The 72,089-nt window shown below is 39.6% G+C and overlaps 3 protein-coding genes across 3 annotated transcripts; all 3 read right to left on the bottom strand.

Moving 5' to 3' along the window:
- Positions 1 to 739: 739 nt before the first annotated feature.
- On the bottom strand, positions 740 to 7,536 carry MS4A2 (membrane spanning 4-domains A2). Its single transcript, XM_032415112.1, has 7 exons — positions 7,428 to 7,536; positions 6,051 to 6,174; positions 5,389 to 5,523; positions 3,432 to 3,488; positions 2,732 to 2,887; positions 2,279 to 2,377; positions 740 to 1,399 (listed from the first exon to the last, which is right to left on the bottom strand). The coding sequence occupies exons 1-7, from the start codon at positions 7,484 to 7,486 to the stop codon at positions 1,301 to 1,303; spliced, it is 729 nt and encodes a 242-aa protein (XP_032271003.1). The 5' UTR covers positions 7,487 to 7,536; the 3' UTR covers positions 740 to 1,300.
- Positions 7,537 to 16,377: 8,841 nt separating this feature from the next.
- On the bottom strand, positions 16,378 to 23,230 carry MS4A3 (membrane spanning 4-domains A3). Its single transcript, XM_032414795.1, has 6 exons — positions 23,075 to 23,230; positions 22,284 to 22,418; positions 20,864 to 20,920; positions 18,373 to 18,531; positions 17,011 to 17,112; positions 16,378 to 16,407 (listed from the first exon to the last, which is right to left on the bottom strand). The coding sequence occupies exons 1-6, from the start codon at positions 23,228 to 23,230 to the stop codon at positions 16,378 to 16,380; spliced, it is 639 nt and encodes a 212-aa protein (XP_032270686.1).
- Positions 23,231 to 32,644: 9,414 nt separating this feature from the next.
- On the bottom strand, positions 32,645 to 41,437 carry OOSP2 (oocyte secreted protein 2). Its single transcript, XM_032414794.1, has 5 exons — positions 41,362 to 41,437; positions 37,261 to 37,439; positions 35,762 to 35,865; positions 33,931 to 34,102; positions 32,645 to 32,743 (listed from the first exon to the last, which is right to left on the bottom strand). Exons 1-5 carry the CDS (start codon positions 41,435 to 41,437, stop codon positions 32,645 to 32,647), a joined length of 630 nt encoding a protein of 209 aa, XP_032270685.1.
- Between the last annotated feature and the right edge of the window lie 30,652 nt (positions 41,438 to 72,089).

The raw sequence follows: 72,089 nt of genomic DNA, 5'->3' as shown, positions 1-72,089 counted from the left end.
AAAGTTAGTCTTAATTTAGTGTGTGTGTGTGTGTGTGTGTGTTCCCACAACAAATCCTGGCAGGTAAATTATTTCCAATATCCTGGGCAGGTAAATTATTCCTAATAACTTAATTTCACAGATGAGAAAAGCCAGATCAAGTAAAAAAATTAAATAACTTGCCACAACTAATAAGCAATAGGCTTGGGATTCCAATGTATTTTATAAGATTGATGATCCTTCAACATTCCATGTTGGATTCTCCATATAAGATCACACATAAGCAGGAAGCGTCCATTGCTAAGCTGATAGGATAAACATCCACCAAAATGACTAACACAAACCTGCAGGATTCTATTCAAATCTCCATCTGACTATCCTCCTAATGCTAAATATCTGCCAATTTGGTCTCCTTATCACTTCCAAATTCACTTCAGAGTAATTTCTTTCTCCTTGTCTACTCTACTTCTCACCTGACCTCGTGGGATACCCTCCCAGAATGTTCACCCATTCACTTCGTAAATACACTTTGAGCTCCCATGATGAGGGAAACTGGGAAACACGAGGTGAAAGACACAAGTGTGGGAAATTTCAAACACCTAATTTGTCCTCAGTATATGTTTCCTGCACAGGCTTTGCCCTCTAGATGCTTATAGTCCAGTAGGGGGCCATATATCATGCACATGTGTAGCTCTTTTGAACTCTGAAAAGGGCTAAGAGCCAAACATGATCAAACTGTCAAAGGTTTTTCTTTTTTTAGATTTTATTTATTTATTTATTAGATTGAGAGAGAGAAGGAGTGGGAAATGGGACAGAGGGAGAGGGAGAGAGAGAGAATCACAAGCAGACTCCCTACTGAGCGAGGAGCCGGACATGGGGCTTGATCCCACGCCTCATGACATCATAACCTGAGCCAAAATCGAGTCTGACACTTAACTGACTGAGCCACCCAGGTGTTCCAAAACTGTCAAAGTTTAACTCAGCGCTCAACCAACCTTCCACTTGTTTCCTCTATTTGCTCGGTTATAGGCACAAAGCAAATGCTTGCTGATTACATGTTGACTTCCCACAAAAGTTGCTGTACGAGACAGCAATGGAAAACAAGAAAAATAGGAGTCTATCACATATCCACAAATGGGCCGGAGGGGGGGGCAGTTTAGGTGAACAGAAACAACAGACAGAATATTACCTTCTGGAGAATAAATCCTAATGTAAAACTGGCAGATCATAGACAGAATCGAAATTTTGCCAGTAGCCCCTTAAACAAAGATTTTGTTCTAGACCCTTTGCTGTAAGTCAGAATGTTCTGAAGACATGATTCTTACGAATCAGCGGGAGAAGATGCCTCCACTTTGTCTTCCAACTCACTGTAAATTGGTGAATATATGTTTAATTCTTCATAAAGACGATCTTCTGCAATCTGATGAGGGAAAAATGATTTAATATCAGTCACCAGGAATTTTCCATCACTAGACGACTCATTTGAGAGACCTAGCTCATCTCTTTTTGTCTTTCTGAGTCTCATACTCTCCCTCATTACACCATAATTATTCCCTCCATCTCCAACAAACCAAGCCAGTCTGGCTGGCCAGTGGGCCCAGAAGAAATTATGTCCGTCAATAACAAGTTGGTGAGACTATTATGTGTCTGAACTTGGGTATATCTGCTGTCTTATTTATCTTTGGAGGAAAGCAATAAAAAGGCCACCGGACTTGAATGCTTCAGGCAAGTGGACAGATGGAAAGAGTGTGTATCATCTGGAAGATTTGAATAAGTGTATACACTTCAAGTATTGCTGATTCTTTTTCATACATCAAAGGTATAATGGATGGGTAAGGCAAGTGGAAATGCAGCTGGTTGCCGTGAATTAGGAAGGAAAGAAAACTGAGGCTTCCGAGCAAGTACGAAGGTAAAAGCCAAGAAAAAGGAGAGAGCAGGAACAAATATAAGGGAACTATTCTGGAAGAGAAAATAAGCCCAGATGCCTGAGGGTTTCCATCATAGGCTACCTGCATATTTGTCTCTCGTGCTCAACACACTTAGAAGCATATCTGCATTTTCTAAAATTATGAAGATTCCACTTTTCTAACCCTCATTCATGGGGCTATACCATGAGATTTGTGCTCTGATGAGTGGAAATTGTGATTTTAAAGTAAGAGATTTGGAAACCAAAATACTGAAACATGGACAAAAAATTTTCTGGGCGAAATGTTCCGTGAAATCCAAGCCGTATTTTTAAGTGATGAAACTCAAATTCTTCAGCTTGTCATTCAGGATTGAGTATCAGGCCTCTACCTACCTTGTTCCCTTGGACTACTTCTCCAACCCCATAGATTATGAGGGACACAGCACTGCAAAATCCCAGAATGGTGAGAAACAAGATCATTGCCACGATTTCCTGTCAAACAATAAGCAACAAGACAAGTAGAGTCACAAGGTAGATACCCTGAAAGTGTGTTCCTTTATAGCAGCCCCTGATTTCATCACCATTTCATCCCCCACCCCCACATGATCAGTCCCAGTGAAGTGACACACACACGAGAAAGCCACAAAATTGTTCGAGGCAGGGGACTCCAACCTCGCAGAATTCAGCTGGGGAGGGTGTGGCAGCCAGCATCTCTGTGCATGAACCCCCAGAACACTACATTATGGGATAGAGGTTACAGCAAAGGATGATGTTCATGGAAAAGGAAAAGAGGGCTCTTACTTAGAGTGGGACCCAGATCTTAGCCTTCCCACAAGAAACACATACCGTGGAAAAACAAGCCATAAAGCAGAAGTCCTCTCTGTAAGCTTCCTGGCAGTTGTAGATATAAACCGAGCTCCTCTTCAGGTTGACCGTCAGGATGAAGATTCCCATCCCAGCAGCTATGCTGCTGACAGTGTTGGCCCCCAGGGTTCCCCACACCTGATGATGAAGGACAACACTCAGACCTGAGCCTCCACCTGCTAGTGCATTCAATAGACCTGTCTGCATTTTTAGGGCTGGTTGCACCCAGTAAACTTTGCATTGGTTCAAAATGCAAATTAAAACAAGGAAATCTTGGAAACATACTCATTGTTTAATAAGCATCTATAACCTTCTTGCTAGGACTATGTTCAGAAAGACCCACATGGACACACATCATGTCTCCTCAAACAATCTCCTCGATCAGAAACAAATCATCTATGTGATCATGTGATTGTACTTACAAGGACGAGGTCCAGTGTGAGGATATTTTTTAAACAAGTGCCAAGGTAATTATGCTTTATTGTTTTCTAAAAAAGACAGCTGATATTTTAATGATTATGTTTTTAATGATTATATCCAACACATAATAGGTTGGAAAAAAAAACCCACATATCCACGTTCACTCATAATATGGGATATGATGACACGCCTCTCTCAAGACTCCTAAAATTCCATCTTTCTTATCTTCTCAAGGATGGATAAAGACAGAATGGCAACTCACCAGATAAGTAGCATGTTTCTTTTCAGCCATAAATGGCAAAAATCCAGAAATAGCAAACTGTACAAAAGGAAGGGGGGAAGAGCACAGTGAGTCTTGGACCTTTATTTCTCCTTCAGCCCAATCCTCCAAATATAAGGTAAAGTTGTGGGTGCTCTATAAAGCTATATATTAATATTCCCCAGAAGCTCACTATTTTCTTACTCTTATTTACTATAGAGTGCTTCTCAATGTTAAATGTGCATATGAATCATGTGACAGTCTTGTTAAAATACAGATTCCTTTTTTTTAATTGAAGTATAGTTGACACACAATGTTACATTAGTTTCAGGTGTACCGCATAGTGATCCCACAAGTCTATCCATTACGCCATGCTCACCACAAGTGTGGTTACCATCTGACCCCATACAATGCTATTACAACACCATTGACTATATTTCCTATGTTGTGTCTTTTATCATTTTGACTTATTCATTGCATAACTGGAAACTTGCATCTCCCACTCCCCTCACCCATTTTGCCCATCGCCCCAACCTCTTCCCCTCTGGCAACCACCAGTTTGTTCTCTGTATTTATGGGTCTGTTTCAAAATGAAGACTTTTATTTAGTTGATCCTGGAGGGGGCTTGAGATTCTTCATTTCTACCAGCCTCCCAGGTGATGCTGACCCTGACAATCCATGGGTTATTTTCAGAGTAGCAAGGTCCAGCAGACCTGCTACATGACTGTTATAAAATGACTCGAATTTGTTGTAATTATTTGTTTGTATGGGCATCCTGTGTGTTAGAGTGTCAGCTCCTTTGGGCAAGAAACGTGTGTTTGTGGCATGTATAACTCAAGTCTGACATATGTCATATAGACATACAGTAATTACGAAACTGTACATGGGAGATTTATTGAAAATATAAGTCGATAGCACAAATTCAAAACAATTTCAAAGTTTCAGAGTGTATGATGGGTTGAGAGACACCTAATAAGCTAAGTGTATGGAATGAAGGACAATAGAGAGAAGGGTCAAATAAAATATGGCAGAGGTTCAAGGAGAGTCGTGAACAGGTAAGTGACCTGATAAGTCCTAAGTATTTAGCAGAGTGCCAAGCCAATGAGATATTGTTTAGAGTTAAAGTATGTCCTTGTGAATGAAATGTTGATACAAAAACCAGCATGGATTAATCAAAAATAATTATGCTGAGTGAAGGAAGACAGAGTGTAGAGAGAAGATGCTGTATAATTCTCTTTATATAAAATCCTAGAAAATCCAAACTCATCTAAAGTGATGGAAAGCAGATCAGTGATTGCTTAAGGATGGAAAGAGAAGGAAGAGAGGGAGGGATTACAAAGAGGTGCAAGGAAGTTTTTGGAGGTGATGGATATGTTCATTATATTGATCTGATAATGTTTTCACAGGTGTACACAGGTGTCAAAATGTATCAAATTATAGACTTTAAATATGTGCAATTTATTGCATGTCAATTACACATCAATAAAGCTATATATTTTTGTGTCTCATTCAGTCATCTAGTTTAGAAACAGTACAATGATTAAAGGAAATACAATGAGAAAGCACCTAAAAGAGTTTCTAGGACATAGTAGCAGTTCATCAGATGTCTTTGACCTCGTTTGACCTTGTTCTCCTCACCTCCTCAGTCACTTCCCCCTGCCTTTATGAAGATAACTTGATTGATAAATAGTGTTAGGGATATTTTTCTGGAATTGGATTCTGAAAGTTTAGATTCATTTTTTATTAGCTAAATGTCCCTTGGGCAATTCATTTAACTTTTATCAATCTTAGGTTTCTCATCTGATAAAAGTGTGCTAACATGTTTAACCCAAGTGCTTTGTAAACTGCAATATGTTTATACACTCTAAATACTGGAATAAATAATTGGTTAGACCTGACCTAGACAAGAGAAAAGCTATGTGCAGTGTTATTTCAGAAGCAATTGTAGTTATTTACTCACAAACACTGCTCCCCAGAATGGGTAGCCTGCTTTAAATGACGAAAAAATGTCTTCTTTAAATTCTGAAATATTGATCACGGAGCAGACAATTGTTCCAAAACAAAGACATATCAAGCCAACCAGAATTTGTGTTACCTGTAAAAAATGCATATGTTCTATAGAATAAGAAGGTATTTTCCCAAGATTTCATTAAATTCCTTATGATTGAGGCTAAACATGAGAAATTGTTTTGGTGTTTTAGGCAATCCTGAGATGGAATTCAAATGCAATATTTTCCAGTATCATCAGGCCACTCTAAGAATGGATACAGGCATAACCTAATGCAGGAATGACCAATACATTTCTCATGTACCTTTATTTACATAGTCATGGCGGACAACAATAATTGTTCTTTCCATCGAAGTGCAGACAAAAATTATTAATAGGATGTTAATGATATTAATCCACCAGCAACTGACCAGAGTTGGCAGATCCTATTTGCCATTCTTATCCTAGTCTTCATGAGGAAATGCTTCTCTCTACTCAACTGGGCCCAGTGTCACCTCTTCATCTGCCAGGTTTCTCATGCCTCATGAATCCAAGTGGGGAAACTGTTCATGCACCCAAATACTCTTTCCTAGAGCCAGTCCTACTCTGGTTGAGGTTGGAAGATGCTCACTCACCCCCAGAAATTCCAGCTCCCTCTTCAAAAATATCAGCCATGTATGGCATGGTGGGGATGAAGCAGCCTTCTCCAGTAAGGGATTTTCATGGAGAGATACTTCCGAAAGTTCAATTTCAGGTGCACTGTGAAGTTTAAACAGAAATTCAACCATGAGAAAATTCTCTCTCTCTCCGTGAAAAGTTCTCAACTGACAGAAAGGGAGGATCTTGATTGTTTATTTTTTCAAAAATGATCTTGCAATTAAAATCTTCACTGAAATGTGTAAGAAGCTGAGGCTCAGAGGGTCCAAGTTGATGACCAAGATCACTGTCTAGCCAGATGGAGATGAACAAAATGGAAGAAAAAATGAACCAAGTCCTAATCCAGGGTTACCACACCAAGTTCTTTCCCAGTGATCTATGCTAATGAGTAAAAATAAAAACAGGCACGTTTACCTATGTGTTTCTCAGTCTTTTTAACTCAGAAATGGACCCGAATATATTTTGTCAATGACACACTCAACTTCCTGCGCAGAAAGGAACGGCTCCGAAGGGTTAGTTCAATCTCTATTCCTGCTGTCATCCTCAGAGGAGGCTAACTGGAAATACTGTCCCTTCTAAAACTTTGGGATATGCTTAATATTTTGCAATGATATTCAATCCAATATTGATTCCCAAAGCTCTGTCATCAGCCTCTCCTAAACACTTTAAAAGGGAAGTCTTAATAAGATGTTTGTCTTCAGTATGCAAAGGAAAACTGAATCATGCACCTCTACCAACCTCACTCATGAATATTTCCCCTCTAAACAGTGGGGCAGGATCCCATAGCTTGAGGTTCACAAAGAATAACCAATAAGGAGCCCCAGGTCATGTTGAAAAGTTTCCCTTAACATATATCAGATGCAGAGGCAAGAAATCTCAATCGATAGTATGAACTCCCCTACCCCAATCCCAGAATATGAGCCCCTGCTGCAAAAAAACTGAAGTTATTTCCAGTCACAAGCTGAGTAAAAACCTTCCTCCCTATCACCCAGAGAGAACTACTGGCAAAGTATAGCAAAGAGCTTCTTTATACTCTTTTTTTTTAAGATTTTATTTATTTATTTCACAGAGAGAGACACAGCAAGAGAGGGAACACAAGCAGGGGAAGTGGGAGAGGGAGAAGCAGGCTTCCCGCTGAGCAGGGAGCCCGATGCGGGGCTCGATCCCAAGACCCTGGGATCATGACCTGAGCCAAAGTCAGACGCTTAATGACTGAGCCATCCAGGCGCCCCTATACTCAATATATTAATTAAACCAGATGGGTCTGTGCCTAAATCCATGAACTGGCATCTCCCCAGCACTGTGACTATCTCTGGCCCACTGGGAATAGGAAAAAAATAGTAGCTTGTACTTACCTGGAGGGTGCTTGTGGGTTTGGGAGAGCAAGACCTGCTCTGCTATTTTCTGGGTCCATTTCTTCATCAGTTGAGCTGTCCACCAGTGAGGAATGTTGTTACGGTGAGCGTTGGTGGGCTTCCTCCTGCAGTGTGCTCCACATGGGCAGTTAACATGGGTTGGCTCATGACACTGATGACTATCTTCATACTTAAGACATTTGTCAGATAAGTTTCCCAGCTGATTAAGAGCAATAGGGTTTTTCGTTTGTTAGTTTTTTAGAACGAAGAACAAAATTGAGGACTGAACAGAGAGTGGTATGAAATGCGGACATTTGAGACCCCTGGAGAATAAATCTGCCTGAGCCCAGCACAATTTACAGAACCAACAAATGAAACAGTTTAGTGGAGATTGAGAAGGTGAGAGAGAATTGCAGAACAGAAAGAGATGTTCTTCCTTTCTGGAGCTTTCTCTACTTGACCATTTCTGTATCAGAAGTTTCCCAAAGGTACCTCTGGAAACCTGTCTTCCTTGTTTAAGGCATAGGGGGCTTCACACATAATCTAGGGCTGAAACACTACTAGTGAGTGTATCTTAGCCTCTGAATCTCTGGATTTGTCTCTGACTTCAATATTTATTGTCTTTTTCTCTCTCTTCCTGTCTTTTGGACATGATTTATATGGCTCTCTGCAGCAGATGAGCTCAGAGACTGGACAGGAAGAATGCTCTGAGCCGCTCCTGATAGAGTGTGGGAGCTAAGACTCCCTGGCTGCTAAACATTACACAGACTCTCTGCTGCTTTGATTTTTGTGATGGCAAGGATGCGGCCATGAAGCACCAAGGGGTGTGAACTTGATAACAAATCCTATGAGTAGATCTAAGCAGCACTGGACGGAGCACTGTATCTAAATTAGGGTCAGCGCTTAACTGATGTGTTCATCTTAATAGCATAACTAGCTAAAAAAAAATGAATACATGGCAAAATAAATACACAGGTGAGATTCACAGATTTGGGATTCTTTTATTTCAGTTTAATTATAGACATACCCCTGAGTGGCTCTTCCTTAAACTGTAAGATACTCCAAATTGCCCCTCTAGTCACCTGTATTGTCTCTCTGGGATGTGATGAAACTTCTCCTCATTCTCCAGGAAACTAAGGTATGTGTGTGAACAGAGCACATTAAAAGATATATGAGCGTACCTTTCATGACAAAAATGTATTAAGCCATGTGCCATCTTCCTACCGTGTCGTTGGGAACTTGTGGACTGAACCAATGTGTTATCGAAATTAAGGAATAAAACTTCTTTATGTACACATTCATCCAAAAGGGACTTCTCTGTCACTGAGCATGCAGAGGTGGATACCATGGTACCAGCCCTTGTCCTACTCACTCTCACAAGCTAGAAGAGTAGGTCAGAGATAAATGAGGCCATGTTACTAATATTTCAGACGCTGCTGGAACACACAGGAAGATGTAACAATTCTACCTGCTAAGGGGTGTGCAGAATTCAAGGAAGAGATTCCCTGAGAAAGTATCATGTGAGCCAGCACTTAAAATCATGCCCTCAGGAGTTTTCATCTGCAGAATGAGACCACATCTGCTGGCAAAAGTCCTGAGGAAATGCCGGTTGGTGGTGTTTTCTGGGAGCATGTCATAGCGCGTTGTGCGTGCAGCAAATAATTAGAAATTAAGCTTGAGGTTTAGACAGGAAACAAATGGAGGATGGTCTTTGGTGTTTGGACATGATACTGTTTTGTGAGAATTTTCAATAGAAACTTGCAAAATGCAAACCAGAAACTGAGACATATCTTATGGCCCCCAACTTGCTTCATACCTTGGTTTCACCAGCACCTTCTTCTACCCCTCTTGAGCTGCTTACCCAATCCTGTACCCACATTTGAGTCCTTAGAACATGTGGTGTTGTCTTTCACAATTGTGAACATTGAAACATATGCCAATATGACTTTTTTTTTTTTTTGGTGGAGGCAAGATTATCAAGATGAGTTTCAATCATGCTTCTGTCAGAAAGAAAGAGATAATAGAGTGATCATTTCCTGCACCACAGGGCGTGTATAGCCATCCAGCACAGCATTTGCACATGCTTTCCATCAGCACACCTTCTTTCCACAAGCAGTTTCTTCTCTCAGTACACGCTGGACTTATTCTTCCAAACTCAGAAGAGATTTGCTTTCAGATCCCACCTGAACAATTGTTTTCTCCAACTGAATGTTCAATTTACTTAAAATAAATATGCACCAATTTTCATGTTACAAATGGAAAGATGTTATCTCTTAGGCGGTATTTTCTGATACTCCCAAAGGAATCATTACAGCCTCGTTTTCTCTGTCTCTCTGTGTCCCTTTGTCTCTCTCTTTAAGAGGCCCAGAAAGGCTGAAACTGACACCAAACACCAAGGTTCCATGGGAAGTTGGGTTATAAAAAGGAAGGAAATGAGAAAATATTGTTCACAAAACCGGACAGGTGGATCTAAAAGCGAAAGCCTTTGTCTCTTCATTTACATGACTTCAGAAATGCAAAGAAAAAGATTTACCCAGACAACCCAGGTACTTAAAATTGCTTTGAGCCCTTCCTGAAATTGGAGCTGATCTGCCATCGCTGCTTCCGGACCACTCAACTGCGAAGGTCCTGCGCGTGTTTGTTCTCTATCTGCTCACACCCCTTCTAGCTCCCCAAATGGCACTTTAACAGGGAAAATTATGTGTGTAATATATTTGTTCTCTTGTGACCAAAAACATCTGCTCAGTGGGGAGAATAAGAGACACCTAGACTCATAGGCAAAAGGCAGACACTAACTCCTGTTTCTATTATGAATGATGAGCTTTCCTAAACCCTTCTCCCTTTCCCCCTGCCCTCCTACTATAACTATACTGGAACATTTGGTCAAAATCATTTTTTACTGTTTTCAGTATTATTCCAAAACTTTGCATAATTTCCCATTCTTTATCAGCTTATTTTTGAAAATGTAATTTTATCTTCCAATACCTTCTGAGTGTTGTACACATTGCCCGTCAACCCTCTTTTCCCCATTGCTAACCCTGGAGAATGAGGTAGCACATATTTTTCCTGGATCACCTGTCTGCCCTTGTTCCAGTCTGAACTGGTTGCCTCTAAGCATGCCACACTGTTGTTGTAGGACTTCCCATTACCCTGTCTTATATTGGATTCTCTATTTCCCTGATCCCATTTTTTTCTCTTGCTTCGTGTACTCTTGCACATTGGAAATGTTAACCAGAAAAATAAAATGGCCAGTTATTTTCCCAGCAAAATGAGTTCATTCACTAATAGCAGAAGAATCGCAATTTGGGACAAGCAAAGTATGGCAAACTGTAGGTGAGTCCGAAAAACAAGGGGAGGTCAGCTTTTACTAGGTTTTAGAAGGAAACTGGGAAGGGTTGTTTTGAACAAAAGTTCATCGGAGAAGAACAAAGATTTGAGGTTGTGGCGATTTTTCACTGGCTGCAAGCTGTGGTTAGTGCGTTGTTGCTGGGGCTGGGAGAGATCTTTATTCTTTTTCTTAAAAGCAGGAGATAAAATTCTTACGTGAAAATATCCTCCCTTGCTAAACTAATCATCTTCCTTCTTCCCGCGGGCAATGCAGGCAGCGGGGAACGGTATGTGTGCAAGAGCGCCCCCTTCCGGGCTCCCTAGCTCCATTTCTATTTTCTCGTGGTCCCAGTAGAACACAATCTCCAGTTACATGCTGAGAAAGGGTATCTGGGAGATAAGAGTTTTTGAGGTTTTGCTGGCCTGAACATTTCCTTGTTTACAACCCCGTACTTGATTGAAGTCTAGAGAAGTATAGCGTTTGAAATGGAAAATATTCTTTCACTCAGACTCATTCCCTCCATTTTCTTCTAGCATCTAGAGTTCATTTTGGCAATTCCAATGTAATTTTACAATTATTTACAAAATTACAAATATTTGTATGTGTCATGCAGTTTTTCTCTGGAAAGTTTTATAATTTCTCTTAATCCATAAAGGGAAAAATACATGATTTTTAGATTTAATGTAAATTTTATGCATTAATTCTACTGGGTTGTCAGTAGCATTTTCAAACTAGAGACCCACCCATGTACTCTGTTCCAAAAAAATGCTACCATTCAAAGTTTCTTTCAGCTGGCCCAAGAATTAAATTGGCATGAGACAGATTAACAGGAGAAAATCAAATTTAATTTCATATGTACGAGAGTTCCACATATATGAGAGGTACAAAGACAAAAAGGTAAAACGAGGTGTATAAGCCATCCTGAGCTAAGGAATGGGATAGGGATCTGGGGCTTCAAAGAGGGGGAAGGAAAATTACAGGGCAATAAGAAGGGTAGATGTTTGGTAATTAGATGTTTGCCCTGCCATACAGATGGGTCACTCACATAAAATTTATCTTCGGTGGAGTGCCTGGGTGGCTCAGTCAGTTGAACGTCTGACTCTTGATTTCAGCTCCGGTCATGATCTCAGGGTCATGAGATAGAGCCCTGTGTTGGGCTTCACACTCAGTGGGGAGTCTGCTTGAGATTCTCTCTCTAGGGGCGCCTGGGTGGCTCAGACGGTTAAGCGGCTGCCTTCGGCTCAGGTCATGATCCCAGAGTCCTGGGATCGAGCCCCATGTTGGGCTCCTTCCTCAGCGGGGAGCCTGCTTCTCCCTCTCCCTCTGCTTGCCACTCCACCTGCTTGTGCTCTCCCTCTCTCTATCTCTATCAAATAAATAAATAAAATCTTTTAAAAAAAAGATATTCTCTCTCTCCATCTCTTTCTGCCCCTCCCCCTGCTCGTGCATGCTCTCTCTCTTTCAAATAAATAGATAAATCTTTAAAAAATAATTTTATCTCTGGCAATAACTCTTATTCTGGGAAAGATCTCCAATTTAGACCCCTCTAGGTAGTTAAGGGAGAGACAAAAGTTTCTCTTGAGCCCACAGGGTCTTGATTGCCTTCAACTCAAAACAGTCTACAAGCTAAAGAGGCACATCTTGGGGAGACTTTGTTCTGAACCCCTTCACAGACACCACCTTAACTCAGTAATCATGGTTAATTACACTAATGATGCCATGTTGATATGAATATACTGGGTGTCCTTACATGATGTGATGAGAAGCGTACTTCAACTGTATGAAAGTCTTCCCCCAAAACCATAAATCTAGTCGAATCAGGGCATAATATCAGACTGACCCACACTGAGAAGACGTTCTACAAAATACCAGAATGGTGCTTTCCAAAATATCAAAGTCATGAAAAACAAGGGTAGTCTGAGAAAGTGTCTCAGATGAGAAGAGACTAAGGATATATATTGATCTTTAAAAAAGAAAGAAATCTGCCCCATTTGTAGGTGTAAATATAATAAAAGATGAGCAAGATCCTGAAAGGAAAAATCCCATAATTAAAGAGAATAACTGAAAACCGTAAGATATTAATGTAAGAAATTGAAGATGACACAAATAAATAGAAATATATTCCATGCTCATGGATTGGAAAAATTGATACTGTTAAATGTCCATACTACCAAAAAATAATTATGTTGTACAACTAAAACAATGTGGTATTTTCACAACAACAAAGTCTCTGAAATAGGAGGCTCTGGGCAGATGCATGCATGTATGTCAACTTCAGTATGGCAAATAAGGAGATATTCAACCGAAAATTTCTAGAATTATTAGCTTTCCAAAAGGAGGATGATGGTGATGATGATGATGATGTTACTCTCTATAGAAAAAGTAAATTACAGATATATTAAAGATCATAATATAAAAAGAAAATCTCCATGGACTTGAGGTAAGGAAGGGTTTCTTGCACAAAACACAAAATGCATAAATCATGATGAAAAGTGGGTAAATATAACTACAACAACAATTTGGGGTGGAAGCAAAACAAGAGGTAACAAAAAACACCAAAATAAAACAAAACACAATCAGAATGGGAGAATATTTTTGCAACAAATGTTTAACAATAAAAACAAAATGTGTTCATGAAACTTCTAATTCCAGATATAGGTTAAATTTCAGGTGTGGTTAGGTTAGGGTTTGATTTCTATTTTCTGAAATTCTCTTACATTGCCTTCAGGTTAGTTTTTGCCATGGCCACTAATAGCTACTAGTTCTAGCTGAAGCTTAATTCACAAATATGATGAAAGGGATGTATTTTACATTTGTAAAAAAGCCTCCAACTTAATGTTGATGGTTCCACAACTGAATCAAGCCCTGGTCCAGGAACATTTCATGGGCTGATACAATCAAGAAGAATGGAAGTGTTCTGATGGGTTCAGATTTACCGTGGTGAGCCCTGCAGCCCAGGGTGAGGTTAACCCTACCAAAATCTCGAGGTTACCATCAAGCTGGGGATAGCTAGAATGGCTGCCAGATAGACAATCACAGTGTCCACTACAGGATGTCAATATGTTTTGATCAAAATTTGTTAGCAGATTATCTTTGGGAAAATACAAAGAAATTATTTAATTATAACATATTAGAGGAGAAAGTAGAAATCATTAAAAATGATAATACAAATGTTAGTCTAAATAACTTTTTTCTTCTGCTGAAGTCTATATGCACCCATCATTTGCTTTGTGTACTCTGACTCCTAATCAACCTCTTCTCCACTAACTCCTTCCCTTACACTCTACATTGCAACTAAAAGGCTATCTCTAAATTTCAAATAAGTGCATGCCCTGTCCATATTTATCCAGTGGTGTGCTGTAAATATTCAACAACTGGCCTTCCAGATTTGGAGGATGGGGGTGGGAATGTGACTTGTGGCTTACCAATCTCTGAGGTATAAATCCTACCACTACAGCCAATTTCAAGTCACCAAAAATATATGAACTTGTGATCCCTGAAAATTTAAAATCAGCTCTCACAAGTCTACATAAGCCAGCTCAACACCACTACAGACAATTTTCAATTGCTTCTAAAGACTCAAAGAGTTGCTCTGTCTTATGGTATCCTGTGATGTGTATACTTTTTCCCTCTCCCAAGTTTTATCTTGCCATCTGCCCCTCACACAGCATAGATACACTAAACTCTCTTGTTAGTTCCCTGAATATCCCCAATTCTCCCCAGCTTAAAGACTTTTGCGTGCATCCCCCTTCATCATGCCAATTCTAGTCATTTTTAAGACCTCAGTTTAGAAGAAAAGTTTTCTAAAAAAAAAAGTGTAATCTCCTCGAACCTGAGATAGAAACTCTTCCTACATCTTCCCAGATTCCTATACTCTTCCTATCATAGCCCTTATTACTCCATGTTGTAATTACATATTTCCATGGGTCTATATATCCCACTATGAGCAACTTGAGAGCAGAAACTATCCATCATTCTCTATTGTATCCTAAACTTTTAGCACAGAACATGCACATAGTAGACACTCCTTAGATATTGTTGAATAGATTAAAAAGCAGATAAAAAAAATATATATATATATATATAATGAGTGTGTATGTGTGTGTGTGTGCTCTGGAGAGGCAACAATTAGTTGAGAGGAGGGTGAAAGAATTTTTGCACATATGGTAAACAAGGAGCTAAGTGTAGCCCACAGGTATGAACTTATGGACATTATGAATGACTCAGTTTAGTATCAAGAGAAAGGAATTCATTTATAAATGTGAAACATAAGCACTTCAGCAGTAGATAAATCAGGAACCAGATATATCAGAAGGAGCTTTAACATCAAACTGCCACCTTGAAAAGATAGCCATTAATATCACTGGGGGATAGGAGGAGCCACAACGGAAGTGAGGGTTTCTGCCATCTTCCCTATACATCTGACCACCATCCCGCCTCAGCCTTAATAGCAGCAGCGGGAGCACCAATAACACCATTATTTAGTACTTGTAGGTCTATTTCACCTTTGCTATATTTTGTTCAACCCTCATAACAACTGATAAGGTCGTTGATATTTTTTTAAGATTTTATGTATGTATGTATGTATGTATGTATGTATGTATGTATGTATGTATTTAGAGGGAAAGCACAAGAGGTGGGAGGGGCAAAGGGAGAGGGAGAGAGAGAATCTCAAGCAGACTCTGAGCTGAGCATGGAGCCCGATGTGGGGCTCAATCTCAGGACCCTGAGATCCTGACCTGAGCTGAAATCAAGAGTAGGTTACTTAACCGAGTGAGCCACCCAGGTGCCTGGAAGTCATTGATATTATCACACCTATTTTATAGATGGGGAAAAACAGGTCAGGGAGGTTAAGTAACTTGCTCAAGTTCACATGGGTACTAAGTAACAGTATCAAAATTGAAAGCCAGATCTGTGAGATTCCAAAGCCTTATTTTTTACTTCTCTGTTTTAGAGTTTCTCACCATCCTTTGAAGAACCAGTGTTGATATTGCTCTCAAAGTCCCCAGTCTACACCATCATTTCTGTATCAGGGCATGTTGGAATCTCAGAAGCTGACTGAAATAAAATCTCTGAGGCTTGACCCTCCTACCTCAAATGTAGTAAAAATGTATCTTGATGATAATGATGGATTTTTATTTGAGTTTTTACAATACTGATGTCAGCTAAAGTCAGGAAGTATTTTTCTGCAGTGAAAAAAATCTGACTCATTTTCTTTTTCAGTGGATGGTTGGGAGTTGGGTTTAGAGAGAATACATAAAACAGGAATTCTTCTACTTGGCTTCTTTAAACCTTATAAATCAGTGGAGTAGGTGGGTAAGAAGAAAGAGCACTGATTCTGGGAACAACTTTGCAGTGGTGATCACAGAAGTTATGAAACCAAGAATGTCTAAAGAAGTGTATTTTTCCTTCCATATCCAAACATACTAATGGAGTTTATAATTAGAACAGAAAAAACTGAGTCAAATATTCAAGTTTCTCAAGATTGGTGTCCTAAGAGAGTAGGATTACATTTTGCAGTCTCCCATCCTCCTGAGTTCTTGGATGAAGCTCTGACTCACTGGAGATTTAAGCTTGAATTTCCTTGCTCTCAGACTTATTTTCATCAGGAGGCATTCCTGCTTACACAGAATTGGAAGGAAAGGAAATCACCTGGAAAATAAAACATCAATGTCCAAGAATAGGATCATCACCTCCCTCTCCTTCCATCCCTTCCTTAATCATCATGATCATCGCCAATAACATGTGATTGCTGATTATTACTGTGCTGAAGTTTTATGTACATGGTCCTCACAACAAACGTCAGAAGAGAATGAAAATGTTTTCATCTTATAATTGAGTTACCTAAAATCTGGAAAGAATTAATAATTTTTTCCTGGCTAGACAACTAGAAACTGACAAGTTACAAGGAAATAATTGAACTTAATTATATCTGTATAAAAACATACTAAATGTTATTATAATATTCATTATATTGTAGTTGTATTATTATTGATATTTTAATTTATTGATTATGATACTAATTATATTACTATAACATTATACTATGATGTTATACATGTATTGAATATTACATTAAATACACTGTTTCCTCATTTTCCAGCCTTCATTCCATCCCTCCTGTTCATACCATCTCCAACTCCAGGAACCCCACAAATCATTACTGCATAAATGTGTCTTTCGAATTCTGGGACTCAGAGAGAACCTCAAACCTTAGCAGACTATGTGAATTATTACTCATGGAAACGAACCCACCTTAATCGAATTACGTGAGTTTTCTATGCACCACATGGCTGAGACAGAGATGCTTATGCATAATTCCAGCAAGGTAAGGATCAGCATTAGGGACATCAGGCCCTAGGGGATATGATGCCTCATATCAAACCCAGTAGAAACATTCAGAGGGAAAAAAATGTCATCAGGACACCAAATATAACATCTCCCGCCCTTAAAACAGAACAAAGTGAACCACAGATTAGGTTTAAGACACAGACACACACCAACACTATTAGAGACACTCTGTCACCCTAAGAACATGGAAGTATTTTCCCTGGAGAGACACATTGCATTTCTTTATCAACCCACGTGAAGTAGTCATGGGTGAAGAAACCATAAAGGTAAAATGTAAATAGAGGTAAAATGCTGATATTCTCGCTAACATTTACTAATTTGAGTCATAGCAAACTAGGGAGACGAGTAGGAAGTTCAGGAAAATAGACAAAAATGACCCCTCCACCATTTCATTAACAGAACTTCATTAGAGGGTTCGTGCATTTACATCATTGCTAGAAACTAAACACTAAACTGAAATATTAAACACAAAATTACTAGATTAGCAATTCTTCTGTTATCACTGGGGCACCTTGAAGAAGCAAATACAAAATTGCTCCAGAGGGAAAATACTATGAAATCCACAGGAAAAACAAATCAGATCCATATAAATATAAACTTAGATAATTAAAAATACAATTTTAGAAAAAAATGAGGCACAAACTTCTATGCCAGCACACAGGAGGACTGGGAGTCAGTCAGTAAAAATAGGTCATCATGGAGAAAATAGGCAAATTTGAAGGAAAATCTTAATTCTAAGTGGACCTCAGAAGAGAGAGATTATCTCACACAAACAACAAAATCATTTGAAAAGGTTATTCTTAAGGAACTTCCCTTTAAAAATAAAATACCCCCCAAAATTCAAAAGTGAGTCATGATTTGAAAATCCCAGACCACAGAGAACACTGCAAATCTCCCAAGTCAGTTTTATTAAGGAAGATGTGAAAGAAATTTTTTTTTTCAATTTAATCTCTCTGGAGAGTGTAATAGTAGTAGTAATAAATATTAATAATATAACACAAGGTGCACTGTTTTAACTGTTCATCAAATATTAACTTGTTTAATCCTTACACCAACTCTGTGAGACTGATACTATTACCATCCTCATTTGAAAGGTGAGCAAATTGAAGCACAGAAAGATTGTCTAACTTGACCTTCATTACAGAGCTAATGAGTGGCAAAGCCCAGCTTCAAATCAAGGTCGCAGGACACCTGATATATTATTCTTCTGTACATTTTAGATTGTTTGAAATATTTTCTAATTAAACACAAATTTTGAAAACATACGTTTGAAAAGATGCCCACGAAAATGCATAAGTCCTGTGACTGTGAAGACTCACAACTCCTGAAAGACTGCTTATTAACTGCTAAATTTATGCAGAGAAAAACAAGTCCAACTAGAGCCACAGCAGTGCTGGCAAAACTCATTCCAAAATTGTTTTGCACCTAAAAATAGAATAGAAATTTTCATTTAATATAGGAAGCACATCCTTCCTTCCTTTGGTGGTGATTCATTTAAATAAGTATCGATTTAAGGTCGTCCACACAGCCAGCATCATCCTAGATGCTGGGCACACATCAATGAACAAACAAAGATCTGTACCCTCATGGAGCTTACATTCTAGTGGCAAAGACAAAGAAAACAATTAAGCATACAAATAGGTAAATTACATAGTATTTTTTAAAGGGGTTAAGTATTGCAGGCCAATGGAGTGGAGTGAGGAGGACCTGGACATCCAGCAAGGAGTGGAGATGGCGGTATTAATAGGAATGTTGCCCAGGAAGAGGCAGTGAGGAGCCGAGTGGGATACGCAAGAGGATAACTGGAGGAGAGTCCTTGCGGGCAAGGAAACAGCTCAGAGTCCTCCAGCCAGAGTGTTGCAGGCATGTTTGGGGGAAGCCAGAGGACAAGGTGGATGGTTAGAGGGGAGTGGCCAAAGTCAACAATATGAGGAACTGAAGATGGAGAGAAAGAGGAGAGCTGGATCACACCCGGCCCTGCAGGTCTCGAAAAGAACTTTGGTTCTTCCTCTGAGGAAAACATAGAGCCACTGGATGACTTTGAGCAAAGGAGCAACACAATTAGATGAATGTATCAAAGGGAACACTGGTGTCTCAAGTGGCACTGGTTTAGAGAGGGCCGAGGGTAGAAGCAAGGAGCCCAATTAAGGAAGATGGTGGTGGACTGGAGGAGAAACAGTCAAACTTGGACTGAGCTTGAACATAGGGCCAATAGGATTTGTTGACAAACTGGATTCAAGATTGTCAAAGAATGAAAAATTGGGGTAATTCTCAGGTTTTTGGCCTGGGAATCTGGAAGGAGGGAGTTCTCATCAGTGGACATGGAGAGGACAGTGGAGGGGGAAGATTTGAGGAAGATTAGGAGTAGAGTTTTGGGGCTTTTAGAACCCTAAGTGGAAGCAATGAGATCCGCCAGCCTGTTGCCCAGGAGGGAGATCGAGGCTGGAAGTATTTATTCACAGTTGTAGGCATACAGATGTCACTTGAAGGCATGAGCATGGATGAGGTCACAAAAGGAATGAGTAGGACAGGTGACAAAGGATTGAGCTCTGGGGCACCCCAGCCTTCAAAGGTCAGAGAGAAGCAAAGGAACTAGGAAAGGACATTGAGAAGGAGACACTGAAAAGACAGGAGGAAAACCAGCTAATCAAAGTGTTCGAGAGGCCAAGTGAAGAAATTAGTGGAAGGAGGAGTGACCAACTATGTGCTAAATGCTGCTCATGAGTCAAGTTAGATAAGGACTGGGAATTGATCTTTGTGTTGTCAGCATAGAAGTCTGCAGTAATCTTAAGGAGAATGATTATGGAGATGGGATAGGGAAGAAAATAAACCCTTACTGGAATGGGTTTAGTTGAAACTGTGCAGATCTGAATTGGAGACCGTACAGATAATCCATTTAAAGAGTGTAGCTACAGAAGGAAAAACAAATTGTGCACATAGCTATCAGGAGACAATAAGGTCAAAACATTTTTTTTTCTGTTTAGAGCAGTAACTGGATGTTTATAGGCTGATTAAAAAGATCTAGCAGAAAGACATTTGGAGTGGTACATGTGGGTGGGAAAAAAAAAAACCAGAATGGACTCTAGTATTCAAGTTAGGGATACTGGCTTTGAAGAAAATCATAGAGAGGTCACCTGCCGTAAGAGGTTAGAATGAAAAGAGAAATGGTACAGATCTGGTCCACGAAGTGGATATTAGAGTGAGGGTCTGAACGTTCTTCTCTAATGATTTGAGTTCCTCAGAATAGGAAGCAAGGTCACCAATAGAGAATAAAGGTGAGAGAAAAGGGATTGGTATTTGAGGTGGCCATCCAGGGAGGGGGCAGAGTGAATGAGCTAGGGAAGTTGTGTAGCTGGGCAGATGATTCAGATAGAACACATAACAAGGGCGTAGTAAAGTGTTTAATGAATCACTAAAGGAATAGAACCTTTGGCTTTCAGTTATAGAATTAGTGGTGGAAAGTGTATGCTCAAAGTAATCAGAATTGGTCAAGTTTCACTACACAAAAAAATCAAGAAGCCTTTTTCTGAGCTTCAGATTCATCAAATATTCAAGGTAACCATTCCAATAATCATTCAAATCTCTATGATTTTCTGATAATTTAACATCTGAACGCCTTAAGAAAAGAGAATTTTCTTGTGCATTACATGAGACTCAGTGTCTCCGTTGGATTCACCAACCTCTACGCTCCTGCTATTAACGAATAACTTATTTCTAGTCCTATGATCAAAAGAAGACAAGAAGAACTGCCACTTACCAACACTCTTGTGGGTTTTCTCCCAGCTGCAACAGATAAGGATCCTGAAACAATGAACTGTTTGAGCACAGGAAATGAAACAGATAAGAAAATACTAAGTCTCAACTATTTTTTCTTTGTACTCCTTCAATTAGTAGCTATCTAACAATGGTTGCACAAAGTTCCTTTTTTAAATTCACATTCTACCACATGGAATTATACTTGATGTCGTTCATCATGTTATAGCAATAAAATTTTAAATTAGTTAAAATTTTGAGCGAATATATAATATTTTCATTATGTTTTATGTCTGGCTTTTTATAGGTTATATGAGTGTACATACCTTAAAAATATAATAAATGCATATATTTAATGTAACATAATTATCTTTATGCTTCTATTTATAGTAAATGTAAATAATATTTTTTTAAAAGATTTTATTTATTTATTTGACAGAGAGAGACACAGCGAGAGAGGGAACACAAGCAGGGGGAGAGGGAGAGGGAGAAGCGGGCTTCCCGCGGAGCAGGGAGCCAGATGCGGGGCTCGATCCCAGGACCATGGGATCGTGACCTGAGCTGAAGGCAGACACTTAACGACTGAGCCACCCAGGTGCCCCAATAATATTTATTTATATACACATGCATATGTAACATTATTCTCATGTTCTTACTCAGGCTTCATATAAGGGTTTGATTTATTGGATTAGATGTTCTAAAAGAACTTCTGCAAATCTGTCTATATTGATATATCCACTAATTTTTAAATGATTATTTTTGATAAGCTATTGTTTTCATGACTCTAATTTGATAAATTGAATTCTCTACAAGTTCATGGTTTTCTTAAAACTTCACTCTGTTTTATACCCCATATATCTTACAACCATTTACCAAGCCACTCCTAGGGTTTGAAGACAAAGTGCCAAAATCGTGGAGAGCAAAAGCTTGCTACATAAATTCAATTCTTGAATTCTGATTGAACACGAAGGAACAGGTTTTGAATTCCACTTCAAATAACAAAGTGGTTATCACAAGAAACTCCAGGCTCGCTAGAGCTTCGTGGCCTAGGTGATCTTAAAATTTATTTATTTAGCTTTGTTATTTGATTATCACCTACCTGATGGTTTCTCAGAGTCCATCGTCTCTCATGGTTTGTCTCCCTCTCCGATTCCCCCCCTTCATTCTTCCCCTCCTGCTATCTTCTTCTATTTACTTTTTTTTAACATATATTGTATTACTTGTTTCAGAGGTACAGATCTGTGATTCAACAGTCTTGCACTATTCACAGGCACTTGGTTTTTAAAATATGTGTAAAAAATTACAAATCAAACCCATAGCAGGCAATCTTCAAATCACCTAATAATGACACTATAGTAATCAAACACACTTCTAGCAGTGGTATTTAAGCAGTGAACTCTGGTCAGGGGAATATGAATACTTACAAACATAGGACCCCACACTGGATAAGCTGTGTAGAAGATAAAGAAAAACTGACTGAAGAGATGGAATATGTTTTGTAAAGAACCTAGAAAAACACCCAGGACCAGAATCGTTGCTCCATTCAGGATCTGGATGGCCTGTAAGAAGGTTGGGGGGGGGGGGTTGCAAATAATGGTCATATACTAGTGTACGTGGAGAAGAGACAATTTTAATTTTCTTCAGAAAGGAGATATCAGTGCTTGAAATGATTATAAAGTCAAGCCTGACTTACCCTGGGAGGTTTTCATCCCATGCTATCCCCACCGATCCCAGTGGCAGCCCTTCATCTCCCCCTCTCCCCCTGCTCCTGTTCATTCTCACAAACACCTTCCAGAAAGTGGCAGAAGAGTAGAGGCAACATGGCTGGTAATATACATGGGGTCAAATATCTTCCTAGTATACTTTAGGGCCGTAATATGATGAAGACACTCAGACATTAAATAGCAGTTCATTCCGCCTTTCCTCAATGCAATTTTTAAATTTAAAATACGGAATGTGAGTTCATAAGAACTCAGCCTCCTGATGTGGTGGTCAGATTGCAGTCCATTCTCCAATGTTGATAGGATGTTTCCTACTCCCCAGGTCTAAAATAGGCCCCAGTCTTTTCTTAAAGAAGTACATTATTGACTCAGTGATGAATAACTCAGATTCTTCCTGATGGGAATAAACAAGGTTTTCCACATGATATTTAATTTCTTCCAATTATTAGAAAAATTCCAAAATTTTTCTAATTTTTACACTAAGGTTGACATACCCCAAGGGCTTGTAGTTTCTCCTTCCAGTGATTTTGCAATTCATCAATGGGCTGGTAGACAGAGTTATTTATCGACACTGATTCCGCCTGGCTTGCTGGGGGACTACCTGCTGAGGCTTTCCCAGGTCCTGCATTACCAACTTCTTGGGAGGCCATCTGGGGTTATTGATGTCTGTCACAGAAAAGAAGTCCAGAGGTTTGACGTTTTCCCCTTTGCCACTAGCTAATATTTTTTGAGTGCAACAGAAGGATTCAATTCTGTCCATACATCAAAATGACTTCACAAATGGAGCAACAATTTACATGGTTGAATTTCATTTCGTCTTGGAGTAGTAATCATCAGACTATTGTAGTAAGTCTGGGTGCCTCATTTAACTTTGAAACAGTGAAGAGTGATCCCCTTCTCATTTTTATATGCACATATACATTATTACATAGCCCCCCTGTCTCTTCAAATCAATCCTAGACAATGAGACAGATGGTTTCACTGAGCGCTGAACTCTTAGGTGAGGAAGATGACTTTGGTCATATTCCTATAATAATAATAAGTATAATTTATTGAGTACTTACTTCTACATGCCAAACGCTGTCTGGTTGCTGCAAATGTGTGAACATATTTAATGCACCCGACAGTCTATGTTGCAATATTATTCCCACTTTAAAGATGAGAATATTGAGGCATAGAGAGGTTAAACAACTTACCCAAACTTACACAAACTTACACAGCTCATAAGGGAATTCAGCTCTACTAGCTCTACTTTAAGGTCCAACGTTTTCTCTAAATCATTATGCTGTATAGTACTATATGGAAGATAACCTTCTGGGCAGCTATATAGCAGTGGATAGAGTTTACTCACCATGGAAGAGCCAAGTTGAAGTCTGAATTTGGCCACTTACCAGTTGAGTGATCTAGTAATGGGAACCTCAGTGTTCACATATGTAAATGGAAATAATTTTAATTTCATATTAACATTGCAAGGGGCAACTCTGATAAGGTATGAAGTCCCTAACCTAACAAACAGTTGGTAAATGTTGACTTTAACTTATACTCTGCCTTGTGTCAAAAAGTACTTAAAGTATCACATATAAGGGTCACCAAACAACCACCTCAATCATTACACCTAAAAAATAAGTATTACTAGGGCGCCTGGGTGGCTCAGTTGGTTAAGCGACTGCCTTTGGCTCAGGTCATGATCCCGGAGTCCTGGGATGGAGTCCTTCATCGGGCTCCCTGCTCAGCAGGGAGTCTGCTTCTCCCTCTGACCCTCCCCCCTCTCATGCTCTCACTCTCTTTCTTTCTCTCTCTCAAATAAATAAATAAAATCTTTTAAAAAAATATGTATCACTAAAATATACACAGTATGTTCAATCTTGGACAATATAACTTCACAGTATAAAAATTGATAAAGGGAAACCTTATTTCGAATGGAGTCAGGAGGCCAAAATGGGGGGCTCTCATGCCCTACCACTCCTCCTGGTTGTAGACCCAACAGGAAGAAAAGCTCCTGGTATCTTCCAAGTCAACCCTACTTTACTATCCCAGCAAGGATCAGTCCAGCCAATGAGAGACTGTTACAACTCACCCATGAAAAACTACCCTACTTCAAACTCCCAGTTCGCTGCAATGGACTTTTTGTTTATAACAGTAACTCCCAATTCCCCTCTTTCCCTCTATATAAAAAGCAGTTCCTCCTTTTTGTTCTCTGGACTTGCCTATGATTTAGTTGTAGCTTGCCTGTCCCAAATTGCAATTCTCTGCTCTTCCTGAAAAACCCATTTTTGCTAGTGAAATAACTGAGTTTGATTTTCAAGGTTAACAACGGTGTCCTCCAACACGAAGTGATTGCAAAATGCTTATCTGCTTTTACAACTGATGAGGTAGAAAGTAGGGGATTAACTACAAATCTATCACATACTGCTGAATTCTGCCAAAACTACTGGCTTTGAGTTTAGAATAGTATCTTAATTTCTACTTTTTGTTGGAAATTGTATAGCAGATCTATTTTTCTAATAATTCACTCATGTTTGTCAAAGTAAATCCATACTGCATCCTTTCAGGATAACGTTTACATTTCTAGTTCTCTATCATAGGGGGTAGATGACACGCTTATTTAATCACTAAGGCACAAAGAAGGTGAAAGTCAGAATACATTCTAACCTTCACTTTATCACATTGGTAATTGCTATTTTACCTCTCATCAGTTTCCTGCCAAGACTGATTTTCATGCTAACATTTAGGTACATGCTCTATTTAAACACTGATAAATGCGAAATGACAAGGTGCCCTTACTTCCGTGTTCAATACTATGCATGGAATCCAAGAATGAGAAAAGATCAAAAAGTTTACAGCAAACTCCATTTTAATGAATGCCTAACGTAATCCTCATCAGGATGTACAATAAGAATGTTTAAATGTAGAATAATCTTCTTTACATCCCTCTTAACTATTTGGAACATCACCTTGCAAAGCTCAAACTTAAAATTTATTGGGGGGCGCCTGGGTGGCTCAGTCGGTTAAGTGTTGCCTTTGGCTCAGGTCATGATCTCAGGGTCCTGGGATCAAGCCCTGCGTGGGGCTCCCTGCTCAGCGGGGAGCATGCTTCTCCCTCTCCCCTCTACCTGCTGCTCCCCCTGCTTGTGCTCTCTCTCTGTCAAATAAATAAAAATCTTTTAAAAATAAAACAAAATGAAATAAAATAAAATTTATCCATTGGGAAATGTGTGTGTGTATATGTGTGTGTATATATATATTTAAAGATTTTATTTTTTTAAGTAATCTCACAACCCAAAGATCAAGAGTCACATGCTCCACTGAGTGAGGCAACCAAGCACCCTGGGAAATAAGTACATATTTTAGATAAGATATCTTCTGCACTAAAATGTACATAATGTGGGGAGCGGTGCTCCTTCATGATCAGATAGCTGCTTGCCTGTTACTTCAGCTTCATGCCTCCCCCTCCCTATCTCATAGCTCCATCCAGCCATGGTTTATTTCTTTTAATCTCCCAAGCATCAAGCTCTCAAAAGTCTCAAACCCTCCTTCTCAGTATTAATCCTGCCTTCCTGAACATGTTGCCCCTCAAGCTCCACCTAGATAATTTCTGCTCTTCTTCCAGACTGACTCTCTGCCCACATCCACACTTCTCATGAAGCCCTCTTCAGTCCTGGCCAAGTCTGGAGGAAGCTCCCTGTTATTAAGAATGTCCTCTGCTTCCCTTTTCCTACTATTTACCCTTCTGAGCCTCAACTGACTGGATTCTCAGCTGTATCTGCTATCTTCCCAATGTGGTAACTCCAGTGCCTGGGTCCGTGTCTGTCACACACTGGACACTCAGCGAATACGTGTTTAATAAATAAATAAATTTTTGGTCCAGCCTGATGGAGACATGCCTTATTGAAAATATGTTTGCAAGGATTGGAGCCTCTCATACAGAGAAACTTCTGGAGTGAGGAAATCTATTCTAACCACATCATTTAATTTGACTTTTTAAAATAACTATAAATATCAGGGAGAATTTTCAGCCTTCAGGCAAAATAAATTATGTTCACTAATTTGTTCAATTTAGCTATTAATTTTCTAAATGGGAGAAGTGTAGATTTCCTGAGAACCCCAGTTAAGTTCACCCATCTGGTTTTTACTGTGTGTCAAGCATTGTTTAAGTGTTTTACTCATTTAACCAATTTATCTCTTACACATCCATATGAATAGGTACTACTCTTACGATCCTTTCCATTTTACAGATAGGGAAGTGGAGCATCAGCAGGTTAAGTCACTTCCCAAAAAACACACAGCCAACAAGTGAGGAGATAGGGATCAGAATCTAGTGATCTGGGTCTAGGGTATCAGTACTATCCCTCTGAGCTTATGCAGAAACTCACTCACTGGATCCCACACCTCAGTTGTGTCCAGACCATCCCATTCCCACAGCTGGCAGCCAAATTTGGAGGCAGCCCCTTGGATTTAATATATCTCCGGGGTGTGTGTGCGTGTGCATGTCCATGTCTTCCCAAAGAAATGACTGTATTATAGAATTACGTCTAACATTTTGGCACCAGGGGAACAAATTCTAAAGGGAAGCCATGCTCTTAGCTAAAGTTCCAAATCTCTACATAGCAACCATACAGAAAACTCTGCAGACATCCTCATGGCCCACTGGGTGGCACGGCTAACAGATAATAAAAAAGGAGGCTTTCTCTGAAAAGGGAATCTAGAGAGCTTACCGTGGAGACTTCAGGCCTTGGAAGACGTCTTACCTCTGAAGCTGAGCAGGAAACACTCAATAATGATTGCTATAATGTCTTTTCTGGAAAACTGCAGCCTCTTCTGACTTGGGCTTAACGTACCTTTGCCTTGTACCACACTTTAGAGGAGTTGGTGAAAATGTGCTGGCTGGAGAGTGCGCTAACCACATTTGCCTCTGAGATCGCTCTGATTTCACCACGCTTCCTGAAGGCTTACCGTAGATTAGGAAACCGGCAGCAGGAGTAACTGTCTTTTGGCTTTGAGACATTGCCCAGCGCATTGTTGGAACAAGAAATACAAGCAGGAAATATAGGCAGATGGGTGAGAAAGCACTGCAGGTTGGGGATCGAACAGTTATTTCGGAGAACAAAGAACGAAGTCAGTAAGAGCAGTGTCTGGACGAGGGAGAGTGGTCACATGCATCATCACATTCAATTCTTACAGGCTTAGAAAGGCTAGTTAAGTTGCCAACATTATAGATACAAAAATTATGCAAATTGTTGTTTAAAGGGGCACCTGGGTGGCTCAGTCCTTAAGCGTCCGCCTTCGGTTCAGGTCATGATCCCAGGGTCCTGGGATCAAGCCCCAATATCAGGCTCCCTGCTCAGCGGGAAGCCTGCTTCTCCCTCTCCCACTCCCACTCCCCCTGCTTGTGTTCCCTCTCTCACTGTGTCTCTCTCTCTGTAAAATAAATAAATAAAAATCTTTAAAAAAAAAGAAAGAAAAAAATTGTTGTTTAAATACATTGAATGATTACCATGTAGCGGTCATTGCTCTAAATGCTTTACATGCCTTGACCCACTTCCTCCTCACGCTAACTCCAGACCTAGGTGCAACTGTTAGCCCAATTTCATAGAAAAGAAGACTATGGCATGGAAATGTTAATAATGTTAATAATGTTAATAACCAGCTTTCCTAACATTAGCCAGTACCTGGCCAAGGTGTGTGCAAACCTCAGGCTCTGGGTAGGGTGAGGTCAGAGGCCTGTTACCCCCAGTGGGATTTTAATAACACCTCCCTCCACTTTCAGAGGTGTCCCAGCTTAGGAGATGAATCATTGTGAAAATGAATAAAAAGAAACCTTGTTTAAAATGGTGTTGGAAAAGGGTGCCTGGGTGGCTCAGTTGGTTAACCATCTGCCTTTGGCTCAGGTCATGATCTCAGGGTCCTGAGATCCAGACCCAAGTCAGGCTCCCTGCTCAGCGGGGATCCTGCTTCTCCCTGTCCCTCTGCCCTTCATCCCTACTTGTGCTCACTCTCTCTCATGCTCTCTCTCTCTTAAATAAATAAACAAACAATTAATCTTTAAAATAAAATGGTGTTGGGAGGGCAAAGCAGGGAGCTCTCACACCCTACCACTTCTCAGGGATTGCAGACCCCATAGGAAGAGACCTACCTTCTCAAGCTACTTTACCTATGTTGCTACCCAGTACGAGGAAGAAAGGTGCTTCTCTAGCAACAGCCCAGTCAATGAGAGACAGTCACAACTCAGCCGCTGAGGAGCCCGTATACTTGGAACTCCCTGTTTAGTCCAATGGACTTTGTGTTTATAACAGCCCTCCCCAGCGCCTCCCACCTTCCTCTATAAAAGAGCAATCCTCACTCTGTTCTCCTGACTTGGCTGTGGTTTGCTTTAGTTTGCTTTTCTCAAATTGTAGTTCTCTACTATTCCCAAATAAACCCATTTCTGCAGTTTCATTCTTAAGCTTAACATGACATAATCATCCTAAATAAGTGTCCTTAAGTAAGTGATGGAATGATCAGAGACAAGAGACAGTAAGGAAATAAATAACATATGAAGATTCAAACTGCAATTTTTAGGAAGTTCACAGGGCAGGGCTGGTGAGGAAGGCCTGGAAAGGGAAGTCTATGAGAAAGAGGAGAATGTTCCCAACAAACTGTGTGAGGTTCTAGTTCTAGAAACTGGAGCAGAGGTGGGAACTTGGTCACAGAAAAGAAAAAAAGAGGGCCGGGTATGATGAGGAGAGCTCTGGGAGACTGTGAACTTGGGCACTGGATATAAAGTGAGCTGAGGTCCAGCAGTCAGGAAAACTTAACAATATGCAGGAGCTCTGTGACCAGGGCAGGCACCGGAGACTGGAGCAGATGCTGCGGAGCTAGGGATGACAGAGAAACTCTAACTGTAAATCATGAGGAAATAGCTAACAAGATGGCAGCAAAAATATGTTCCTCCTGCTTCACTTTAGCCAGGGAGCCATTGCAAATGGAATACTGAAGAAGAAGCAGGAAGAGGAGGGGGAGCCGGGGAAGGGAAGGGGAGGAGGAGGAGAGAGGAGGACAACGAGAGAGGAGGAGGAGGAAAAGGAGTGGGGTAGGGAAGGGGAGGAGGAGGAGAAGAGGAGGAGGGGAGGAAGAAAAAGAAGATGAGAAAGAAGAGGAAGAGGAGGAGAGGGAAGGTGGACGGGAGAGAAGGGGGGAGGAGGAGAAGAGGAAAAGGATGGGGAGGGAAGGGAGGAGGAGGAGGGAGGGAAGGGAGAAGGAAGAGGAGGAGGAGAGGAAGAAGAAGAAGAGGAGAAGGAAGAGAAGGAGGGGGAGCAAGGGGAGGGAAGGGGAGGAGGAGGAGTAGAAGGGGAGGGAATGGGAGGAGGAGGAGGAGAAGGGGAGGGAAGGGGAGGAGGAGGAGGAAGACGGGAAGGACAAGAAAGTGCCTTCAGGGAGGAGAGGAAGAAACATGAGTAAATGGAAAAAAAAAAAAAAAGTAGTTCCTTTTAACATACTTGTTTTAAATGTAGAGCTGTGGAGGGGAGGAAGAGCTCTGAAAGGAAGTTACTTAAACTCTAAGACTTCAGTTGTCTCATTTGTAAATATAAGACCATAGTGTCCACCTTAGAGAACAGTACATATAAAGATTAAATGACAGAATACATGTAGACATCTTAGCAACTAAAGTCTTTACAATGCATTCAAAATAAATGAATGAAAATGGGGAGCCTCTCCACTTACTTAGAGAGAGAATGATTATGAGAAACTGCTCTCGAGAGAAGATTCCCAGAGATGTCTCCCACTGGCGTGCCGTTTCCTCGGATTCCAGTGGATGTAGAGTGCTGGTTTCCAGTGCGCCTGGTTTCTGTGCAGGGACTGATGCTCACTTGGCTTTTGCAGCAGACCTTCCTGTCCTTGCTTTTTTTCCTGGGATAAAGCCACTGTACAAAGTGCTTCATCTTCTACCCACAGTATTCTTCAGAGGAGGCTATCCCTTCTGTTACAGGACTAGGGGTTTTTGCTCACACGATTTTCTGCTAACCCCCTGGTCTGGGCAAGGACTGCTCTTCCCTCTGGCTTAGGAGGCTCGTAAACCTGCATCTTCTCCTCAATGCCCCCCCTCATTTGTGTCTCCTGGGGTCCCCTCTCTTATCAACTGGCATGGAAATCAGACCTTTACTCTTCCTTGGAGCCTGAAATACAGAGATCTGGGCTCCTTCTGACCAGGCTGCTCCCTCTCGTGTCCACATGAGGGTACAACACTTGAGAAGCTGCTAAGTTCTCGCCAGGCACCTGCCAAGGCTAATTCAGTGGGACCACTTTGATCCCTCAGTTAGCAGTTCTTTAAGGCTGCTCTGGACATTGACCAAGCCAACCCTTTGGCCCTTGAACAAGTTTTTAAATCCATCTCCAGTGTTCTTTTTCTACAGTGAAAATGACCTAGAGTAGATAGAGCCTTGGTGAGCATCTTCCTTCCAGAACTTCTCTCCCCTCTATTCTCTACTGCTTGAATACTGCTTTGCTCTGGCTGGATTCCTTGGGACTAAGGTTTCCAGACAAAATTCAGAAGTCCCAGTTAAACTTGAATTTCAGGAAAACAACAATTTAAAAAATATGTAAGTATGCACCATATGATATTTGATCATTTAAATAAGTCCCAAATATTGCATGGAATACAATTGTACTAAAAATAATGCTATGAGAAATCCAAGTTTAACTGAGCATCTTGTATTTTGATCTGCCAAATCTCACAAACCATACTTAGGGCACAAATTCCACTCTACTCCCTTGGATCATTCCTGACCATTGCCAGATAATTGTCAGCCCCTCAGCCCACCATGGTGTTAGACTTCCGGTTTCTCAGTGGCCATGGGGCTTGTCAGGAAAGAGTGGCAGAGTTTGCAGCAAGCCCCAGGTGAAGTGCAACTACAGGGATCCCACCCTGATGGATCTGCCCCAACTTAGCGGCCAAGTGAACCTTCCGAGCATCTTCTAGGGACTTCTTGGTAAGTCATTCTCTGAGTGAACCACCAAGTCACTCTTGCTTCCTTTTCAGAGTCAGCCTACAGGTTTTTACCAGGTATTTTGGGGGCCTTTTAATGGGCTATTTGGGAGGGAGGGACTCACTACTAGCTGGGCTGTGGTTGAAGTAGAAGACGCCTGGGTGGCTCAGTCCAAACATCTTTAGATCCTTACTGCCCCCCCCCCGCCCCCACCGCTTCATGATTCCATCTCCTTTCTATCTCTCCACCAAAATTCCTATTGGTCTCGCAATACTTTTTTTTTCTTTTAAAAGCATATATTTCATAGAAGAACTTTCATTTTCTAATAGAACAAATTCCAGTTGAAAAGTCTAACTGATCTACTATTAAATGTATCTCCATGCAGTTAGGTTAATATGGGATAAGCTATTGTGCCTTGTAGCCAGACTAGCATATTTCTTATGTCAGGTTCATTGAAATAATTTATATACAGTAAGTTTCCTTTTTCAGGTGTATAGTCCTATACATTTAGCTAACATACATAGAAGTGTAAACACTATCATAATCAAGCTCTAACAGCTATGCATCTAATTCTCAGCATGTTGAACTTTTTTTCTTTTTATCTATAATTGATCTGGAACTCCATCATGTCACTAAAACCTACTTCTCAAGGAAAAGATTCCTACAGTCACTTGCATCCTTCTGCACTTTCCAGGGAAAGCAGTAATATATTTTCAAAAAGAAAATGGGCAGCGTTTAAGCATATGAACTAATCAATACTAATTACTTGATGAGCTGTAATTATACCAAGTCCAGCTTTGTCTCTGGCAAAACTGAAAAACAAAGCAGCTATCATTATATTGGCTTTGTAAATGTTCTGGATGAATCCACCCCTCAGTCACTTACATAGAATGAAACAGAATGAACATACACACAAAAGCTTACAATGCTCTGCAGGGTCAGGGCAGGCCACCTGCTACAAACTTACAAGAGGAACATTTAACAACAGAGACATTCTTGTGATTTCCATTTTTTGATTTCCAAAAAGGACTGGCAATTATTTAAGGGACACCTTAACCAAAATAATTCAATATCTTTTCATGATAAAAAACTGTCAGCCGATTAGGTCCAGATGGAATGCACCTTCACATAGGAAAGCCTGCATAAAGCAAGCCCATAGTGAACACCATACCCAATGGTGAAAAGCCGAAAGCTTTTCCTCTAAGAGAAGGAGATCACCAATTTTAAGAACAGCTGGCCAATGATTTAACCTATGTTTGTTTTATCTGTAAAATTGGTGTACTCTTCATACATAACTTTGGGGTTATTAGAATTAAGTAAGTTGTCGTTACATGCTGGTAACTTCACCCGATACATGTGAAGCCTCATAGAAGTGTTACCTCTTAGCTTTATATTAACTGTCAGAGGTAGATGCCCACTGTGACAATGTTTAAATTCTTTGACAAGTAAATAACTATAAGCAGCATTTTATTGAAAATGATAATAGCAGCACTAATTTTTAAAAAATTTAATGAAAATAGCTTAATGAAAAATACCTTGGCAAAATTAGATTCCAGGCTCATGTGACACCCAAAATATACATTTACAAAGCGATTGAGTAACAAATGGCACAGCTCCATTCTCATAATTGATATAAGAAATATCCCAAAAGTCAGGAGTGACTTTTTTGTCTATTACATGGGAAGACTCCCTCTTCAGGGAAAAGATGTCCAGGTAGCTGGTGATAAATGATCATATGAAGATGATACTACGATGGGAGGATAATACCCTTGACCACCTCAATCCACCAATTATTTCAAGTGTGGAAAAATCCCATCAGGGAGAGAACAGAAAACCTGACATCAAATTTCAGTTAAGAAAGTGATTATTTAAATTCTAGAATATGAATCTAATTTCCTTCTGCAATAATTAATCATATATGATACACATTGAATTATTTTTAGGAATCAACTTTACCGATTAATTAGGAAAGCCACACGAGTTAAAGTGTCTTCACACAAAAGGACTTTGTCCTGAGAGTATGTTAAATTTTAGACTCTGCACAAATTTAGTCTCTGGCACATTTAGATACTTCTCTCTATTCTTTACTTTTACTAAAAAATATTTAGAACATACTTCTCGAAGGTTCGTATCAATTGGATCAAATTATTGTCATTGAGGACATTTTGTTCTACCGTATAAAACAGAAAATAAAATTTAAATGGATAGCATAAATTACCTAATAGTTAACATTAAATTAATAAGCTGTACCCCTAATGAATAAAAAAATGAAAAATATACCTTCCCTGAATCAGGACCTTCACTGAATTAGGGATTTTTAGGGATAAGATATCTAAGAAAAGATTTATACCAACTTTTTTTAACACAAAAAAAACAGTTTTTCCAACAAAATTCATGACACCAGTTCCAAGTCTCCATTCCTCCTTGAGGAGGAAACCCGTCTGACTTGAACTTAGTAAGCCTAGTTCTTCCGGTGTTGTCTCAAAGTCAGCAATAAAGGGACTGGGGTCCAATTTTATTTCATTTTCTGTAGAAACTGGTGTAAGCCACACCGATTTCCTAAAAAACAAAAACAAAAACAAAAAAACAAAAAAACCCCACAGGAGCAGATATTGTTGGTGTACTTGGTGCCTGGTCTCTTGGAGCTTATACTTGGGTCCAAGTTATTTTTTTACCACTATACCACCGTGGTTCTTTTGAGTACAGTGATTTAGGGATGTGGCACAGTGCCCATACCCTCTGGAGAGCAGGTGATTTGAAATGCTTGCTTTAGTAAAGTACCAAAGTGCCCAGTAAAATGGATTCAGACAAGTGGGTCCTAAGAACAGTAAGTAAAAGCTGTCAAAAGCTTAATCTGACCCAATGTAGTGGAGGCAAAGGGTGTGTGTGTGTGTGTGTAGTAGTAAAATGTATGCACCAGTAACCTCATTGTGTATATTTGTTGGCCGGCTTTTCATTTTTCTCTAAGGAAGATGAGCTGCAAACAACATAGAAATCACTATCAAAGCAGAAATGCCAGAGTTATCATTACTGATCAGGTAGCCTATGGAGAGGCAATAGTTCCAGAGCATGATTTCAGAACATTTTATGTTACTCTAAGCATTAGCTAGTACGTAGGAACGAAAATGTGTGTGTGCACGTGTAAGTCTCTACAGAATCGAGTGTTCATGCCAGCTACTTTCCAGAGTATCACTAAATTCCTCAGTCTTAGATGTGCCTTATGAAAAGTTAAAAGAATATCAAGAGTATTTAACAATATGAGTGTATGTAATGTCACTCAACTTTACACCTAAAAATGGTTAAAATGATAAATTTCATCTTATGTATATTTTACCACAATAAAAAAAAAAAAATGGCAGGGGTGCCTGGGTGGCTCAGTCTTTTGAGCATCTGACTCTTGACTTCAGCTCAGGTCTTGATCTCAGGGTCATGAGTTCAAGCCCGGCACTGGGCTCCACACTGGACATGGAGTCTACTTAAAAAAAAAAAAAAAAATTCTCCCCTGCAAAAATACTGCACATTTACTCTGAGCTGTACCTTCTTTTTTTTTATGTCAACTATTTCCATATATTAAACAAGGATAACATTTTTTCCAAGATTTGTAACTAATAACACTCAATGTAAATATTACAGTGACAAGATTTGTAACTCATAACATTGAATGTAAATATTAAAGTGTTTCAGGATACATCATTCTACTTGGTCTCAAAGTTCATGTGGAGTCCCTTTGAGATTCAATGTCTCAGTTCCACAAAACTGCAAGCAAAGTGCATTTAATGCTTAGGTTGATAACCCTTTCCTTTCATGCATTTCCATGAGTTAGTATTAAAATGAAGAACTCATGTTCTCTTTTTAATCATTTACTCTATTAACATGGAATTAAACTGTAAGATGTATTAAAGCATTATGAAGGAGGAGATATTGAAAAATAGTCTCAGGCTTGATTCTTCCACTTATTAAGGTGATTCAGTATCTAATGATTCTGCTTTGTAGTTCAGTTGCTGCAAAATAACCTAGTTACACTAGATTGTATGTTTTGATTCTAAAATGAATATTACATTTAAAAATAAAAGTATTCAGTATTTTTAGAAATGCTAATTTTGTGTTTGGATGTATGCTTATGGGTGAATCAAGTCTAAAGTTCATGTTTCCCCAGAAGCATCTTTAAGTAAAGGTGAGACAGATACATTCCAAAGAAGTCTGGTCTATTGGACTCACCTAGAAGCAGAACATTCCAAAGGGATCTTCTGATGGTCACAATGTAGATTCCTAGGGTTAAAGTACATCTCTGTTTGAAAAAGGAGAGTATCCTCTGAAACAACCTAGGGGAGCACAAAGTTTAAATAGAAGGTACTTCTAGTAATAGGGGAGGCATACACACATTTGAGTAGGAAGTAGAAAACATTTAAGATCTCAAAGTTGACTAATGTCACTTTTATGTATATACAAAGTTCTGACAATCCACTGGGACAGAAGGATTACCTGTAAGAGCGTATAAATACCCCTTGTGCCTGGAAAAAAATCTCAGTAGTACATAGGAGCAAACCTAAACTGCCAATGAGAGCCATGTTTATGATTCATTAATGGAAGATTTTTTTTATTATGTTATGTTAGTCACCATACAGTACATCATTAGTTTTTGATGTAGTGATCCACAATTCATTGTTTGCGTGTAACACCCAGTGCTCCATGCAGTACGTGCCCTCCTTAATACCCATCACCGGGCTAACCCATCCCTCCACCCCCTTCCCCTCCAGAAACCTCAGTTTGTTTCCCCGGAGTCCACAGTCTCTCATGGTTCATCTCTCCCTCCGATTTCCCCTCCCTTCATTTTTCCCTTTCTTCTCCTAATGTCCTCCATGCTATTCCTTATGTTCCACAAATAAGTGAAACCACATGATAATTGACTTTCTCTGCTTGACTTATTTCACTCAGCATAATGGAAGATTTCCAACAGTTCTTTTGAAAAGGAGGATCTGGAGTTCAAATAACAGAGTGGCTTAAAGCACAAGCTTTGGAGGGTAATCATCCTGGTTTGGCATCTACACAACATCACCCAGCTGTGTACCTTGGACAAATTGTAAAAGCGCCTTCTAGAGCTTCATTCCGTTTCCTCATTTCTAATAAAGCCAACACCTTATTTGTGGGTGACTATTACAATTAGTCATTGGCCCAAAATATCTCTGTTGTATGAATATAACTTGTTTAAATATGGGACTCCATGAAAAGAGAATATTACAGGATAATAATACAGTTGAAGATTTATGCCTAGAAGAATAAGTAACAGATTTTATCCCAGTGAAAATCTACTTGCTTATATGGACACACATCCCTAGAGCACAGGCAGCTCAAATGATCCAATGAATAGGACATATACCTTTCCAGGAACTGTGACCTTTCCCATTAGGAGTATCAAATGGAATTTAAAATTGTCTGCTAAGCTTTGGTGAAATACAAGCATAGCCTAAGGACAACTTAAAATCGGTTTCCTAACCAGTCTGGAAATGTGGATTCTCAGGTCCTGTGCACACAGATGGCCCAATGTCCAGTGAATGATAAGTAAAGGAACTGTGTCGTCGTCTACCCATAAATTACAATAACCAGAAGCAAAATTTGTTCTTTAAAACAAAACAAAAAAGACAATAATTTTATTGCCAGGTATAAAGGTCTAAAAAAACTATTTAGAAGTTATTTTTATAAATAATCACTATTCTCACCTTTATCCTGATCCCACAGTCATGCACAGGGTATATAAAATCATATGCATATGTTTGTATCCGAGTCACAGGGCAACCCGATCCCAGATATAATTCATCAGCAAATATATACACACTGCCGCTGTACCCACATGGGCTAACCGAGATCATCACCCAGTCCATAGAACATCTTACTTCCACTGCAGAAAGAATCATAGGAGAAAGCGTCAGATACGTATTTATCTCAGGGAAGGATTCAAAGAATATTCAGCTATGCCCTTTGTGATTAAATAAAAAGTATTTCTTTCTCCGACAAAGATAATCAAGCCTTAAAAAACAGCATATAAAAGGTTTTCACATCACCATTAGTTTCCAAAATATCTTCATCATTATATCCTCAAATAACTAGACTTCAATTATTTCACAGGGAAGAAAATCGACACACAAGAATAAGAAAATCACAATCTTCTAGCCCCCTGCCTCTTCTTAAAGAAATTAGATCCCAAAGAGGGTGATGTATCTAGGGCTACACATAAGGGACAGAAGTAAGTTGCAATGCATTGGAATAGGAGCGATATATTCCCAGGAATGCTTTTTGGAGAGAAGGAAAAAGAGTGGGAGAGAACGATCTGTATCTGGAGCAACCAGAACCTGAGACGATCAGAGCCATAGAGGGAAGAATCTGAAGAGAAAAAATCCACTCAAGTTCTGTGAAAGTTTTTATGTAAAACCTATTCTTACCCTCTACATTGAAATCTTCAGTCAGTTAGGAATAATTACTATTTCTAATGGATTAATGTATCCTGTGGAAGTAAAAATGTGCTGGATTCTGACCAAGTGTGCCAGACAGATATTAACCAGAGTTTCTTAGGGGATGATCAAAGTTAAATTGCATGGGTCTTACTATTGTTCAGAAAGAAAATACAGATTTATTAGCTTTAGTGTTTAAAGAGGCATGATTAGGAGTTGGGGAAAAAAACTAGTAAGATTACAAAACTTCCAAATCAGAGAACAAAACAGAATGAAGGAGAAAAACAAATTTCAAACAATTTAGGAGAAGGTGAAAAAGCAGGAGGGGAAAGAGACAAAACACCAAAGCAAACAAGAAGGACAAAAAGCAACAAGATGGTTGCAATAAATGAATTGCAAGTATAGGTCAACAAGAAAAATAAATGTAAATGAACAAAAATACTTCAGGCCTGATGACCGACAGCCGAAAGAAGGAATAAATTATAAGGTATTTATATAATCAACTTCTATATAACACGGAAAATATATTATACATATAAAGTGATCTGAAAACAATTGTGAGAAAGAAGCGAGTCAAAGACAAGACAAACCTTATATGTCTATGGATACAAAGTTCCAGTGAGAGAGAAGCATTTTTTAAAAAGATTTTTTCCAAACAGAGACTATTCATAGATAGCTAGGACCTGCCCTACACTTATTAAGGCGTGAGAATCAAAACCCAATATGGACTCTACATCTCAACCGATACAGCTTCCTCATGTTCTGCAAAAGTGAAAGTCACTGGGTTTAAATCTTATCCTCCTATTTTGACATTAATAGAAATAACTCAAACACAACCTGTCATCAAAGCTAGGATAAATATATTAAACATGGATTTCATTTCTTAATTGTCTTTATTTCACAGCTGCAGGGGCACCTGGGTGACTCAGTTGGTTAAGCGTCTGCCTTCAGCTCAGGTCATGATCCCAGGGTCCTGGGATCGAGTCCCATGTCGGGCTCTTTGCTCCGTGGGGAGTCTGCTTCTCCCTCTGCCCCTCCTCCCACTTGTTCTCTCAATCTCTCTCTAAGAAATAAATAAAACCTTTAAAAAATTATATATATATTCACAGATGCACAGAACCCAGTAAGTGTTGAATATATATAATTTGAATTGTAGTCCTCGTTGATAGTACCACCCGCATGCAGCAGTTCCCCTTTACCAAGTGAAAGTCTGACTGGCCATCCAACCTTTAGGAAGGCAGCCTTCTTACAGCTGGCTGGACAGGGCTTGAATCCTGTAGATACCCAATTATTAGATTTTTAAAAAACTCGTTAAAACTGCAATGCAATTTATTCATGAATCAGTGAAGGCCACTGAAACTGGAGACTCACAGTTGGGTTGAACATTAAGTTCTGGCAATTTGACTGAGTGTGCTCAGAGCCTCAGATCACTATGTGGAAGTGGGCCAAACTGGTTCCAGTGAACGTGCACCCAAGGTGGCAATTCTAGCCAGTTACTGGAAAGTTAAGCTGCAATGGTTTGAGATGACATTTAAGACGAATTTCCTATACTCTCAAAGGTCTCCTAGTTACTCTACGTGTTCCAGAGATAGCCACAACCAAAGCACTTATGTGTCAATTCTCTCCTTGGAGTCTAATAAAACCTGGAAGTAGATAAAGCAGTAGCCTCTTATTCCATAAATAAGTAATTCAGTCACTGCTGAAGTCTGATCAATGCCTCCTATCCCCCACCAGCACGTCTTTAAAGACAGAAGGAAAAAAAGGGGGGCAAAGCAACAGTAGAAGTACATTCAGTAATACTCAGGTCTGATGATGATTAGCCATTGTCTCCTGCAGAAAGGGCATAAAGTGATGAGTGAATTGGTAAGGGGCTCCAAGTCGAAAGCCTTGCTTAAAGGCTGCCTTTGGAAGACATGTGTAAACAGACCTGTGGTCAGAAAAATTATTAGGAAGCAAGATTTCCTTCCTAAAGCAATTAGGATAATATGTCATGGATGTTTTCCATTATTCATGCCAATCTCAATAATATACCATATGCCAAACATTATAACTGGCATTTGCGTATCATCGAAAAATTAAATTTCCTGTGCCATTAAGCACAAACCATACACGTGATTGACTTTGACCATCTTCTCTTCACGGATTTACTTAGTAAACTGCCCCTCTATGGTAGCTGTAGAAATACTAGGAGCTGGAGGAGGATTTTCCCACAGCAAAGCTCATTAAATTATCTCCCAGTAGATGAATCTTGCATCAGTTTAGGAATTGACAGCAGGTAGTTGTTGAAGAAATAGTCAAACAAGTGTCTTTAAAAATGACCATCTGCCATCAATATTTTGTATCTCCTACTTCTCACAAATCAGTCTAACATGACTCTGAGCAAAGCCAGAGGGACTAATTGTCTATTATCTTCTTTCCTGTAGGACTGGCACTCACTTATACGTCCATTACAAATTAATAATAGAAAGTCAGGAACACACAATGAAAAGAGTAGAGTTTCAAGCCTTGACTGGCAAAGCTCCCAAAACGGTAACAGAACCAGGAGACCTTGGAATACATTCAGGATATTCTTAAATGCTTTGGAGGATCAAAATCTTCCTACCGTGAAAAAATATTCATATGTCACGAGTAAGAGATTCCAACTATTTAAGCCTGTAAGTTTTTGGTTCTTTACAAACAAATCATCAAGAAAGTAAGAAAATTCAGGGAGAGGTTTTGGGGGGAAAGTGGCATTGGAGAAGGCAGGTGTTCTACATCAGTGACAGCAAGCTCCAAATTGCTCCATGTGTTTGAAATATTATCCTAGCGTCACCTAGATAAGATTCTCAGGAAGATCCTTCCCAAAGGAAAAAAAGAGTTCTGACAGTTTAAAGATATTCAAAAGGTAAGTGGACATGGACCTACAGCAAGTCTGGGTTTCTGGTTTCATTTTTTTTCATGCTACATTAGAGTCATTTCAGTCTGACATTATGAGGTCATGTCTCAAGTGGCTGAGAAATTATTTGAGGGAAAGCCTGAGGAGCACCTGTAGTTGCTACACAAATTGGCTGAAGTAGAATCTTCCTTGGACCCCAACATCATGGATCACAGCCAGGCATCAATGCCCTCCTACCCTGACCCCAGATGGCCCTGACACCCTGTGCCCCCCAACCCCAAATGGTCCCAACACATTTGAGCTCCCCACCACAGATGGTCCCGGTGCCCTGGGCCCCCCACCCCAGATAACCTCAGTATGTTGACTCAAGTCTTCTTGGCCCAAAAGTATTTCTCTTCTACCTAATTGTAAGATCCAATCTCTTCCAGAGGAGAGTCCCTGCATGGAAAGTGATCATAACCCTTCCAAGGAAGTATTCTCCAGAACTGGCTATTTACCATAGATGCTCTCGGTGCAAGGCCAAATCAAGACAGCAAGGAGCGTCCAGGCCCCTAAAGCCACAGAGACCTTCATCTGAGCAGACCCCCAGCCAGCACTTCTCAGGAAACAGGAAGTGGGGCCGGCCGTAAGTGAATTTATATGGCATCCCACTCTCAGCTGCCTTCATTTTCCTACTGATTTAGAGAGCCCATGGGGTGCTCGCGCAGTGTCAACCACCTAAAATCTGCGACTCTCCAGATTCCCCAAATGCTGAATCTCCAAGAAACATATCAGGCAAAGAGTGCTGTTTGATGAGGGTGCTTGCATGAGGCCTGTTGAGATGGCCTAGGAGGCTGGCATGGCCCACAACACTGCCAATAAATGCTCAATTGTAGGAACCTGTTTCCACTAGGTGATTTTTTTTTCAGGTGTCCTTCTAATAAGCAGAACAGCCTAAATCATATATATATGAAATCCAGAGATGTTTACTTATTCTTTTCTTTGGGTTTGGCTGGAAGAATCAGCAGCAGAGATACTAAAGTGACTTGCCCAGAAACAAAAAACCCCAGGAGGAGACAGGGACCTAAAGAAAACCATCTTTCTTGGCATTAAGTAAATCCACAAATCCACCTTTGCCGATTCTTCCATAAATTAATGTTTTAGTTACGTTAGTGAGGTCAAGCCTTAAAAGTATTTGCTTATAACACAAGAGAACAATAATTTTTTCATGCTGGGAAGATTTCTCAGAAGAGAAACATATATATATATATCATCATATATTTTGTCCCCTTGTGTTTATATGTATATGCATATGTATATATAATTATTTATGCATAATAGATATATTCAATCCAGTACTCAGAATAAATGTTCCAGCTAAGCATTTTTATTGCATTTTCTAAAAATGTCAGTTGTGACAAGAATGTGACAGTGTAATTTTAAAGTGAACTTGGAAATCAAGGTTCACAGTAAATAAAATTCCAAGCATCTGGGGCGCCTGGGTGGCTCAAATGGTTAAGCATCTGCCTTCGGCTCAGGTCATGATCCCAGAGTCCTGGGATCGAGTCCCGCATCGGGCTTCCTGCTCCTTGGGAGCCTGTTTCTCCCTCTGTTTCTCTCTGTCTCTCATGAATAAATAAATAAAATCTTTAAAAAAAAAAAAAATTCCAAGCATCTGAATTGAAGGCCTATTATTGGTTTTCATGACAACTAAATTATATTCTCAATGTTACAATCTGCTGTCAAATAAGTACATGAACAGGGCTTCCTTATGTGTCGTGAAAAGGACTTTTGTTCCCAACATCCCATTCTCTCAGGGACAAGGAGATCCCTCAAGTCGTGACCTGCATGGTGTTCTGTCTGCATCCGGAAAGCTGGAGAACCCAGTCACCAGCTACAAAAAGGAAGAGAGTTGAAGAAAGACAAAGACAAGTCCACGTTATTTTTTTTTGTCTTTCATTTTCTTTTTTAACTTTCTCCTGATGTTAACATTTCTATGATCTAAAATCCATAAGCGGGGCACCTGGGTGGCTCAGTCGTTAAGCGTCTGCCTTCAGCTCAGGTCATGATCCCAGGGTCCTGGGATCGAGCCCCGCATCGGGCTCCCTGCTTCGCGGGAAGCCTGCTTCTCCCTCTCGCATTCCCCCTGCTTGTGTTCCCTCTCTCGCTGTGTCTCTCTCTGTCAAATAAATAAAATCTTTAAAAAATAAATAAACTAAAACTCATAATCTTTACATTTATCTTTTAAATCATTCCAGGGCTGCCTGGGTGGTTCATTCTGTTAAGTGTCTGCCTTCTGCTCAAGTCATGATCTCTGGGTCCTGGGATCGAGCCCTGCATTGGGCTCCCTGCCCAGCAGGGGGTCTGCTTCTCCCTCTGCCCCTCCCCCTGCTTATGCTTTCTCTCTCCCTCTCTCTCTCAAATAAATAAATGAAATCTTTAAGAAATATAATTTTAAATCATTCCAATATAAACATCTAGTATTATTCCAGAAGGCATCAGAGTCCACTGGTGAAGAGCTTAACCTCTGGAATCATAGACCAGTTTCTCCACTCTCAGTTTATGCAAATTTGGGAAAGTTAAACAAGCTAAGGCTCACATTCATACTCTGTAAAAAGGAGGTAATAATACTATTTCCCTTGTAAGTTTATTGTGAATATTAAAAGGGAAAACAAACGTAAGCAGTCTAGCCAGAGTTAATAGTGTACAAGAAATACATATAAAAACAAAGTAGGGGTGCCTGGGTGGCTCAGTCTGTTGAGCATCCTACTCTCAATTTCAGCTCAGGTCGTGGGATTGAACCCAGCTTAGTTCTTGAGAATGAAGATTCTCTTTCTCCCTCCCTCTGCCCCTCCCCTCCCCAGCTCATGCACTCTCTCTCAAAACACACACACACACACACACACACACACACACACTAATGTAAATAGTGTACAAAAGTACATATGGTCTCCTCAAACTTAAGCACAGTGAGTTCAGGTTTCATACAGTTTCCCAAGGAAATGTTATAGACCAGAACAGAGTGGGATGATATATTCAAAGTGCTGAAAGACAAAAACTGAAGGTTTGCTGCATTTGTTACTCCCAAAGGACTTCTCGAATTATTATGCTGAATTATAATTTTCAAAGATGCTGGATTCAATACCACAGTGTTTCAATACTATACATTTCTGAATCTGTTCCATAAGCAATATTTTTCTATACATATATATTCATACATGGGACAACAGTTTTGGAATCTGCTATTGTGGCCAGTGACTACAAATTGAAAAGGTTATCTGCCACCTTTTTATTTTTTTTAAGACTTTAGGATTGCTTATGAAATGTGAGAATTTTCATTTGTTTACACTTAGAAAAACTTGCTTGAATATATCCTATTCCAATACCATTTTACTAGTAAAAATGTGATGACTTCTAAGTTCTCTGTCTCTTTAGACTTTGTCTCATGACTACACCTGCCAACATTTTACTTAAAAAGTATCCATCGAAACCTCAAAAAAAAAGAATTTTTAATTTCTTCTATATTAATTTGTTATTATCTATCTGGTTTCTTTTTCTTTTTAACCTGAGTTCCATTTAATTGATTTATTTCCTTTTACCTATGCAGTTAATTCTCTAGCAAGGTGGAAGCTCCTATATATTTAATTCTTTGGAAGTTTTATTTTATTTTTATTTTTTTTAAAGTTTACAAGATTACCTCTGTGTCAGGGTCTCCAAAACCATCCCCAGTTTTGATGATTTGCTAGAAGGACTCAGCATATAGTCATATCAAAGCATAGTCATATCACACTATGATTTAATATAGCAAAAGGATACAGAGCAAAGGAAAGGTGCATGGGGCAGAGCCCAAAGGACACCAGGTGCAAGCTTCCAAGGGTTGTCTCTCAGTGGAGGCCCACAAGATGTGCTTAATTCTTCCTGCAGTGAGTTGTGGCGACATGCAAAATGTTGTCTACCAAGGAAGGTCATTATAGATTCAGCATTCAGGGTGTTCATCGGGGGCCAATCACATAAGCATCCTCTGCCTAGCACATACCAAAATTTCATATTCTCTGAAGGAAAACAAGTGTCGAACATATAGTTTGCACAAATAGTTTAGGCACAAGGAGCCTCTGTCATCAGAGTGGCGGGAACTCTCCCCAAATCAAAATCCCAGACGCCAGCCTTGCAAGCAGGCCTTTCTTAGTATAGCGGTCTCAAGCCTGCTATTTTTAAATCTATTCTGGGCATCCGTGAATTGTCAAGATGGGGAGTCCTATGTTCTTCTATCATCGAGTTAATTCGTATCTGCATAGGCAGAATTCTAAAGATCTTTCTATAATTGATTCAATCAAACATTAACCGACATACTGCTGTCAGGGATTTACAGAGATAATTAAGATGAAGGACTTTAAAATAGGGAGATTAACCTGGATTTTCTGAGTGACCCAATCTAACTACATAAATCCCTTAAGCAGAGAACTTTCTCTGGCTGGAAGCAAAAGAGATATCACCTCAGAAGGGGATGTCAGTAAGATCTGGGGACTGTGAGGAATTCAACCTGCCATCATTGTCTTTGAAAGGGTCCACGAGGGAAGGAATATGCAAGGTCTCTAGTGACCTCCAGCCAGCAGCCAGCAAAGGAAACAGACTTTAGTCCCACAACTACATGAAATCAAATGCTGCCGACATCCTAGATTAGCCTGCAGACAGGGCCTCTCCAAGAGCCTCCAGAAGAAACAGCCCCGCTGACAACTTGATTTGAACTTGGTGAGACTCCAAGCAGAGCACCCAGGTGAACCATGTGGTGCCTACACTCCAACCATAAAAAGTGTGGGATAATAGATGGGTGTCATCTTCAGGTGCTAAGTTTGTGGTAATTAGTTACAACTGCAGCAAAAAACTAATACCCAATCTGTATTCTCTTACAGGGAATTTACTACATTTTTCCAATGTTTTGTGATAATTTGGGATTTTATTTCTAGATTTTATATTCCAGTATGAAATTTAGGCCAAAGAATAAATTTTGCTGATATTCTTGACCTTTAACACTTATTTGCATTTACCTTTTTTGAGCATATATTTTAATAATTCTTTAGAGGGGACCTATACGTTATTTATTGTAATCCTTATTTTGTTTTCTTGTTGATCTTTCTCACATGTTTAGAGGATGTCTAAGGTTAAAAATGTTTAAGATTATATATTTTTCTTAATCTCCTTTTTTGCCTTTCATAGGTGAATTCTAGTTAGCCTGAATATAGGAGGGAAATGATTAAAGTAAAATTTTATCAGAATTTTAATATTGTTATTCCATACAGCTCTAGCACCCAAGTTTGCAGATAATTCTTACACAACTTAATAACTTTTGTAATGTGTGTTTGCTGCAAATTTGAGAATATTCGGTTTATCTATAAATGCAAGAAAACCAGAAAGTGGTCAAAATTCATAAGACATGAGCAAGCAAGAAGTTTGTGAAACATAGTGGGAATTAATAGGCTGAGTTACCTAACCAGAGGTTGTATGGTATAGTACATGCTGGAAGGCTGGTTTGTACAAGCACATCCTGAATGCCCCTGTTAATCACTATCTTGAGAATGTAGAGATCCTGTCTTCCCTCTATATTCCATCAAGCAGAATGTGCAGAAGAACATGTTCAGCGTTCAAGGTCAGGGACTCCCAGGGTGGCCAACGCAGAGTGTCTGCCTTGTAAGGAAGTGTCCAGATGGCAGGACTTGACCTCCTTGGAATACAGGCCATGCAGGGAGGGGAAAGCCTACAAAGAGTTGCTAGGCTAAGTTGCTACGTAGATCCCAACAGCAGATGCTTTATCCAATCCACTCTCCTGGAACCTTGTATGTAAGTTCTCCCAATAAACCTTTGTCTTCTTGGTCTCTGTCTCCAGATCTTTTCTTCACCCTCACCACGCCATCACCCACCTTTGGCTTAAAGTCTGCCTGGGGAGCAGCACAGAGGCATGACAAGGATGGATGGAATAAACAGAAAATGCAGTGGAATAAAGAAGAATGAACCTGACATTCATTGTATTAGCAGGTTATTGATCACCAGTGTTAACCTTAAAAATAAAACTGCCAGTTATTTTACCAGCAAAAGATGGGTTTATTCAGGAATAGCAGAGAACTGCAATCCAGGACAAGAAAGAATGCAAAACTGTAGACAAGTCTGGAGAACAAAGGAGAGGAACACTCTTTTATAGAGGAAGAGGGGCAGTTGGGAAGGCTGCTATACACAAGTCCATTGGAGTAACCTGGGAGTTCCAAGCACAGTGAGTTTTTATTGGCTGAGTTGTGACTGTCTCCTTGGCAGGACTATTGCTGGGGCAGGAGAAATATCTTTCTGCCCCCTGCTGGGATAGTAACACTCATAGTAGCTAAAGTGATTAATGCAATGTTGCAAGGTCTCTCTCTTCCTGTTGGATTTGCAATTGACAAGGAGTGGCAGGGCATGAGACTTCCCCCTGGTGAAGCTCCCAGCTCCATTTTAGTGAGATTTCCCTGCATGGATTTTCATACCAGGTTATTAAAAGACAAACCCCCAAAGTCAACAGCTATATTAGTATGTTAAAAAAAAGCACCCCCACTGCTTGAAATTATCACCTTCCAAAATTCCCTGTTTCTCTTACAATCATTAAGACTATTAATCAACACAAAAAGCATGAGGAGCCCTCCTAATATGTCAGAAATCTTCCTTGCTTCAGATCTCAAACCAAGGTACCACAGGAAAAAGAAATCAAGGGGGTGAGCCTCTTCAAGTGTTTTGTAAATCTCTTGCGTCTTCAGCTGTGGGTGGTGATCTAGCATTCTAGAAAATACCCTCAGCACAGTTTTGGCTTTTCCTGCTTATAGCTGAAGTTTTTATAATTCTAAGCAAGAAAGAAAATCAGAGGGGCGAATGTGAGAAGTGGTTCTAGACTATACCCCCACACACCAGTTGTGTCTTCCCCGAACACATGGATGTGTCTGAAATTGTGTATCACCTAATAGTTGATACGTGTCGATTGGACTGTTAAAGCAGGACTTTGCAAGATGCTTTGAGGGATCCTAGTGGGTGATACAGAAAAATCCCTTATGAATTCATTGAAAATATTGCATTTTATATTTACTCTGGATTCTCATGAAAAGAAGGCAGTTTCCCTGATTCAGACCCAGTAAAACTGGGACAAGAAGTGCTCATCTGCGGCGCCTGGGTGGCTCAGTCGTTAAGTGTCTGCCTTCGGCTCAGGTCATGATCCCAGTGTCCTGGGATCGAGCCCCGCATCGGGCTCCCTGCTCTGCGGGAAGCCTGCTTCTCCCTCTCCCCTCCCCCTGCTTGTGTTCCCTCTCTCACTCTGTCTCTCTCTGTCAAATAAATAAATAAAATCTTTAAAAAAAAAAAAAAAAAGAAGTGCTCATCTGTACTTGTAACCAGCTCCAGGAGATTCTGACAAACTCACACAATCATGGTCTAAGTTTGGAAAAACACTGCTTTCTAATTTTGCCCTACCAAAAGGCATCTTATTATGAATGTACATCCTTAGGGTGCTGAAGAAAGGTGCTGAGAGAGCATTTTTGTCCAATTAAACCTAGTGCAAAATCTTGAGACAAAGGGGTTGTGGATAGGGATAACAATGTGACCTGGTTCCATATTTTGGCAAAAGCCAACCTTTAAAAAGCTCCATTTCAAAAGTAAATGCTTAATAAATTACCATTAGAAATTATATAGTATGTCACATGGATTGCCTCAGCTTCTAAAGGCAGGATAATTGCTGGTGAGCATTGTCAAATTTAGCTATAGGAATCTCCAGGATTATGAATCAATATAACAAAGGACAAGCAAAAGAGTACACCTGTCATCATCAAAAACCTCAAGACTAAGTCCTTTCTACAAAATATTTTTACTGAATTTTAAGTACCTCAAAATCTACAGGAATTTATTTTAGGGTGTCTATTGCTTAAATTATATTTGGGCATGAGAGCCTTACAGCAGATTAAATATGCAATTCCTATTTGTGAATTATACTTCAATGTAGCTGAAAAAATCCTTCTCTTTTAAAACTTGGGAAAAAAAGAACCTGAATTTTAACAATATCCCCAAGTGATGTGCATGCATTTTAAAGTTTGAGAAGCAACGGCACAATGAATGGATAAGAGCATCAGATTGGGTTTGAAGGCTGAGTGCGCCCCTTACTAGCTCCATAATCTTAGACTGGTTACTTAACTCCAAACTCTGAGTTCTTCATCCGTAACATGGTGACAATAACAGCTCTGAGGGTGGTGTGAGGATTATGTAAGATTATATCAATATCTGGCACATTGTATGCACTCAAAAAATAGTGCTAAATGTGTACAACTCTTGTCATTGTCCTAGTTGGAAGCATTTTTTTCCCATGTGGACCACTGTGGTAACTTCCTGCCTGCTTTTCTAGTCTTAGCCTATCCCCATTCATCCCATCATATACTCCAGTGCCAGTTCTTTCCACTAGCAAAGATCTGATTGTGATACTGCTCTCCTCAAAAAGCTTCAGGACATCTCATTGCATTTATACGCCCCTCACTGTAATCGTAAGCCAAACTTCTTTGCATGAAATTCACAGCCTCATACTCAATGAGCCCAGTCCAGACAGAATGATATGGTGGACAGAAGGAACACCTGAGTCAGGAGCTTCAAAATTTTGCCCTTGTTTTAACAATATTGAGCTGTTTGACTGTTTACTCTCTTCAGGCTCCAATTTCCTAATCCATACAATTAAGTAATTTGGTTAACAGTTTTACCAAGGTCTTTTACACCTAGCAATGGATGAGGCTGGCACTTAAACCTACTCTATGGACACACCAGGAATAATTTAATAAAATGGCATAATACAAAACCAACATACAAAAATCAGTGGCATTTCTATACACTAACAAACCATCTGGAAAGGAAATCAAGAAAACAATCTCATTTCCAATACCAATTAACAGACTAAAATAGAAAGTCATTGTCATATCCAAGGTTATGAAAATTTACCACTATGTTTTAAGAATTTTATATTTTTAGCTCTCACATTTAGGTCTTTGCTACCTTTTGAATTAACTTTTGTATATGGTGAGCAGTAGGATTCTAGCTTCATTCTTATGCATATAGATATCCAGCTGCCCAGCACCATTTGTCAAGAGATTATTCTTTGTCCATTTAGTGATCTTGGCATCCTTGCTGCAAATCAATTGATCATAGATGTAATGATTTTATTTTTGGATTCTCAATTTTATTCCATTAGTCTATATTTATCCTTATGCCAGTAACATAGTTTTGATCACTATACCTTTGTAGTATGTTTTGAAACTGGGACATGTGAATCATCCAATTTTATCCTTTTTCAGGATCATTTTGGCTATTTTGGATTTCCATATGAGTTTTAGGATCAGTTTTTCCATTTCTGTTAAAAAAAAAATGCCGCTGAGATCTTAATAGGGATTGTATTCAATCTGTAGATTGCTTTGTGGGGGAGTACTGTATCTTAATAATATAAATTTTCCAATCCATGAACACAGGATGTCTTTACATTTATTTGGTCTTTAATTTCTCTCAGCAGTGTTCTATAGTTTTGAGTTGGATTCCTTGCCTATTCCTACACCAATATCACACTATCTTAATGATAATCAATTTATGGTTTATCTTGATATTTGGTATTGTAAGTCCTTTTACATATACTCTGAGAGTGCTTTGACTGTATTTGATCAATTGCCAGCCCGTAATTTCTTGAAGTTTGCACTTCTTCATTTTTTCCATCTTTTATTTTATTTTCACTTTTTTTTATTTATTTAAATTCAATTAGCCAAGGTATGGTATATTATTGCTTTTTGATATAGTGGTCAATGATTCATCAGTTCAGGTGCTCATCACCTTTCTAACAAGTTTTTAAATGTACAGTACAGGATGGTTAACTATAAGCACAATGTTTTACAGTAAATCTCTAGAACTTTTTTTTTTAAAGATTTTATTTATTTATTTGACAGAGAGAGACACAGCGAGAGAGGGAACACAAGCAGGGGGAGTGGGAGAGGGAGAAGCAGGCTTCCCGCTGAGCAGGGAGCCTGATGTGGGACTCGATCCCAGGACCCTGGGATCATGACCTGAGCCGAAGGCAGACGCTGAATGACTGAGCCACCCAGGCATCCCTCTAGAACTTTTTCATCTGCCATTCCCTAATTTAAAAAAACTGCTTTCCAAGTTTAAGTTTAAAAAAGAAAATCTGATTTGGGGGTGCCAGGGCAGCTCAGTCAGTTAGGTGTCTGACTCTTGATCTCAACTCAGGTCTTGATCTTGGGGTTGTGAGTTCAAGCCCCGGGTTGGGCTCCATGCTGGGTGTGGAGCCTACTTAAAAAAAAAAATCTGATTGGATTAGTATTGGAATGAATCTATAATCCATGAGTCTTCAGTTCATGAACATAATATTTATTTTTTTAGGTCTTTTTAGGTCTAAGCAGAAAGTTTTATGATTTTCTCTTTGGAGTCCTTGCATACTTTTTTCAGGTTTATTCACGGGTATTTGATATTTTCATGCTATTGTAATTATATTATTTTTCTTACTGGTGCTGGCATATTAAATTTTAGTTGCTCTTAATATATTAACTGTAATAATTTGTCTACAGTCTTGGTATTTTCTACATAAGCAACTCTTCACCTGTGAACAATGACAGTTTTCTTTTTTCTTGATAGCTGTTTTATCTTTGACTCCTTAATGCTGCCATGTACTCTACCCAGAATCTCCAACACAGAGCTGACAAATGTGGTCGTAGCAGGTACCTTCACCTGATTCTTGATCTCAGAGGACAAGTTATCACATTTCATTACAAAATGTGATATTTGATGTAGGATATTTGAGTTAAATTTTATCAAATTAAAGGTCTTAAATTTATTAATTAAAGGTCTTGAATTTGATAAACTTAATCAAATTTAATCAAATTAATAAATTTAATCAGTTTCTTTATATCAATATTTTGCTCCTTCATCACCTATAGTTGATTAATTTTACCAAATGTTTTTACTACATCTATTGAGATGACTATATCATCCATTAATCTGGTATTGTGGTAAAATACATAGATAATTTTCTCTACTATCAAGTCTAGATTTCATTATTGATGCAAACCCAATTAGCCATCATGTATTATCTTTATTTGTGTGTTTCTGGACTTGGTTTTTCTAACTTTTTTTAGAATTGTTATACCTATGTAATATCAGCAAGAGTGATGACCTATTATTTTCTCTTTTTATTATCTTTGTCAGGTTTTGTTATCAAGATTATTTTAGTTTCATAAAATGAGGTAGAAATTATTACCAGTTTATCAATTCTCTCAAATAATTTATTTAAGATTGAATTATTTTCTTCTTAAATGTTTAGTAGAAATATATTAGCCTGTATTAGGGTCTTGGTAGACACCGAGCACATGACCCATGGCTGTAAAATAGTCTTAGGACCAGAAATCCCAATCATGTTGTGGATCTGAACAGAGGCCCCAAGTTACCAGGCTGGTGTGGCTCAGAAATCCTCTATAGTGAAACAGAAATAATACATACAGGAGAAGGTGAAATACGGCCAACATAGGGTCTTGCAACTCCATGAAAATATCTCAGGAGTGCCTATCTCCCAGACATATCACCCTTGGGGCCATTGACTCTACTGGCCTAATGAGGACCCAGATAGAGGACCTCCTAGATGATGCACAGGCCTGGTTCACTGATGGCTCCTCCCAGTTACCTTGCACAAGGATGGACTGGGGAGAGGCTACGTTCCAACCTGAAAGGGACCTCTCCCTTACCTACTATGGTAAAGAACACGTGGCACAATGGGCAGAAATTCCTGCAATATGGATGGCTATCAGAGCCACCCTAGCCAATGAGCCATGCTGTATTTTCACTGACTATTGGGTTGTGGCTAAAGGCTTGGTTGTTTGGTCAGGCCAGTAGCAAGACTCGGACTGGCATATAAAAGAAGCCCTCCCGTGGGGATAAGGTAGTCGGATAAAAATGGACACTGTTGCTAATAAGTTTTTTGTTTCCCATGTGGATGCTCACCAAAAGGCCTCTACATTAACAAAGGGGAACACGACCAATAAGTAGTCTGTGCTTGTCAGCTAAATGCAGAGACTGAATTATCCTCTATCACAGAGTAAGCAGATGTGCAACCAAGTGCCTCCTGGATCCACAAGAGGATGGCTAATGAAAATTCAGTCACCATCTTGGACTGGAACTACATGCATGGACGGCCACTGTCATGAAAGATGCCAAATGGGCATGGAAAAGCAGTCTGCCTGCCAGACTCCAACCAAAGCTAAAAATACTGTGTAGGCGTTCTGCATGGAGCACTGGGTGTTATGCACAAACAATGAATCATGGAACACTATATCTAAAACTAATGATGTAATGTATGGGGATTAACATAACAATAAAAAAATTAAAAAAAAAAAGAAGAAGATAGTAGAAAAGGAAAAATGAAGGTGGGGGGAATCGGAGAGGGAGACAAACCATGAGAGACTATGGACTCTGGGAGAAACAAACTGAGGGTTCTAGAGGGATGGGTTAGCAGTGATGGGTATTAAAGAGGGCATGTATTGAATGGAGCACTGGGTGTTATATGCAAACAATGAATCATGGAACCTACATCAAAAACTAATGATGTAACGTATGGTGATTAACATAACATAATAAAATTAAATTAAAAAAAAAAAAGTACTGTGCAGGGACAAATGCCTCCAGCCAAAGGCCAGGATGTTCATAACAAATAGATCCTGCTGGGCCTCTAGTCCTGCCCAGAGCATTCGGCTGGATCCTGACTACACTGACATTTTCTCCAGGTTTGGCCTAACCATCCCCATGCATTCCACTGAGTTGGGCCACACTATCCAGGCCCTGTGAGGCCACATTTGTTTGCTATTTATGTTACCTAAGCATATTGCATCTGATAATGGCCCCAAATTTGCAGTCCAAGCTATACATCAATGGGCCCAGTAATGGAGCATCTGATGGACTCTCCAGGTTCCATATGACTCCTAGGGCGCAGGGATGGTTGAGCATTTTAAGTGACAGTATAAAAATAGGCTTAAGTGGCTGATGAGGAAGAGACAAGATAACCCAGCCTATACTACACATCTCAGGGGAGTAGTGTGGGGTCTTGACACAGCAATTCCCAAAAAGGGTAGTATTCATTTGCACTACATGTTTGACCAGGGTATTCATCTCCTTCCTTTGATTATAAACCACTCTTGACAATTATTTACACATCAGTCTCCAAGGGTGGGAGTTGCCCACAAGGCATCTCTTTTCATCCTTTCCTGAAAAATCAAATAAGTGGCAGATCAGGATGCCTATTAAACAGCAGTGGGCAGGGAGACACTACCCTCCTTCTCCATTTACCTCCCTGGTACAGATCATGGGTTTTTGCCTACAAGGACCTCAAAAATAATGGCCATCAGTTGAAGGTCTGAAGTTCAACATTTTCTTAATGTAGCCCTGCCACTTTGTCTTTGTATTCCCATAATCTGGATATCAGTATATTAAATAGAAATTTTTATTAAACCACAAGAGTATCCAAGCCGGAAAACTCACCACTCTGGGTGTGGGATCAAGGGCACTATCCTTGCCTGTGGTGCAGGATAAACTACCTGTCTCAGTCAGTGGGGAGGAATTCCCTCAACTGATAGGACATGACCTCCTTTGGGCCTGAGAGCATGGCTACAGGAATGAGAGGGGGAAGGGATCCAACCTGTCTTCTCTCTCTCCTGAAGGGTAGCCCATGTGACTCTTGCCTTGCTGAAGTCACTAATATGCCAGTCTTGGGAAGTTGCCACTGCCCCAAATTTGACAAACTATTAGATATATCACCTACTGTTCAGTCCCACAAGTATACATCCAATTGCTACGCCACTAAATACCACAGACATTTCTCTAACCATGTATGTTTCTGGTACCAAAAGTATTCCAACCTTACTAATCTGGACCCATCTCTGTAGCTGGACTCTAACAATCCCAGGAGCAAAATGCCTTCCCAAAAGTCAACTCACTCATGTCAAAGATGGGACACCTTGAGAAAGGAATACACCTCAGAACGCTTGGAGAAAGGAATGCAGGATCCACTATAAGGGCTGTTTTGACCACGACCCTTGCTTTTTGCTGTAAATATTAAGTTGATTATATACACTGTGTGATTTGAACATTGTTCTTTGGGTTTTTTCCGTACCTGTAGGAGAGACTGAGCAATAGGTATTGCATTCCAATATTGCCCCACACAACAGCTTTCTTTGTAGAAAATCTATTTTATTTCTAAAGCTATTTTGTAAGATTTCTCTTTATTCTTGGTTTTCTAAAATTTTACTAATATAAGTCTAAAAAAGACCTGGGTTGAAATAATTGAGATAGAGGACACACACCTCACATGTATCAGAGAATCCTTGACCTGAGGAAGTATAAGAATTCAAACAGCTAAAACAAATTATCCTGAAATTTAGACAAAATAGCTGATGTTTTCCTTCACTCTCCAGAGAAGATACATAAAAATTATTTATTGAGATAAAAATCATGTTCTTACATTCAAGTATAAGGTTATTCCATATTGTGTCAGTAAAGTGCCCCAGTGTTTTACTTGGAAGGTAAGACAAGTAGAAAGGAAAGGGAAATGGGGACAGGGTGATAGAGCAGGGTAGTATTGGGGGAGCATATTTACTTACTGCACCACCCAAGAAGCAGCGGCATTTGAGACATGTTTAGGGACTTCATCTTCCTCTTGATTTTTCTTATGAGAAAGAGGAGCCACTACACATTTACCTAAATTTTTGTTGGTCTCTTAGCCAAGTCTCTTGCATCATGGAAACTCTATGAAGTGGGAATCTCCTTTCTGAGATGGATTGGTTCTTTGGACTGAATTGTGTCCCTCACCCCACCCAAATTCATATGTTGATGCCCTAACCTTCAATGAGATAGCATTTGGAGATGGGGCCTTTGGGAGTCAATTAGGTTTAAATGAGGTCAGAGTGGGATCCTCGTGATGGGAGTAGTGGGATCCTCGTGATGGGAGTAGTAGGATCCTTGTGATGGGAGTATGGCCTCATAAGAAAAGACACCAGAGCAGCCCTGGGTGGCTCAGTCAGTTAAGCATCTGCCTTAGGCTCAGGTCATGATCCCAGTGTCCTGGGATAGAGTCCCACGTCGAGTTCTTGCTCAGCAGGGAGCCTGCTTCTCCCTCTCCTTCTCCCTGCCTCTCTCCCTGCTTGTGCTGTCAAATAAATAAAACCTTAAAAAAAATAATAAATAAATAAAAAGACATCAGCACACCACTGCTCTGACACCCCCCCCCCCCCCAATTTCATCTTATTTCTTACCTACCACTAGAAGCAGTGGTATGGGGATGAGAACTAGATTAGTTGCATAGTGGTCTGTGATTCCTTGTGACTCTGAACTTTTTTTTTTTTTGAAAAAAAGCATAATAATTGTAAGACTTTTTCTTTTTAAAATGCCTTTATTACAGGGGCTCAGTCGGTTAAGCATCTGCCTTCGGCTCAGGTCACGATACCAGAGTCCTGGGATGGAGCCCCACATCGGGCTCCCTGCTCAGCGGGGAGCCTGCTTCTCCCTCTGCCCTTCCCTCTGCTCATGCTCTCTCTCTCCCTTTCTTTCTCTCTCTCAAATAAATAAAATCTTTTAAAAAATAAAATAGAATGCCTTTATTACAAATTTAAAATCTAGAGAAGCTCCTTTTCCCCCTACCCAAAGAATCCATTAATATAGACATTGGAGCAAGTTCTTCATTTAAAAATATCATTTATGAATTGGTAAAAGATATCCACAGGCACCAGTCCAGCTTCCACTAGGCAGTGCACTCCTCAGACAGTCATCATGCCAAGGTCAGCAAGGTTGCCTCACCATCCAGAATTTATAGGTTAATTCCTGCCCTTAAGAGGGAACGATAAAATTCATGTTGTCAAAAGGGGGAAAACTATACCTGCAATGAAGGGGGAGGGGAAGGAAGAAAGCATAGTAGTATAGTTGCACTGAAGGGAAACTATTCATAGCTAAAAAGTCACTGAGGCTCAGCAAGGCAGGAACATGAGGGGGAAAGGCATCAATTTTAAATCACAGAACCCACTACAATATTTTAATGATTAAGTAGAGCAGACATATGACATTATATATATAATTAATAAGTGTTTATAAACTTTACAATCTCTCAAGTTTTGATAAATAGGTCCGCTGATATGTAGAAAAAAATAAAAGAGCTTTCCCTTCTACAATGCAGAAGCCCAAAGGCCATATATAGGCCACTTTTGTGGCTTAATTAAGAAGTGTTTCCTCTTGTAGGCATTTAGTTCTTCTAGAACAAAAAGCTGATGTGAGAGCATACATATGAATTACCACCTTCATGGAAATTTCCAGTCCCATCCATATGTAGGTTATAGTCGAAGATTTTTCTCTGGCTGAATTGAGATCAATAAAATTGATGGGAAAAAATTATAAAATAGCTCTTGAGGTTACAATTCCAAAAACACTGCTTTACCTGAAAGAATAATGAGAAATGCTCAGGCCAGGTATAACTCCTAATCACCATAAGAGTTCATGGCTATGATGATCCTGAACTCAAATTATGTGGCCACATAGGGCACTATGTGTGGTATATGTCAACACTTCACTAAACACTTGCCTTTTTTCATGAGTGTATGGGAAAACGTGTGTAGTACAAAGTCAAAATACTTGCCCAAAAGATACTTGTGGATGAGTCCCCACATTTTCCATTTGAGGTGATGTTGACTTTTCCTGTCCCACTGGCCCTTGGGCTGTTGCCCTATGTTTACTACTGTTATTCTTTTTCTCTTTTTGCACAAAAGTGAATACAGTCTTTCTGAAAAGAGAAAAGAGAAATACATAGATTTCAGGCTGGCATATATCCGTTTTGGGGGAGTGAAGAAGAGATTGTGGTGTAGGGAAAAAAAACTACATTAGACAAATCTGGGTTGTAAAGGACAGAATGCCAAATCAAGTACCTTAGACAAAAATGGAAATTTGTACTTCACAGAAGAAAAACATTCTTAAAAGGAAGATTCAATAAAACTCATTAGCCCAGAATTTGCTCTTGGGGCCCTAAGGTGATTTCATAGAAGTGTCAAATACCAGAAACTCTTAGTAAGTGGCTGAGGCTCTGTTCTCTCCAGTCCTGCCAACCACACATCTACAGAGGATGACTAGAGACATGCCATTTTGAGTTGTTGGCTTATGATAGAAGGATGAAGTGGGCATGAACATTCTCCTGCCCTTTATGAAGCCAAGTAAGAGTGTTTTAAACCAGCTCTTCAAATGCTGAGGGCGCCTACAGTAGACTGACCTCTTACTCCCAAATGGTTTTGTGCTTATGCGGGACTAGCACAGGAGAGATGCACAAAAGTAGAAAATAGACAAGTGGGATAGGGTGGAAGAGCACCCCACTTGACCATGCTAGGTGGTTTTCCCACAAGTAGGCTTCTAAATATTTATCCAGGATACCACCCTAGAATACTTACCAACTGGAGAAGGACCCTCCCCAAAACAAAGATACTAGAATGAACAATCAAGATGGAGAATAGAAAGGGCAGGGAGCAGGGCTGGGTGACAGTTGTGTGTAATAAGTAAAGCCTCATATAGAGTCTTCCATCTGGAATTCTGCAGTTGGGATGACCTTCCCTTACAGGGTCCACCCAAAGAATCATTCATTCATAATTTTAAACGTACTTGGATTTCAGAGTATAGGGCATAATCACCTAGCCTGTTACTAAAAATGGACCACAATTATACCATGTAACTCAGACGCATATGCCCCTCACCCTCCTTCAACCCCCATTGTAACTGAACACAGCATGTCAGTAGGAGAATCAGGGGAGAAATCTAGATCTATAGATCCTACTGAGCCCTCTCCTACTCCAGATCCTTTGTGCACAGGGTTAGAAGTACAGAAACACTGACTTTCATATAAAATTTAAAATGCCCACTGGACTTAATTATGTTTTCACATAGGAGAAGGACCAAAGAGGTTGTTAAGGAATGGAGAAAGGAGATTGTTCATAGCACAGCAGAAAGCAGTGATCAGGAAATAAATACAGCTATTTAATCCCTGTGTCTCTGTAGAGCTCAGAAAGCTCCTCTGCTCCATTCTCTCTCTGCAGAGGGGAATTCTCACAAATAAGAAGAGAATACGGGCCTCCAGCAAGTCCTGTTTTTTATATCAGAGTACATCACCAGAGACTGACACAGTCCTAGTTTGAAAATTTGGGAGAAATACTCTGATTTTTAATCTCTTGGGTCATCCCCAGCTCTGACCCCATAGTCTGCAGACAAATAGTATGGTTCATATAAGGACCTCATAGCACCTTTAATAGTGTTATGACAGGGCCGGCTGGGGATGGTAGGTACAGAAAAGGAACACCTAAGTCAAAGAAGGGAAATTTACCAACAAAAATCCTCCTGCATATTCTCTTTCATAACTCTGTTCTTCAACTCTTACAGAGTCTTGGCTAAAGGGATAAGCAGCAGACAACACTGAACTGTGTGGCATATAAAACGCAGAACCATTTGTTTTCCTGTCAGCTGACTTTGATGAGCAATTATGAATCATGATCCATTCACATTTATATTAGTGGACCGATTCATCTAACAATTACCAACATCTCTTGATATTTATAGAGGGAACTTCCAACAGGGTTGAGAACACAGGATCTGGAACAAGAAAACTGACTTCTGGCTCAAAAATACCTTCAGCTACCAACTAAACCTTAACCAAGTGAGCCTTGTCTACTCATTGAGAAAATAATGGAAAGAAAGGACTGCATTTTTTTTTTGATAGACCTACTCACATGGCTAAACAGAACACTATTGATCAAAGTGGACCCAAAGCTCAACCTCAGCATACTGTCCAATAGCAGAACACCTGGCAGCCAGAGATGTTAGGTAACCTTAATCCTAGGGGTCTATTTCACTTATGTTTGAATATAGCAGGATATCGGGAGGTAACCAGTCATATTTAAATTTGCCGGCACATAAGTGATTGAACTTTCGAGGAGTGTACCCCATGGGCGCTCCTAATGAGATAAAGAGTATAAAACTTGTTATTTTTACTATGTCTGAGGGCTACAAACAATTTAGGAATCCAAAAACATAGGAATCACCATTTTTACAATATATAAAGTAGATATAAGTGGAATATATAAAGCAGAACAACAGAGCTAAGTGACAAAATGTCTGTTTTTAGAAAAGACCCCATGAATGGCTCTTGACATTCTATTGGCTTGGCAGCTGACTCTGCACAATTTTGAGTCACCACACCTGTTTACAAGTAAGGGTCTGATTTAGGCAGACCTAGATTGTAGGACAATCTATGCAAGTTACTCTGGGTGGGACCTTTAAATATTTGGCACATTCAGAGCAGGGGACAATCAAACAGGAGGTGGCAACCTTTATCTGAAATGGGCTAAAGAATAAATATTTGAATCGTTGAAAACCATAGGGTCTGTTATATAGACTCTCATTCTGCCACTGGAGCAGGAAAGCAGTCAGAGATGATACCCAAAGGAATGCGCTTATTCTATTAACACCATTTACAAGCATAGGGAAGATGGCTGGATTTGGCCCTAGGGCCATATGTGCCGAGCCAAAGTTGGCTATTATTTTAAAACAAGATATATGACAGCAGCAATTCTATGAACAGAAAAGCAACCATTTTCTGGAAGCTGGGACATGCAGAGAAGTGAATCAGAGGTGATATTTGGGAAGATAGACCACAAGGGGAGGGAGCCTCCATCATCCAGCTACTGGCAAGTGATAGAGGAGCGCAGCACAAAATCGGAACTTTTACAAGTCTGCTCCACTGAGGGACGTCACTCCAGTGGCTAGGCGGGGGATGGAACACTCGCTGGGACAGTGTGGTCTCAGGACCCTCGGGGTCACAGAAAGACCAGGGATGCCTGAGTGCGGCAGAGCTCCCAGGTATCAGAGCAGGGAAGCCGGCTGCAGAGACGGAGCCGAGGAGTGGGCCCTCAGCTCGGGGTTGCCATAAACCATGATCCGAGGGACAGTCTGGCCACTGCTCTTTCAGCAGGGACCCAACAAGTGGCAGATCCAAGGAGACTCCCCTTCCTCCCCCGGGAGGAGCAGAGTGCACCGCAGGAATCTTCTGGGTTTGGAGAATCTAGTGTGTGGCTCTGTTCTATTCACCAGCCTGCTCATATTCTTTTTTTGTTTTTTTCCCTTTCTTTCCCCCGTGGTTTTGGGTCTCCTCTGATTTGTTTAGTGTATATTTTTCTGGGGTCGTTGTTACCCTGTTAGCATTTTGTTCTCTCACTCATCTATTCTCCTCTGGACAAAATGACAAGACAGAAAAACTCACCTTAAAGAAAAAAAAAAAAAAGAACAAGAGGCAGTACCGACTGCCAGGGACCTAATCAATACAGACATTAGTAAGATGTTGGAACTAGAGTTCAGAATGATGATTTTAAAGATACTAGCTGGGCTTGAAAAAAGCATAGGAGATACTAGGGAATCCCTTTCTGGAGAAATAAAAGAACTAAAATCTAACCAAGTCAAAATCAAAAAGGCTATTAATGAGGTACAATCAAAAATGGAGGCTCTAACTGCTAGGATAAATGAGGAAGAAGAGAGAATTAGCGATATAGAAGACCAAATGATGGAGAATAAAAAAGCTGAGAAAAAGAGAGATAAACAACTACTGGATCACAAGTGGAGAATTCGAGAGATAAGTGATACCATAAAGCAAAACAACATTAGAATAATTGGGATCCCAGAAGAAGAAAGAGAGGGGCAGAAGAGAGATCACAACCAACACCAAAGAAATACAAACAATGACAAGAACATATTATGAGCAACTCTATGCCAGCAAATTAGATAACCTGGAAGAAATGGATGCATTCCTAGAGATGTATCAACTACCAAAACTGAACCAGGAAGAAATAGAAAACCTGAATAGACCCATAACCACTAAGGAAATTGAAGCAGTCATCAAAAATCTCCCAACAAACAAGAGCCCAGGACCAGATGGCTTCCCAGGGCAATTCTACCAAACATTTCAAGAAGAATTAATACCTATTCTTCTGAAACTCTTCCAAAAAGTAGAAATGGAAGGAAAACTTCCAAACTCATTTTATAAGGCCAGCATTACCTTGATCCAAAAACCAGACAAAGACCCCATCAAAAAGAACTACAGACCAATATCCCTGATGAACATGGATGCAAAAATTCTCACCAAAATAGTAGTACATTAAAAGGATTATTCACCACGACCAAGTGGGATTTATTCCTGGGCTGCAAGGTTGGTTCAACATCCATAAAATCAATGTGATACAATACAGTAATAAAAGAAAGAACAAGAACCATATGATACTCTCAATAGATGCAGAAAAAGCATTTGACAAAGTACAGCATTCTTTCTTGATTAAAACTCTTCAGTGTAGGGATAGAGGGTACATATCTCAATATCATAAAAGTCATCAATGAAAAACCCACAGAGAATATCATACTCAATGGGGAAAAACTGAGAGCTTTTCCCCTAAAGTCAGGAACACGGCAGGGATGTCCGCTATCACCACTGCTATTCAACATAATATTAGAAGTCCTAGCCTCAGCAATCAGACAACAAAAAGAAATAAAAAGCATCTGAATCAGCAAAGAAGTGACACCCTCACTCTTTGCAGATGATATGATACTTTATGTGGAAAACCCAAAAGACTCCATCCCAAAACTGCTAGAACTCATATAGGAATTCAGTAAAGTGGCAGAATATAAAATCAATGCACAGAAATCAGTGGCATTTCTATACACCACCACCAAGACAGAAGAAAGGAATTAAGGAGTTGATCCCATTTACAATTGCCCCCCCCAAACCATAAGATACCTAGGAATAAATCTAACCAAAGAGGCAAAGAATCCGTACTCAGAAAACTATAAAATACTCATGAAAGAAATTGAGGAAGACACAAAGAAATGGAAAAACGTTGCATGTTCATGGATTGGAAGAACAAATATTGTGAAGATGTCAATGCTACCTAGAGAAATCTACACATTTAATGCAATCCCTATCAAAATACCATCCACTACTTTCAAAGAAATGGAACAAATAATCCTAAAATTTGTATGGAACCAGAAAAGACCCCAAATAGCCAGAGGAATGTTGAAAAAGAAAAGCAAAGCTGGCGGCATCACAATTCCAGACTTCAAGCTCTATTACAAAGCTGTCATCATCAAGACAGTATGGTACTGGCACAAAAACAGACACATAGGTCAATGGAACAGAATAGAGAGCCCAGAAATGGACCCTCAACTCCATGGTCAAATAATCTTTGACAAAGCAGGAAAGAATGTCCAATGGAAAAAAGACAGTCTCTTCAACAAATGGTGTTGAGAAAACTGGACAGCCACATGCAGAAGAATGAAACTGGACCATTTTCTTATACCACACACAAAAATAGACTCAAAATGGATGAACTACTTCAATGTGAGACAGGAATCCATCAAAATCCTAGAGGAGAACACAGGCAGCAACCTCTTCGACCTCAGCCGCGGCAACTTCTTCTTAGAAACATCACCAAAGGCAAGGGAAGCAAGGGCAAAAATGAACTATTGGGACTTCATCAAGATAAAAAGCTTTTGCACAGCAAAGGCAACAAAACCAAACGTTGCCCTCAAGTTAAATTTTGTCACAGACAAGAGAGATGTATCAGCAGAATTTTTTTTAAATGCACGTTGTGTTCACTACAGCGTTATTCACATTAGCCAAGATATGGAAACAACCTAAGTGCCCCTGGACAGGTGAATGGAGAAAGAAAATGTGGTACATACATACAGTGGAACATTATTCAGCCATAGAACAGGAAAGCACACTATTTGCAATATGGGTGGCCCTTAAAGGCATTATGCCATGTGAAATAAACCAGCAAAAGGCAAATACCGTATGACCTCACTTATATGTGGAATCTAAAAAAGCCAAACAGACAAACTCCTAGAGACAGAGAACAGAATAGTGGTTGCCAGGGGTCAGGGAGTGGGAAAATTCAGAAGGCATTGATCAAAGGGTCCAAATGATACAAACTGCCAGGTAGAAGATGAATACATTCCAAGGCTCTAACATAGAGCATGGTGACTACAGTTAACAATACTGTATTACATACTGAAAGTTGCTGAGAACATAAATCTTAAATATTCTCACCACAAAAAAAGAAATGGTAATTTTGTGAGTTGATGGAGGTGTTAACCAACTCTACCATGGTAATCATTTCACAATATATACACATACCAGATCCTCACAGTGGACACCTCAAACTTACACAATGTTATAGGTCAATGATAGCTCAATAAAACTGGGGAAAAAAAGAGAATGCATGGTGTTTAAAGTCCCCCATTTACCTGATATCTTTTCTACTGTGAAATTATCACAAAACTTAAGATAGAGAGTAGTCAATATTACATGAGCTATAAAATCAATTTACAATTAGTTTTAATAGCACAGTCACAAAGAACGTATTGTTAGTTGAAACAATAACTGCTCTTACTTCAACTCTGAGTCCACAAGAAGAGAGAGGGTAAAGGAACTCAAAGAAATCCCATATCCCTCCAGTTACCGGACAGCCAGTTCCCAAATAGATTTCATAATACTGGGGTTCCTGGTAATACAGATAAGGCTTTTGTTTAATTCTGAACTGAAGCCAGCACTGGTTACAGATTACAGACACTGATGAAAGAAAAAAAATGGAAAATATTAGACCCCATATCTGGCCCCAAATAACAGCCTAGAAAACTTTCAACTTTGTAGTCAACCTGAAGCTCAACTCGAGAGTGAAAATGGCTTGATTCTATTTCTGTATGTTCCACTGTGAGATCTTAGAGAAGTTACTTAAAGTCTATTGCTTCATCTGAATGTGAAGGAAATCCTAAGAGCTACTTCTTGAGGGTCTATAAACGAACTATCAATTCCTTAGAGGTTTCCCAGAGAGAATACAAATTTCATCTATAATTGGATATCAAATACACTTCTGAAATATTTCCAAGCATAACTGATATAGCTCTAAAACAGGGATAGATAAGTTTCAATACTTGGTTGTACAGACCTAGAAAAATTCATCAGCTGCTTTCATTTTGAAAATGCTTGAGCCAGTTGATACTAGCTTGCTATGTGAAACTAAAGACTTCTACTGGAATAAACAAAAGCATAATGCACTCCACAGTAAGTTTTATTTATGGATTGCTAACTTTGTCGTTTGGGGGAGGTGTCTATTTTTCATTATATCTGCATGAAGTCAATTTTATTATTGATCCACACTTATGGATGAATAAACTTAAGCTCTGATATCTGGTAAATGGCAGAGCAGGACTAAAACATATGCAGAATCCGTTCGGAGCAATCTCCGGATCTCCTAGACACCTGACAGTTCCTCCTGCTTTCTCCTGACTCCAAAAGAAAAATGCCACCCCCCAAAGTCAACAGTATGTAAGAAAGAATACCCACTACCTGAAATGCCACCCTCCAGAATTCCCTTTTCCTTACCATCCTCAAAACCACGAATCAACACAAAAAGCACGAAAAGCCCTCCAAACAAGCCAGACCCTCATCATTTCAGATCTCAACCCAAGATGCCAGAGGAAACAGGAAACTAAGTGAAGTGGTCTCCACAGGTGTTTTATAAGCCTCTTGTCTCCTCAGCTGCAGGTACTGATCCATCATTCTGGAAGCAACGCCAAAACCTTCAACGTGATTGGCTTTTCTGCCTCAAGGCTGAAATTACTATAAATTACTATAATCATAATGATTCAGAAAAGCAAGAGGAAATATATAAAGTGGATTGAGACTGTATCCACCCAAATGGTGTCTTCCCCAAGCATAGGGAGGTGTCTGAAACTGTCGTATATAGGATACATGTCTATTGGACTGTGAAAGCAGGACTTTGCTAGATGATTTGAGGATCTTCAAGTGGGTGAGACAAAAGAATGATTTATACATTGATTGATAATATTATGTAGCATAACCACTTTGGGGTCTTATAAAAAGCACCCAGTCCCTGGCCCCGTGGCCAACAATTCTGATCCAGGGAGGCTGGTTTGACACCTAGTTATCTGGGCTCTCTAACCAGCTCCAGGTGACTCTGATTCAGGGGAAAAAAATTCACAGAACTGTGGGCTAGGCTTTTGAAAAACACTGCAATCTGGTTTAGTTATGCTTTCCCAAAACGCATCTTGTCATGAATGTGTACATCTCCAGGGAACTGAAAAAAATGTTTTCCAAGGGTATTTTTTCCAGTAAAAACTGGCAATGCAAAATCTCAAGAAAAAGGGATTATGGATGAAAATAGAGTTTGAACTGGGTTCCCGTTTTGGCAAAAACCAACCTTACAAAGCACACCATCCCCAAAGCAAGAGTTTAATAAATTATCTTCAGAAATCATGTCATATAGATTGCCCCAGCTTCCATGTATAGGATAATTTTTGGTGATTATCATAAAATAAGTGTAGGAAGTCTCCAGGATTATACATTGATGTAGCAAAAATCAAACAATAATGTACGTCTGTGATCATCACAAACCTCAAGGGAAAGTTCTTCCCATTAAATATTTTTTTAGTGTTTATACTTAATCTATTTATTTATTTATTTTGTCATGTATTTTTAATCAACAAGGTCTTATTTTAAGATATCTAGTCTTTAAATTATAAGTAGAAATTACAGTTTGCAATAGATTTACATTTACAAGAACAATATCAATGCATTTTAATACTTTTCAGAATACTTTTCAGTTTTCTAAATTATTCAAAAAGTGGGGTACCTGGGTGGCTCATGTTGGTTAAGTGACTGCTTTCGGCTTAGGTCATGGTCCCGGAGTCCTGGGATGGAGTCCCACATTGGGCTCCCTGCTCGGCAGGGAGCCTGCTTCTCCCTCTGACCCTCTCCCCTCTCGTGCTCTCTCTCCCTCTCTCTCTCTCAAATAAATAAATAAATAAATAAATAAAATCTTTTAAAAAATTATTCAAAAAGTGAACATATTGTTATTTTAGTTCAGGTTTATTAAGATAAAATTGACACATAACACTGTGTAAGTTTAAGGTATAGAACATGTGGGTTTTATACACTTACATATTGCAAAATGATTACAATAGGGTTAGTTAGTATTTCCATCAGCTCACAAAATCACCATTTCTTTTTTGTGGGGAGAATATTTAAGATTTACTCTCTTAGCAAATTTCAAATATTTAATACTGTATTGTTAACTATGGTCATCATGCTGTACATTAGATCCCCAGAACTTACTCCTCTTATAACTGGAGGTTTATATCCTTTAACCAGCACCTCCCCATTTCCCGCATCTCTCAGCCCCTGCCAACCACCATTCCACTGTTTCTATGAGTTCTGATTTTTTTAGATTCCACATATAAGTGAAATCATACAGTATTTGTCTTTTTCTGTCTGACTTATTTCACTTGACGTAATGCCTCTATGGTCCATCCATGTTGTCACAAATGGCAGAATTTCCTTCTTTTTTATAGCTGAATAATATTCACTGTGTGCACGTGCATGCAAGTATGTGCATGCATATGCATACCACATCTTCTTTATCCATTTATCCATTGATGGGCACTTAGTTTGTTTCCGTATCTTGACAACTGTGAATAATGCTGAACATGGGAGTATACACATCTCTTAAAGGTCCCTATTTCATTTCCTCTGGATATACACCCAGAAGTGGGATTGCTGGATCCTATAGTTGCTCTAGTTCTAACTTTTTGAGGAACCTCCATAGTTTTCCATAGTGACTGTACCAATGTACATTCCCACCAATAGTGCACAAGAGTTCCCCTTCTCCTCATCCTTGTCAACACTTGTTATCTCTTGTCTTCTTGATGATGACCATCCTAACAGGTGTGAGGTGATACTTCATTTTGGTTTTGATGTGCATTTTCCTGATGATGAGAGATGTTGAGCATCTTTTCATGTACCTGTTGGACAATTATATGTCTTCTTCGGATAAATGTCTCTTCAGTTCCTCTGCCCATTTTTTAAACCAGATTGTTTGTTGTTCTGCATTATTGTATGCATTATTTACATATTTTAGATATTGTATGTATGCATTATGCATTGTTGTATGCATTATTTACATACTTTAGATATTGACCCCCTATCAGACACTTATTTTGCAAATATTTTCTACCACTCCACGGGTCACCTTTTTCATTTTGTTGCTTGTTTCTTGTGTAGAAGCTTTTTAGTTTGGTATAGTCCCACTTGTTGATTTTTGCTTTTGTTGCCTGTCCTTTTTAGTGTCACATGCAAAAAATTTTTTACCAAGCTTTTTCCTGATTTTTTCTTCTAGGAGTTTTACTATTTCACATCTTATGTTTAATTATATTTTGAGTTTCATCCATACCTCTCACCAAAACTGTTCTTGCCAAAGTCATGAGTGTTCTCCACATTGCCAGAGGTAATGGTCAAATTGTGGTTCTCATCCCATTTAACATTTTAATGCAACAGTTGATGTGGTTGATGGCTCCACCTACTTGGCTCCCAGAACCCCATTCTATCCCGCTTTTACTTCCAGTCACCTTACTGACTTTTCTTTGCTTCATTTGAAGGTTCTGCCTCCTCTCGACTACCTCTTAGCATTGGAATCCCAAGACTTAAGCCTTAGACCAATTATATTCTCTTTCCTTACTTATTTGCCTTGAACTCATCAAGTCTTATCAGCTTTAAAAATTACTTTTTGCTGATAAATACAAATTTTCTACACTAGCATGTACCTACTCCTCTCAACTCCAGACCTATATATTCAACTACCTATTTGCTACCTTCTCTTGAAGATCTAATGGGTAACTTAAACTTGACAATATCAAAATAGTTACTGAGCCAGGATCTCCCACATTGTTTTATGAGTTAGTGGTATCTCCCATTTTATAGTAGAGTGAAAATCATATAAAGTCTCCTGGATTCCTCTCTTTCTTATGCCCCATATCCAACTGTATGTGAGTACTCCTCAGATATATTACATATATAATATATATACCACATTATGTATGTAATATATGCTACTACTCTACAGTGCATGCATGCATGCATATATATGCAAAATCTAACCACTTCCTATTGATTGCACTGTTACACCTAATTCAGGGTTCTCAACCTCAGCACTATTGACATTTGGGGCCAGATAATTCTTTGTGGTGGGGGGCTGTCTTATGCACTTTAGTATGTTTAGCAACATCCTGGCCTATACCCACTAGCTCTCAGCACCAACACCACCCCCTATTAGAGGAAAAAACCAACTATCTCCAGATATGTCCCCTGAAGGGAAAGATGACCCCTGGATGAGAACCACTGGTCTAATATGCCTTCATTGCCCCTCACTTGGGGTACTGATGTAGTGAGTCTCCCTACTTCAGCCCTTGTTCCCTCTTGTGTCTATTCTCCACACAACAGCCAGGGTGATCCTGTTTTTGAAAGCAAACAAATAAAATAGAGAAATATCACACGAGGCTAAAGATCTATTCAGACTCTGGTGCTTATAAGGCTGAACTTGGGGCCAAATTCCTGTTACTAGTAGATACATTGATTTCTACTTATTGTTTCAGAACATCACAGGCAGTGTTTGTGGTGCTAAGTAGCATGGGTTTTGAAGTCAAACTCTGGGTTTACTTCCTGGTTCTACCATCTACCAGCAAATTATCTTGAGCAAATAACTTATTTTCCCTGTGCATCAGTTTCCTTAACCATAAATTGTTATAACAGTGTTTACTTCATTCAATTGTCATGGAGAACAAACACATTCATACAGGTAAAGTGCTTACAACAGTGCAGAAACATGGTATGCAATTAATAAATGTTAGCTGCTATTTATTATTGTTGTTATCTGTGAGAACTCTATGCAGTGTGGCTCTTTAATCATTGGAAGAAAAAAAATCTCAGTTCAAGATTTTAACCAGAAAAATGTAATAAAAAGAAAGTCCTGCCAAGTATCATAAATTTACTAAGACCTGATCAAAGTTGTTATGATCTGAAGCTTGATAACCATAGACTTTCTCAAAAAGGTCAGACAATAAGATACAAAAAGAAATATAATCTCAACCCATGGATCCTGTCCTGCTATGTTTTGTCTCTCTCCCGCATCTTCAGCTCAGGATAGTACATGTGGTCTTGACTCCTTGGTGAGTTCCTGTATCATTTTAGCCTTCTTTTCATTTTAGACTTTGTTTCATTTAGACTTTGTATCTCCTTTCGGAATCTTGAATGTGGGATCAAACTTAAAATGAAAAGAACCTGATTTGGCTAGTTAAGATCTATCTGGTTTTCAGTAACCCTGACACATTAGCAAAAAGCAAATTATTCCATTTTTCAGGATTCCTAGTACTGTTGTATTCTGGGCAACAATTATAATAACTTTGGAAGAATGCATGGCCAGGGATCAACAGATTAATGTTCCCATTAGGGTTTTATGCCCCTTCCTCTGGTGATGCCATTTAAACTTTGGGGTTCAGTTTCTTATCTAGGAAGTAAAGATGAAGCCAGGGGCCAGGACAGGAGTCTGGCAAACCATATTCACTTTCAGACAGCACACAGCAGTGGCATTTCCGCCCTGTCATTGGGAGTTTCTTGAGATAATTTGTTTTAAGTAGAAGAGTCTCCTGGAGAGTCTAAGGGGACAAGGAAAGATTTTAAACAGATATTTATCTCAAGTGTCTCAGGAAACTTAATGGCATTTGAATAGGGAGTTATGGATCCTTCGAACTCTCTAAAAATGGCAATGCTCTCCCTGAAGTGACTAGAGATAGCATCTACTCATAGGAAAGGAGGCCATTTTCTAAATGGACAAGTAGGTTAAAATCTGCCACAGTGCTTGTATGGAAAAGGCAACCAATTGAAAGAGAAAGGATCTTTGTGATTCATATTTGAGAAAGTGTTTGTTTACGCCCCTTGAGAAACACCATTATAGCTAGAGAACCGATCAGTGGTAAAAAGCATGAGTTTTGAGACCACATGAATCCAGGATGGAATCTGGGAGCTGCCTCTACTCACCAGGAATCCCTGGGAACTTCATTTAGACAATTAGTCTGTTTCCTTATCTCTGAAAAAGCAGTGATCAAGGTGATGAGGAACAGTAGTGATGGAGTTCTGGGCATATGGTAAATGCCCAACAGGAAGATAGCTGGAGGGAAGGAGTTAAGACACTTAATAGCAAAATGCTTTCCTAAGAGCCTTTCATATGTGATTCTCAATATAGGACTCAGCTCTTTACTCCATAGGAAGATAAGATGAATCAGAAGTACTTATACACATTATATGCTTTTTTCCCTAGATTTTATTTTATTTATTTGAGAGAGAGAGGAAGGGGTGGAGGGAGAGGAAAAGAGAGAGAGAATCTCCAGCAGACTCCCCACTGAGCGCAGAGCTAGATGCAGGGGCTCGATCTCACGACCCTGAGATCATGACCTGAGCTGGTCTCAGGAGTTGGATACTCAACCAACTGAGCCCCCCCCCAGGTGCCCCTACCTGCTTTTAGGTATAATGTTTCTATTTCCTTCGGACATATCATGCTATTAGATAACTTGAAAATATAAGCACAGATAAAATGGAATTCACCTACTATCACTACCCACAGATGCTTCAGTTAATAAACAGGTATTTCCTGCTGCTTTCTCCAACCCCCCAAATCTATATCAAAGTTGATGATGCTCCCCTAATTCTTATTATGGTGAATCTGTAATGTGCTTCCCAAATCCCTCTTTGTAAGGGTCCTGTCACCCCAGCTGCTGGAATGCTGTCACCAGATAGCCTTCAGCTCTCAGCCCCTTTAGGAATTGTCACAGCTGTAGAGACCTGTCTCACCAAGGCCACACCCCTCTCCTGGGGTGGCCCATTTCCAGTGACTTATCTAGGAGGAACAGGAATCTCCCTGCAGGCTCAGCCAGAGTTGTCTTTGGACCCATATCACAGCTCAGTTTCTCCCTTTGCTCACTCTTCTTTTTCCTTTTATAGGTGTTGATCCCAAAGACACTTTTTTTTTAATTGAGTCCAGATAATTCTTTGTGTAAATCAATGTGTAACACTGTATAAGTTTAAGGTACAAAATGCATTAATTTGATACACTTATATTGCAATATGATTATCACCATAGCATAAGCTAACATCTCCACCACATTCCATAATTATCATTTCTTTTTTGTGGTGAGAACGTTCAAGATCTACTCTCTCAGCAACTTTCAAGTGTATAACACAGTATTAAACTATAATCAC

The sequence above is a fragment of the Phoca vitulina genome, unplaced genomic scaffold (genome assembly GCF_004348235.1).
Source record: "Phoca vitulina isolate PV1807 unplaced genomic scaffold, GSC_HSeal_1.0 scaffold16, whole genome shotgun sequence".
NCBI lineage: Eukaryota > Metazoa > Chordata > Mammalia > Carnivora > Phocidae > Phoca > Phoca vitulina.
This window is presented reverse-complemented; position numbering and strand designations above follow the sequence as displayed.

Excerpts from the sequence above, each read along its gene's own strand:
- MS4A3 (XM_032414795.1), bottom strand. The coding sequence starts at position 23,230 with ATGGCCTCCCAAGAAGTTGGTAATGCAGGACCTGGGAAAGCCTCAGCA. Across the intron at positions 22,419-23,074 it reads AGAAACTACAAGCCCTTGGG|GCCATCCAGATCCTGAATGG; the intron begins GTATGTCAACCT and ends ACCTTCTTACAG. Across the intron at positions 16,408-17,010 it reads ACTCACGTAATTCGATTAAG|GTGATTTCCTTTCCTTCCAA; the intron begins GTGGGTTCGTTT and ends TTTATTTTCCAG.
- MS4A2 (XM_032415112.1), bottom strand. The coding sequence starts at position 7,486 with ATGGACCCAGAAAATAGCAGAGCAGGTCTTGCTCTCCCAAACCCACAA. Across the intron at positions 5,524-6,050 it reads GGGAGCTGGAATTTCTGGGG|GTAACACAAATTCTGGTTGG; the intron begins GTGAGTGAGCAT and ends CATTTTTTACAG. Across the intron at positions 2,888-3,431 it reads AGAAACATGCTACTTATCTG|GTGTGGGGAACCCTGGGGGC; the intron begins GTGAGTTGCCAT and ends CTTCATCATCAG.
- OOSP2 (XM_032414794.1), bottom strand. The coding sequence starts at position 41,437 with ATGAAGGTCTCTGTGGCTTTAGGGGCCTGGACGCTCCTTGCTGTCTTG. Across the intron at positions 37,440-41,361 it reads TTGCACCGAGAGCATCTATG|TGGAAGTAAGATGTTCTATG; the intron begins GTAAATAGCCAG and ends TTCTTTCTGCAG. Across the intron at positions 34,103-35,761 it reads TTGGAATGTTCTGCTTCTAG|GAAATCGGTGTGGCTTACAC; the intron begins GTGAGTCCAATA and ends TTTGTTTTTTAG.